Source organism: Lissotriton vulgaris, chromosome 1_1 (assembly GCF_964263255.1).
Source record: "Lissotriton vulgaris chromosome 1_1, aLisVul1.2, whole genome shotgun sequence".
NCBI lineage: Eukaryota > Metazoa > Chordata > Amphibia > Caudata > Salamandridae > Lissotriton > Lissotriton vulgaris.
The window spans coordinates 141,630,877-141,702,965 of NC_141685.1; the positions used below are offsets into that span (position 1 = coordinate 141,630,877).

General features: G+C 46.9%; 1 protein-coding gene across 1 annotated transcript; it reads left to right on the forward strand.

The window, feature by feature from the left end:
• Positions 1-1,261: 1,261 nt before the first annotated feature.
• Positions 1,262-45,116, forward strand: LOC147737819 (uncharacterized). Its single transcript, XM_086945816.1, has 2 exons — positions 1,262-1,448; positions 42,034-45,116. The coding sequence occupies exon 2, from the start codon at positions 42,734-42,736 to the stop codon at positions 43,826-43,828; it is 1,095 nt and encodes a 364-aa protein (XP_086801942.1). The 5' UTR covers positions 1,262-1,448; positions 42,034-42,733; the 3' UTR covers positions 43,829-45,116.
• Positions 45,117-72,089: the final 26,973 nt, after the last annotated feature.

Below are 72,089 nucleotides of genomic sequence, written 5' to 3' on the forward strand. Positions count from 1 at the left end.
TCAGTGAGACTTCAGCATGACCTCTAAATGTGTGAGTGTCACTCGTGATGAGTGAGGCTTGAGGGCTCTGATGTATGCACGTCTGAACTAATGTTGCTGTTGTGTCACCCAAGGCAGCTTGCATGACAATGCTGCAAAGAGTTGACGCACTCACTAATCAATGGTGTATTGATGATGAGGGTACTGTCATATAAGGGCCTATGTGAAGGTGAACAATATTTTTGAGTAGTAAAATGCCCCTCCCCTGTTCTTCTGGCCAGTAACACCCATTCATTTTTATGATACAATGCACACTGTAAGAAATGTTTGGATCATAATTGATTGCTCTATGATCTTAGGAGTTAATTGTTTCATAAATGTATTGCTTTATTTTTTGTCAGTGAATTTTTGTTGAAAGAGGGTGGTCTTTACTTTAAACAAAACAACAAAGCCTGGAAGAGGCCGCTATCTTAATATTTTAGGAGACAGTTGTGCTCTTAAACCAGAAACTCAAACCTAGTTAGTTCCTACATTTCAATCATGTTCCAGGATATAAAACCGTATTAAAAATCTGCAATATGCCACAGACACAGGAAAATTAGAAATAAGCTGTTCCTTTAGATTTCACTTTGACACATGACCTATGCTGCATGGTCACTGATCTGGTGTTTGAAACTCCATGGTATTTTCCTCTGTTTACTTTGCTATGTACCGCATTGTGGATTTGAAAAACTGCAAATAAATTATTTAAAAAATAAATAAGCTGCCCAGTTTAATTGCAAAACTGACCGGTATGCTCATATATTCATTGAAATGCAGATATATTCATTGAAATACAGATATATTCATTGAAATACAGATATATTCATTGAAATACAGACTTTCGCTTCCAGTTGTCATCTTTCTGTAAATACTCTTAAGTCCTTTACAGCAGTGTTTGGAAGATGCAATCTGAAGAGAAGCTATAAATACTTTTCCACAGCAGCAGCCAAGTGTGAGGCCTGTACTTGAACTGTCTGACCCTTAACAACACTCACGTCTGTGACATCTGAAATCCCAGGTCTTTACCGGTAACAAATCCTGTTTCCCTGCTGGAGACTGGATGCGGCAGTTCCGTAAGTGGCCACCAGAGGGCGCTCCTCGCCTGCTGATGAAACCCACTGAGCTGCTCATTATATGAAATGGAGAAGGGTTTCCTCTTCCTGGTCAGATGCGGCAGAGACAGCACCAACAGCAGTGGTGACATCACTTCCTTCCTCTCCTGGTGTGTCCAGCCTGCTGCAGAGGAGGAAGGAGCCCTGTCTGGTGGGAAGTTACCTTCATCTACAGACCCTCACAGACCCCCCCCACAGACCCCAGATCTGCCCCTGCGCCCCCTCAGACCCTAGATCTGCCCCCTCAGACCCCAGATCTCCCCCCGAGCCCCAGGAGGAGAGAGCCTGGACATGTCTGCACAGGTCTCTGCTCAGGTAGGAGATTGTCAGCACCTTCTGCTGTGTTTGTAGAAATAGACTGAATAATCCTGGAGGGAATCTCTGCAGGAGCCGGGCTGAGCTGGGCTCTTCTATCCGGGGGCACAAGGGGCTGAGCTGGGCTCTGCTATCTGGGGGCTCTGGGGCTGAGCTGGCTCTTCTATCCTGGGGCCCCTGGGGCTGAGTTGGGCTCTTCTATCCGGGGCCACTGGGGGTGAGCTGGGCTCTTCTAACCGGGGGGCCCTGGGGCTGAGCTGGGCTCTTCTATCTGGGGACCTGGGGCTGAGCTGGGCTCTTCTAATCAGGGACCCCTGGGGCTGAGCTGGGCTCTTCTATCCGGGGGCCCCTGGGGCTGAGCTGGGCTCTTCTATCCGGGGGGCGTGGGGCTGAGCTGGGCTCTTCCATCTGGGGGCCCCTGGGGCTGAGCCGGGCTCTTCTATCCGGGGCCCCTGGGGCTGAGCTGGGCTCTTTTAATCGGGGGCCTTGGGCTGAGCTGGGCTCTTCTATCCGGGGGCCACTAGGGTTGAGCTGGGTTCTTCTATCCGGGGGCCCCTGGGGCTCAGCTGGGCTCTTCTATCTGGGGGCCCCTGGGGCTCAGCTGGGCTCTTCTATCTGGGGGCCCCTGGGGCTCAGCTGGGCTCTTCTATCCGGGGGCTGTGGGGCTGAGCTGGGCTCCTCCATCTGGGGGCCCCTGGGGCTGAGCTGGGCTCTTTTAATCGGGGGCCTTGGGCTGAGCTGGGCTCTTCTATCCGGGGGCCACTAGGGTTGAGCTGGGTTCTTCTATCCGGGGGCCCCTGGGGCTCAGCTGGGCTCTTCTATCCGGGGGCTGTGGGGCTGAGCTGGGCTCTTCCATCTGGGGGCCCCTGGGGCTGAGCTGGGCTCTTTTAATCGGGGGCCTTGGGCTGAGCTGGGCTCTTCTATCCGGGGGCCACTAGGGTTGAGCTGGGTTCTTCTATCCGGGGGCCCCTGGGGCTGAGCGGGGCCCTTCTATCCGGGTGCCTCTGGGGTTGAGCTGGGCTCTTCTATCCGGGGGCCCCTGGGGCTGAGCGGGGCCCTTCTATCCGGGTGCCTCTGGGGTTGAGCTGGGCTCTTTTATCCGGAGGCCTCTGGGGCTGAGCTGGGCTCTTCTATCTGGGGCCCCTGGGGGGCTTTCCTTCTGGCCCTGGGGGTGTATGTAATCATCATTTGTGATAAAGAGTGGATCTGTGCACTGCACTGCATCTTACTGCACCATGAGGAATCTGTACACACTGCATTGCATCTTACTATACTATGAATAATCTGTGCACACTGCATCACATTTTACTGCACTGTGAGGAATCTGTCACTACACTGCATCTTACTGTACTATATAGAATCTGTGCACTGCATCTTACTGCACTTTGAGAAATCTTTGTACACTGCAGAGCTTTTTACAACAGTGTGAGGAATTTATATACACTGCACTGCATCTTACTGCACTATGAGACATCTGTGCACTGCATCTACTGCCCTGATTAATTTATACACACTGCACTGTATCTTACTGCACTATGAGAAATCTGTGTGCACTGCATCTTACTGCACTATGAGTAATCTGTGGGCACTGCATCTTACTGCACTTTGAGAAATCTGTGCATGCTGCACTGCATCTTGCTGCACTAGGAGAAATCTGTGCCACTGCATTGCATCTTACTGCTCAATGAAAGATCTGTGCACTGCATCACACTGCACTGTGAGGACTCTGTGGCACTGCACTGCAGTGGATCGTACTGCACAATGAGAAATCCATACACTACACAGCATCGTATTGCACTGTGAAGTATCTGTGCACACTGTGCTACATCTTATTGCACTGTGAGAAATGTGTGCACACCCTTTATTCGTCTCTCCCTGTTAATTTGTTTACTTGCACACCTCTACCCCTATGCTCGAAGCATGTCCCCCAGGCAGTTGATGTCAAGGCTGCCCTGCTGCCCTGTGCCCCTGTACCCCTCTTACCCTTGTTTCCATCCCTCAGACTAGGCAAAGGCTTTAGTCATTGCAATGGTTTCTTGTGGCATAGGCTGGTTTGAGGCATTGTCTGACCTTGAGCCTGCCAGGTAGGAGGCCTGTCAAGCAGAGAAACGTAGCTGTGTGTGTGTTTTTAATGTACCTCTGCAGGGGGATGTGTGTCTGCAGGGTCGGTGTGTGCTTGTGAAGAGAATAGGGATGTCTTTGCGTGTGTCTATGAGGCGTGTCTGTAGTGTGTCCAGCTCTGTGCAGGGTGTCTGTCATCGCAGATGTTGATGGCGCTGCCCGTCACTCTTCCTGGTGGCTGCTGTTTGAGTAAGACTTCAGCCCGACCTCCAAATGTGTGAATTTCCCCAAGTACCCAGCGGTACATGTATACCAATGCTACATAGGGTCGGGTCACTCTCTCATCATGCATTGATGAGGAGTGTACTATGATTAGGTTTCCCTGTTTTCAGTTTCTATTTTTGGTTCTTTTCTTCAGTGTTTTCCAGTGATTTCAACACCTTAAAAAACATTGGTTATTGGTGGTTACACATTTTTGCGTCATAAAAAACAACAGAAGCAGTGTTTTTCCGTGTTTAAGGAATGTTTTGCTTTTATTTATACTTTATTTCTGTACTGCATGGTATATAGACAGTGTATGTACCGCATATATGAGGTCCAAATGCATTTCTACAAGTCACCCTATTGTAGTGCACCATTCAATACTTGTTTAGTGAGTCTTTGGTCATTCTTGCCCACTCTTTCCTTCCCATGTTAACTTTTATCTGTGAAAAGGCCCTCTCAACATTGGCACTTGAGACGGGCAACGGGAAAACAGCCAGGACACAATTTGCTAAATATGGCCCCTGACATACCTTTCCATGCCAATGCTGGTGCACCTGAAGATTGCTATTCTCTGGGACAGGTTTTGCAACATGCGCATTGATCTAGGCGCATATGCCCGCAGAGTTATTGAAGCGGTTAAAAATGAAGCAGTAATTTTCAGAGTCCTGAGAAATGTCCCTTTAGGGAAGGGATCTAGAACGTGCTCAGCGAGAGTGCCACAGGAAGGCTTCATGGACTTCAAAGGCCATGGTTGCTGAAGGGACATTCCTATGCATCATTGCAGCCATTTCTTAGCATTGTAAACTAACATTTCTTGATTTGCTCCTCAACATTTCTTTACTTGTCAAGTGGCAAGAAATCTAACATGGAACCCACATGGTATCATTCTTTGAGACTGTCCTTGCATACTAACTGTAACTTGTATTAGAGTTTTCCTTGAAGTGCATTTTATGTGAAGTGTTAGGATAGTAGCTCATAGGCGTCAGTATTGGGGTCGTTATCTAATCTTATCTAGGGACCTGGTAATGCCTGATACTCGCTGTGGTAATTTGATTTTGCCAATGCTTTAGTACTATAATTATTGTTTGACTGTAATGCTAAATACTCAACTAATATAACACATTTTGGGAAAATCATGAATGCTCTTTAGTGTTGGACCTTGTATTATAGTGGTTTATAAAGGAGCGCTGTGTATTTCTGTAACCGTGGTAGGCATATTACATTTAGAAATTTGTCACCAACTTGTGATGGCATTTACGGTTTACACTCTTAAAGATACAACTGCACTCTGTGGGTTAATTTTGGGAGGGGATGGTTGTGGCAACTGGAAAACACCAATTCAATGCCTCATAAGGGGTTGTAGGTGCTTTATAAATACAATTTCCATATATAGATATAATTACAATTTGGCAAAAAGGTAGGTCTTGGTCTAGAAAGCATGCTTTTTTTTAATGGTATAAATCCGTTCAGTAGTTGCTGAGAAATTTAAAAAATAAAAATTTCGATAACTGAGTACCGAGGAGGATTCGCGAACCCTCCTGGGCACGAGTTTCACTCTGATTGGCTGTCAACACTCCAACCCAGGACGTGTTGGCAGCCATCTTGTGACTTGGCAACCGAGTCACAATTAAAAGGGGGCAAAAAAGATGAAAAACAAGAGAAGGGGGCAGGGTAGAAACACCCTGACCCCCTAGGCCTGCTCAGGGGGTCCCAAAAAAGCATTTTGTTTAATCATCAGAATTCGTGTTGGGTCCACGAATCCTGCTGAGAAAATTAAAAAAAAATAAAGCGCGGACTCCGATTTTGGGTTGTATTTGAAGTCTGTCCCCCTCATTTAGAGTGTGGCTGGTGGCCGGCCGACTGTCAAAGGAGCGAAGGTGATAACCATCCACCACATTTAGACATCTCCAGAACCTGGCAATATCCAAGCCCTCAGATAAGCCACATCAGCTCCTCGGAAAGTACTGAAAATGTGCTCAGTGGCCTCCATGTTTCACACAGAAGCTCATCAAATTGTTTGAAAAACTAAATAAATAGTGACTTTCACAGCCTGGGAGTTTTTTTTACGAGGGAGGGGGGTTGACTTTTTGAATATTTAGGGCTGGCGTTAGCCAAGACATTTTTGGTTTACAAACGTGATATGTATAATACACTTACTTAATGGGGCTTTCCGCCAGCTCTATTCATCCATTGGTCTACTGTTGTGTCAGTCACATTTTGCTTCCTCCCTTTACAGCATACAGCATGGGGCAGTGGGTCAGCATACTTCAGCCACTGGTTAATGATACTTTGAGTGACTGCATTTAGTCTTTCACAAGGAGCACATCTGCACACAAGGAAGTTTCCTACAGTCCCAGTGTTTATGTTTTTACGTTAGCATTAGGTCTCAGCCTTACGTGAGCAGTGCATGAGCTGCTCTTGTCCTACGAGGGTTTGTTGGAATTGAAATGATTGCAGAAGTCATCTCGCGGCTCCGCCTCCAATTTTCATTGGTGCGCGTTGTTTTGCGTCATGGCTGATGCAAAACACAGTGTAATGATTGCACCGGAGACAATCATTACACTGAGAGTTGCCACCCTGTCCCCTTTTGGCCCCGCCCACCGGGATCCGATCGTTTACTTGCGGAGGGACACGGCCTCATTCAATTACTCTATAAGCACTATTTACATGTAAGCACGTCGGGGAAAAACACAAGCGAGTCAAACACTTCTTTCCGTGTCATCTTTTGGCTCGTGGAAAAGCGAGCGCGCCTAGCTTGGAAGTGCCTATGTGTCAACTTCTCTGATGTGGATATGGAAAGATTGCCTTGGGTTTATTATTTCGGGGAAGAGGTTTGACCAGCGACGTAACCCCGAGCAGAAAATGAGCTTGCGAAAGTGAGTTGGCTTGCCCGTCTGGTGGTGGGTGGGCCCTTTACTGGCAGACAGGGGACATCCCGCCGGAGGTTGAGCTACCGCCACGGCGACTTGACGAAAGAGGTAAGGGATTGAGGAGGGCTCTACGAGAAGCGTGCAGCCCTGGAAGCTCTAAGCAGGGTCTGTGAAAGGTTCACAGAAAGGTTTGCGAGGAGATACCCCGCACCTTAGAAGATGTCTGCAAACAGCAAGGGCAGATCTGAGCTGTTCGGAGGAAGGACTGTCGTGTGGAAAGAGAGACGATTCTGGCTGGTCCTCCGGGGTACCCGCTGACGTCATGGCAGGGCAGCCTTGGGAACCAGCCGCAGGTGCTGTCTACTTTGGTCGGCGCAAGGAGGGCATTTGCAAGGAGTGATGTGACCAGTTGTGGTCGGTGGTGGGAGTAGCTGACGGGCGGTGATGTGGATAGCGGGAGGGCAGGGTGGGGGGGTAGTAAACTATGGATTACGGAGGAGTACAGGTAAGTAAACATATAAATAAATAAAATGAATTTCATTGCGAGCACTGCATCCCGAAATGTCGGATGCCCCCTACCGTATTTTATATCGCTGGGAGAAAAAGGGCTTGATTGCGTCTTATTGTTTGTTTTTCTCCCCTTTCTTCGCACATCTTGGGTCGATTTGAAAAGAAAGAGTGGGAGCAGCAAGGGTGTGGCTATTAAACAGAAAACCTATTTTGTCCCAAGAATCGTGTAGCACAGTAGACACCCCCGACGAGCAGTGTGTTGTTTCTGCAAGGGGATTTCCTGTTATAGTCCAGCCCTCTTTTATGAGAGCCACCCCCCAGATGTGCATTTTTGTTTCCATTTCCCTTTTTTGCTCGGCTGCAGCGCAGACTTCTCATTTGCAGGGGTTTGCTAAAGCAGCCATGACCGTAGTTTCCTTGAGGGGGCCCTAGTGCAGGGAAAGGAATTGCCCCTCCCCCTACTGCTATTTGAACTATAAAATACATCAATCATCAGGATCGAGAGATCTCTCTGCACCCCGGTGCCACTGCACCTGCTGCACCAGTGGAAGTTACGTTGCTGCGCCTGACAGGGCCTGACATGTCCTGCTGCGACTGGAGGAGGCTGGCAGTGCCCTGGCTTCACCCTGGCCTGGCTGAGAGCCAGGGGGGCCTTAGCTCTGGGGGCCGCCCTCCCTCACACCGTTGCTAGAATCCAACCCTACGGGTTAAAACTTTTCCACACCCAGGCCTGCAAGAGAGACAGGGACATATTTTCGTTCAATACAAATTAACAACTTTTCCGAAAAGGTATGTGGTGGCTTGGGAACTGATTTTCAATATTTTGCCTCTGACCTATGGAAAATACCGTCCGGAAAGAAAGCAGGGGAGAGGAGGGTTGGTGAAGGGGCATTCCTCCGAAATACGCTGTCTATTCTGTATATGTTTTATATGTTTTCAAGGTCATCAGGGCAATTATTCAAAAAGCAGTATTCCCAAACTGCATTTTAATAATCTGCCCCTAGAGTCTAGTTTTAAATGGGCTCACTGGTTTGAGATGAGAGCTGTGCGCTGGGTGCAGTTGAACCGCCCTCTCTGCGCTGCACTCACTGATGACTCTTTCATGAAACCTGGCCACAAATGTAAAGAGAGCAGCACTCCGCATATTGCATCAAGATAGTCTGAACGTGGCGCATTCTTTGCACAACCTGCAAGGGGCTCCTGTCCCAAGTGACGCCATGAGCCAGTCATGACTTTTCAAACACTAAATTGCACCAAGTGAGGTTTTGTCAACAAAGCATTTGCCTGAAGGCAAGATTGGCAATAAAGCCCACTCTGACTCATTGTATTGTTGGGGGTGGGGGGACATTAACATATGGACTCTGGCGGGGGTTGCACAATGGAGAGATAAGACCTGTTCGGCCGGAGCCACATGCCTCAGTTCAATGTTTCCTTTTATTGGGCTCATGGCACATGTGTTTGATGAATAAAACTGACTCTCGCCTCAGCCCCCCTTGAACAATAAACAGTGCCGCCACTACAAATAATACATCCCATGCCAATCGGGCAACCAAAAGCAAAATAAACATTTCCACAGTGTCCCGGATAGGCATCTTTGTGCCAGGGGTCTCAGCCCAGTCCGCGCGGGGCAGTAAAGGGGGGTCTTTACTGGTATTAGGACTCCTTTCCAGGTGGCCTTGGCACAGTTCCAGCTATTCCACTGGTCAGGGATTGACGTCCACATCTGGAGCTGTCTCTGCGTCTTCTTTTACTCTCATGCTCACACTGTGATCACTCGCATTGGTAACAAACACCTCTGGAGTGGACTGGAAGCGAGTTTGCCTTTGTCTCGAATGCCTGATGACTGGCACGTGACAGTTAAGGCTAATGAAGGATGTCATTTCCTATGACAGCTGCCAGTGCCTTTCTGCAGTCATCATAGCCACGGACTGAGGGTCAAAAGCTGTTCTAAACTTCCAGCTTGGATGACCGCCTCTGACCAACACTGAGTCCTTCTCTGTAAGGCTCATCGTCTTGACACCACTGAGTCCTTCTCTATAAGGCTGATCGTCTTGACACTACTGAGTCCTTCTCTGTAAGGCTCATCGTCTTGACACCACTGAGTCCTTCTCTATAAGGCTCATCGTCTTGACACCACTGAGTCCTATTCTATAAGGCTCATCGTCTTGACACCACTGAGTCCTTCTCTATAAGGCTCATCGTCTTGACACCACTGAGTCCTTCTCTACAAGGCTCATTGTCTTGGCACCACTGAGTCCTTCTCTGTAAGGCTCATTGCCTTGACACCACTGAGTCCTTCTCTATAAGGCTCACCGTCTTGACACCACTGAGTCCTTCTCTGTAAGGCTCATCGTCTTGACACCACTGAGTCCTTCTCTACAAGGCTCATTGTCTTGGCACCACTGAGTCCTTCTCTGTAAGCTCATTGCCTTGACACCACTGAGTCCTTCTCTATAAGGCTCACCGTCTTGACACCACTGAGTCCTTCTCTGTAAGGCTCATCGTCTTGACACCATTGAGTCCTTCTCTATAAGGCTCACCGTCTTGACACCACTGAGTCCTTCTCTGTAAGGCTCATCGTCTTGACACCACTGAGTCCTTCTCTATAAGGCTCATCGTCTTGACACCACTGAGTCCTTCTCTACAAGGCTCATTGTCTTGGCACCACTGAGTCCTTCTCTGTAAGGCTCATTGCCTTGACACCACTGAGTCCTTCTCTATAAGGCTCACCGTCTTGACACCACTGAGTCCTTCTCTGTAAGGCTCATCGTCTTGACACCATTGAGTCCTTCTCTATAAGGCTCACCGTCTTGACACCACTGAGTCCTTCTCTAAGGTTCATCGTCTTGACACCACTGAGTCCTTCTCTATTAGGCTCATCGTCTTGACACCACTGAGTCCTTTTCTGTAAGGCTCACCGTCTTGACACCATTGAGTCCTTCTCTGTAAGGCTCATCGTCTTGACACCACTGAGTCCTTCTCTGTAAGGCTCATCGTCTTGACACCACTGAGTCCTTCTCTACAAGGCTCATCGTCTTGACACTACTGAGTCCTTCTCTGTAAGGCTCATCGTCTTGACACCACTGAGTCCTTCTCTATAAGGCTCATTTTCTTGACACCACTGAGTCCTTCTCTATTAGGCTCATCGTCTTGACACCACTGAGTCCTTTTCTGTAAGGCTCACCGTCTTGACACCACTGAGTCCTTTTCTGTAAGGCTCACGGTCTTGACACCATTGAGTCCTTCTCTGTAAGGCTCATCGTCTTGACACCACTGAGTCCTTCTCTACAAGGCTCATCGTCTTGACACCACTGAGCCCTTCTCTGTAAGGCTCATCGTCTTGACACCACTGAGTCCTTCTCTATAAGACTCATCGTCTTGACACCACTGAGTCCTTCTCTATAAGGCTCATCGTCTTGAAACCACAGAGTCCTTCTCTATAAGGCTCATCGTCTTGACACCACAAGGTCCTTCTCTATGAGGCTCATCGTTTTCACACCACTGAGTCCTTCTCTATAAGGCTCATCGTCATGACACCACTGAGTCCTTCTCTGTATGGCTCATCGTCTTGACTCCACTGAGTCCTTCTCTATAAGGCTCATCATCTTGACACCACTAAGTCCTTCTCTCTAAGGCTCATCGTCTTGACACCACTAGGTCCTTCTCCATAAGGCTCATCATCTTGACACCACTGAGTCCTTCTCTGTAAGGCTCATCGTCTTGACACCACTGAGTCCTTCTCTGTAAGGCTCATCGTCTTGACACCACTGAGTCCTTCTCTGTAAGGCTCATCATCTTGACACCACTGAGTCCTTCTCTGTAAGGCTCATCGTCTTGACACCTCTGAGTCCTTCTCTGTGAGGCTCATCGTCTTGACACCACTGAGTCCTTCTCTCTAAGGCTCATCGTCTTGACACCACTAGGTCCTTCTCTATAAGGCTCATCGTCTTGACACCACTGAGTCCTTCTCCGTGAGGCTCATCGTCTTGAAACCACTGAGTCCTTCTCTATAAGGCTCATCGTCTTGACACCACTAGGTCCTTCTCTATAAGGCTCATCGTCTTGACACCACTGAGTCCTTCTCTGTGAGGCTCATTGTCTTGACACCTCTGAGTCCTTCTCTGTGAGGCTCATCGTCTTGAAACCACTGAGTCCTTCTCTATAAGGCTCATTGACTTGACACCACTATGTCCTTCTCTATAAGGCTCATCGTCTTGACACCACTGAGTCCTTCTCTGTATGGCTCATCGTCTTGACACCACTGAGTCCTTCTCTATAAGGCTTATCATCTTGATACCACTAAGTCCTTCTCTCTAAGGCTCATCGTCTTGACACTACTAGGTCCTTCTCCATAAGGCTCATCGTGTTGACACCACTGAGTCCTTCTCTATAAGGCTCTTCTTCTTGACACCACTGAGTCCTTCTCTGTAAGGCTCATCGTCTTGACACCACTGAGTCCTTCTCTATAAGGCTCATCGTCTTGACACCACTGAGTCCTTCTCTATAAGGTTCATCATCTTGACACCACTGAGTCTTTCTCTCTAAGGCTCATCGTCTTGACACCACTGAGTCCTTCTCTATAAGGCTCATCGTCTTGACACCACTGAGTCCTTCTCTATAAGGTTCATCATCTTGACAGCACTGAGTCTTTCTCTATAAGGATCATCGTCTTGACACCACTGAGTCCTTCTCTATGAGGCTCATCGTCTTGACACCACTGAGTCCTTCTCTATAAGGCTCATCGTCTTGACACCTCTGAGTCCTTCTCTAAGAGGCTCATCGTCTTGACACCCTTTGATGCCTGTTGCTGACGTCATTCTTCCCATTGCCTTCTGTCTGCATGACTTCGGTCTGTCTGGATTTGGTGCCCACTAGGACAGCCTGGTTGGAGCCAGCAGGGACGGTGGCCGTCCCATGATCTATCATAATGACTGCCGCAGAGATACTGTAAGTCGATTGGTGAAGAGCAGATCAATACTCCTTCATGACTTGGGAAAGCATGTGCCTTGTAGGTGCACCTCTTGTTTGTTTGCAGAAACCATTGCCTTTTTTACTGTACTCGTGAACCTCTTAAATTTGCTGCTGACTTTGTATGTAAGTTGATAAGGCAATCTTAAATGCCAAAGGATGCGAGGTATAACTTTAGTTTGTGTGGTTGATATGGGAGAACCTGTGCCTGTTTTTGTTTGCTTTTGTGTTTACTCTGTTGGTCGCCAAAATCAACAATATTATACTTCTGATTCTTCAGGTATGTTAACCAGCAGTTCGGCGTCCGGGACACAGGCATGTTTATCTAGGGGGATAAGGGCTTGACACCCATTAAAGTGCTGCAACTGTCGAAACTCAGCTGTTTTCAGGAGCCACATTCAGTGGTTGGATGGTGTGGGGTTGGCTTCTCTGCTCATCTTGATATTGGACGCATGAGGCATGACCCTGCCTCACGTCCCACCTGTTATTAGATATCAGTATCACTGTCCCCTGATGTCCTACTGGTGACAACTTGATAACCTAGGGTAAAATGGTGTCTTAACAGAGCAATCGCTCCTCTGAAACAGACGCCTGCATGCATGGCCATGTTTATCTTCATTTTAGAGCCAGTAGGCTTACTTTATTGATTCGAATCAGACACCGTCACTCATTTACTCTGCCTCTAATAACACATCTTCATATGCAATCAGACACAGTCAAATCAAAATCAAACTTTTTTCACATTAAAAATGCATAAAAGTGCATACCATTTCATTCCTTGTGTCTTTACAATAGTTGAGTAACCACGCAATTTCTAAAACAATAAAAAAAATATAAAACCAAATTTACAACAATTAATTCCGATTCAAATTTACAAACGTTCTATAAAACCTTCTTAAAAACCCTATACAGTGTGACGCACCCAGATATCATTGACATTTGAAATAAATTCTGATATACACCCTTTTACATAAAAGGAGAGTGTGCTATATTGATGGGTAAGCTGGTGAGCCAAAGACAGCCATCAATTCACAAAGCGTTAAATACATAAGGTAATCTATACACTTATCCATGGGCTATCCGTTAACTGTGTCTCACTAAGCTACCATTGTAGTGGCAGCCCTTCTAGTCTTTACAGCAGCCTGTAACAAGCATTAAAAATCAGCAGGTCTCGCCTTTTATTAAGTTAAAGCCATTTGCTTTGCTGTACAATACCATTAGCAAAGCAAATGGCTTTAACTTAATCAAAGGCGAGACCTATTGCATTTTCAATGCTTGTTACTGCAGTGCGTCCTTTGTGTTTAGATCTGATGTGATAGCCGGATGCCCTCTACCCGCTCTTCATGTTTTTCCTTCTCTGCCTCACCAAGATCCTACACTGCTCATGCTTGCTTCCTCCATACCCTGCTCTCCTCATCTCCTTCCCAGCTTCACTTTGCTCCTTTCCTCTGCACAAGCTCTTAGCTGCTTGTGTTAGTTTTTGGTTAGTTGCTGAGAGGCAGCTGCCTAAGTTATGGTTCTCGCAAGTGCTGAGTATCTTGCGCTGTCTGTGACTTTCCTCTTGAAAGCGCAGTGAGTGTAATGGGAAGAAATTCATTGCAATAATTCTGGGTGCTTGTTTCGGTTTCCCTTTAGCTGCACATGTATGGACGTTTTTCTTTTAGGAAAGTTGTTGGCATTTTAAAACACCTTCATACCCCTAACGGAACAAACATGAGGAGATGATGGACGGAGCGCTGAAACTTTTCAGACACTCACCCACAGTCACAGATCTGGGTTGAATCCATCCTTTAGCTCACTTCGCCACCCCAGTTCAGACACAGCTATATGCAAATCAGTCTTGACCCTGTGCCTCATGGGAACAGTCCAGACCGAACTGCCAAGCCATGTCTTCCCTGGACCAGAAACAAGCATCCTGGGACGGTTTCTGGCTAATCAGCCATCATCAGCCAGGCTAGCTTGAATCCAGTGGTAAAGTGAGCAAGGGACCCACGTCTGGGCATACCCTGCCAACTTAGGGCGAATAAAGCGAGACCAAAGGGGATGATGGACGGAGTGTTGAAACTTTCTGTGACTAGGGGTGAGTGTCTGAAAAGTTTCAGCGCTCCGTCCATCATCTCCTCGTGTTTGCTTTGTTCGTCCTAAGTTGGCAGGGTATGCCCAGACGTGGTCTCTTGCTCATTTTGCCACTGTATTCAAGCTAGCCTGGCTGATGGAAGGCATTTGCTCTTTTTAGGGTTAGCTGCGCAGTTCTAACGGGTCTCATTGGGCATAATTTTCCTTGGAGCTCTGAAAGGAAACCCCTCTACTATCTAATAGTCATTCTCCAAGTGTGCCTTTATTTTTAAACATGAGGTCCTCAAAGCAAGGAGTGTTAGGCAGTTTGATAATGAAACTGGAACTGGAACACGACAGCCCAAAATCCTTTGTGTTGAGGATAAAAAACCTCCCAGGAATTAAAGCTTCAGGTACAGGTAGATATATTATGAATTTTATCAGAGCTTTGCTTTTTACTATCCATGGATGCATCTTTGTAATTTTAGTGAAATTATTCAGGACTTGAACAGTACAGTAAATGTAAAGTTGTGCATCTGCAGCCATCTGTTGCTAAAGAATTGAATTTCAGGCTCCAAGGAAAATATTGATTTGTATTATTAGTTCTGAGCTTGTCTTTAATGATACGTGTTTTATATGGTGGCCAGGGTTAGCTAGAGGCAAATGTTCTTTTTGAAATTGGCACATGATTGAAATAATAACAACATTCCAACCATCACACCAGCATGCCAAGGACAGACATATTATCTTTGCTTGTTTTGCTTTTGTGTCTTGGGACCACCAGGCTTTCCTCGTAGCTCTAAATAAAGGGTGGAATACGTTTATAATCAGTGGTCTGACAAATTGCTTAGTTTTTCCAAAGTTGACTTTCCTAAATAGAAATGAGCATTACTTGGAGCTTAGATAATGTTGTAAGTGAGTCGCAATGTAAGAATGTATTCTATAATGAGTCCCTGAACAGAATTAGCCACATAGTGTTTCTTTTAAGGGATTGATTAACACCTTCCTCGTTGTCTTTGCTTTCGGGACTGGCTTAGATGGCCCATAGGATAGTCCAAATGTCTCTGTGTTTGGAATCCATTCTTGCGCTAGGTTTACCACTTTTCAGAGTTACCGGTCAGTAGCTTTGTTTTTATCTTTGATATTTTTGATGTTGGTAAGCTTGTGTTTAATTTCTTGAATTTGTTGGAGTGATTGCAATCTCTTCAAAATGTTAATGTTGTCTACCAAATCAGATTTAAACTCAACTTGTTTTCTAAGGAGAGCGAGGTCAGGAACAAACATAGATAAGTCAAACAAAACTTTACAGGCCTTTTACTCTAGGCAAATTATTTAGTTCTCACTTAACCTGATAAAGTCTCTGAAACCACGACAATCATGAATACAGGGCGCTAGCTATCGAGTCTTGCTACAATTGGCTCACTTTACCACAATCCAAATGGAAATTACCCCAAAGCAGATATAGCATCCATACTTTCCTTATTGGAGAAAGCAAGGCCATCATCTGAATGAAAGGTATGAACTGCTTTCATTTCTACAAGGCACTGCAAGTATTTTATGACTGCTCCAACAAGGGCAGTGTTGTGCTGCCACACCCATAGAAACCAAGAGCAAGAATCAAGCCCAATATGTAGTTATTCTACTTGACTGCTGGCAGTGGGCCAAAATGGATTAGGAAATGACACCCAAGGCATATTCAGTAAGTAAGTACATTTATTTATTGTTCGGTTAATTAAAACCATTACAATGTAAGGTATGGTACAGCATTTAAAACAGAATTCTTAAAATATCATCAAGGAAATAAATGGGAAAAGGAAAGGAGTTAAAAGAAAAGTTTACATTATAAAAGCCGGTCATAGCAGGATTTGGTGTGATACAGATTTATCTATCAACAGTGATCTTAATGTTCGATGGGGGTCCGGCAAGCAGCAGCTTGCCTTGTTTTCTCCGCGAAGCTGTCCAGGAATTTTACTAGTCTACAGATCAGTTGGGCGTCCGCTGAGCATAAGGCTTGGACTATCGCGGACCGACAGGTGCGGACTCCTAGCTCGTTAAGATTGTCCTTGAGCCAGTGCCGCCGTCCGTAGTACATAGCTGGGCAGATGCAGATTATGTGTGTAAAGTCTTGGTTATCTGCACCGCAGAGATCGCATTCAGTTGTTACTTGTGGTCTCCATCTAGGTTGGTCTACTCGTGTGGGTAAAATGCCCAGCCTTAAATGGAGAAATTTACGTTTAAGGTTCAACGAGAATGCCGTGTCTAGATAAGGGGCTGGCGCTAGCTTTGTGTACGATTTAATAGTCATCCAGGCGTGGGACCGGGTACTGAAAATTGTTTTGTCGTTGAGGAACGAGTGCTCCTTTTGACTACCTGGTTAAATAAAGGGGCTGGGAGTTTTGTTTCCCACAATGCTCCGAGCTCACTTTTCTCCAGTGAGAGCTTTAAATATTTTGAGTACTCAGAGTTCGGACTTGTCTGGATCGCTCCCCAAAGTGCATCATTCATTTTATTCTCCTTGTTCCTCCAGACGTAGTACCAAAATTTAATGGCCTCATATTTTTTCAGTAAGACTTGGGATTGTAGACCAAATTCAAGTCTGACTTGTGCTGGGGAAGAATTATTCGGTAAGAAGAAGACCCGCTTGTAGACTTTAGTTTGTATTTTCTCCAGGAGGGTGGCGCTTTTCCCATGGTGCAAAATGCTCCCGTATGCTATTGTAGGCAGTAATTTGGCTTTCATTACAATTAGCTGGGGGGAGACAAGAGGGCCCTTTAGCTCAGCTGCCAAGTTGGTGAAGGCATGTAATAATGCTGCCCCCTTTCTTTCCATGGCTTTGAAGTGCACCAGGAAATTTAAATGCTTGTCTAGGTGTACCCCCAGATATTTATAGTCATTGACTGATTCCAGCTGGTTGCTGTTTATTTGAAAAATTGGCAGATTTTTGCGTTGGCGTGATATGAGCATTGTCTTTGTTTTCTTAATGTTTATGGTTAACAGGTTCCTTTTTGTGTAGGCGGACAAGTCGTCTAACAGACGTTGGAGGCCGATTCTTGTCTGGCTCAGGAGTACCACGTCGTCCGCATACGATAAGTGCGTTAGGCGAAGGGTGCCTAACTTGGTAGGATGTGCGTTAACCTTGTCCAGACTTTCTGCCAGGTCGCTCATAAATATATTAAATAGGTGTGGGGCCAAGATGCATCCTTGCTTTAGTCCGTCAACGGTGTAGATCTTCCTGGTCAGACGTCGTCCATTGTCGACTTTTACCTGCATCCAGGTTTCAGTGTAAAGGTTAATAATGGGCGAGAGAATTGAGTCTGGTAGGCCCTGGTGCTTTAATTTCGCCCAAAGCATTTGTCTGTTGACGCGGTCAAATGCCGCTTTAAAGTCTACGAAACAGGTATGCAGATCGTGGGAGTTCTGTAGACTTTTCTCAGCAATAAGGCATAGGGCCATGGCGTTCGTCGTTGTTCCCATGCCGCGCCGGAAGCCGGTTTGGTTCAATGGTATTTTGCTGTTCGTTTCTGACCATTCAGCCAGGTCCGCAAGTATCAGTGACGCATAATATTTTGATCCTGCGTCGAGGAGAGCAATCAGGCGATAGTTGTTTGGATCCTTGCGCTCGCCACCTTTATAGATCGGGGATATAATAGCTCCCCTCCAGCTCTCAGGAATACTGCCTGTGCGGGTTACTGTTCGGAACAGTAAGCTGAACTTGCTAGCCCAATACTGCGGGTCAGTCTTATAGATGGCTTGCGGAACGCCATTTGGGCCTGGGGCGCTGTCTTGCCTGCTTTTCCCAATTATTTTTAAAATACTTTGTTCGCCATCATGCCTAGGCCATGAAGCTGTTGGACCATTTACCTTTGCACTGGTCCCTTGGTGGACTGAAGCGATGTCTTCCCACACTGTGTTGTCTGTTGCTTCAAGAGGCAAGATGGTGACTGCACTCTTGTTGTTAATTGAGAATGTGTCCGTTAGGTGTTGGGACCATTGGGATTCGGTTATGCAGGCCATGCCTATTGATTGGGCTGTCCTGTTTACAGAGTTAACTTGCAGCCAGAAGGCCCGCGAGTCGGCTTTCTTGATGTTATGCAATAACTTGGACCAGAACTCATTTTGGAGGGTTTGTTTTTCCGTCCATATTAATTTCTTGTATTGGGTACTGACCTTGCGAACTGCTGTCCAAACACTAGCGTGTTTGGTGTGTCCGCGTGCCTGACGTATGAGTTTTTTCAGGTGTCTCTTTAAAGGTTGTGCTGATCTATTGAATTGGTTCCTAAATTTAGTAGAGGATCTTGTTACGTTACTTAAGTTGGTCCTGGGGAGCTGCATCAAGTAATTATTCCAGATGATCGGGCTCAGGACATTCTCAGACAGAAGGTCTTCTAATAGTTTTTGGGCGTCATTAGCTACTTGTGGGAGGGATTCACTTGTCAACTTGAGTCGCTTCAAGTTAGTCGTCGTGAGGTTACCTGGTAGTGTAGGAGCTAGTTCGAGTTCGGGTAATTCCGTTGCGATCTCAAGATGTTGTTTGGAGTGATCGCTATCCAGAGAACAGATGATGTGGAAGTTTTGTATTTGACTGAGCAGGGGTAAGGTAACAAATGTATAGTCCAGTACCGAACAGGATTTGTGGCCGATGTAGGTCATTGAAGGGGGGTTATCTTGGTTGATTCTTCCATTTAGTGCTTGGAGACCAAGGTTTTCGAGGTCCCACATGAGTTGTTTACCCTCCTTGTTCTTTTTGACTACTAGAGAAACTGCCTGCGGCAGGACGTTCCAGACTACATTTGCAGCATTGATGTTGACTTCGTCCTCCGGTGTTTGTAGGAGGTTTGCGTTGAAGTCGCCCGTGAGGATTATCTCCCAGTCTGGATGTTCTAAACGCATGTTGGTGATTACCAGGGTAATACGTTGGAATAGCAATTTTCTGGAAGATTTTTTTGGATTTGCATATATGTTCATTAGAATTAGGGTTCTGGTTATGGCCATTATTATGCTCTCTATTTTTAAGATTTGCATGTCCGCAGTTGAGTCTGGAGATTGTGTTACTCTGACGTTTAAAGATGTTGATATGTAGACAGAGAGGCCCCCGCGGGCTCGCCCAAAGCGCTGGAGGCGGGTTGCGCTTACATGATAGCCCAAGCGGCCAGGTATGTCAGTTGGGTCAGTTTGCCACGTTTCCTGTAAGGCTATGATTGCATAGGAGTCCCAGTTGGCAGCTTTGCCATTTTTGTTCATGATGTCTTTAGCACCCGCAATGTTCCAGGAAAGAATGTTTATGACATGACTAGCAATGTTAGTTGGCTTGCTTGGCTTTCAATTTGGGAGTAGCAATTGCGACTGAGGAAGCTCGTGATCTGCTGCTCCAGCTCCCCTTGCTCCTTGTAGGACCGAGTGCGTTGGTCGACTCCTTGGTGGTAAGTTTACGCTCTTGGTCTGCCTTTTCAGGAGAGGAGATGGGTACGCTGCCTTGACTATTTCCTTCAAGAGGATTCCCCATTCATTAAATTTAGTCATTTCAGAGAGGATGTGGGTTACCATTCCGGCCTCCCTCCATGTCGTAACTGTACATTCTTTTTTTGGGTCATTCTCTGATGTTATAAACTCAACCGACAGGAGGTCTGCTGAGGTAAGGTAGCCAAGACTAGGGATGGCTGATGTTAAACGAAGTATGTTCCCACGGTTTAGGTGATCTTGCAGACCTTGTTGTTCAAATTTGGGAACAAAAGGAAGTTTCCCTGCGTTGGGGGCACCCTCCTTTGCCATTGGTGAATTGTCACCAAATTTGACAATTTGGCGAAGGTACGTTTGGTTCCAAGACCCTGAAACTTTCATGTTGCTAGAGTTGCAGTTTTCAGGTGGCGATTGAACACTATGCAGGGGACGCTTGTGTGGTACGATTGATAAGTTTTCTTCTCGTACTTTACTTATTATTTGCCTCATTGCTAGCGGACACTCTTTTGCATCGAACAAATTCTCCGGGCGGCGACTAGCCCCTGCTTTCCTACTGGTTTCTGGGTTGGGGCCCTTATGGTCAGTTGGGAAGGTTATTCTAATGAGGTCAAGGTTTTCCCTAGTCGCGGTAATTGCCAAGCGTCTATTGGGGTCAGTGACCAAACTGGGGACGGTGATTGAGGATGGGGGTGCTGTGTCGTTAATGATTGTCATTTCCACAACCTGACTGTTGGGTCCTTCTTTTCCATGGTTTTCGTTTATTAGTTCTTTCCCAGTAGTTGTGGGATGCTTGCTCCGATTCTGTGTGCTTAATATCTGTTTAGGGGAAGGATCGGGTTTACCCAGTGTGGATTGACTGACTGCTGGCGGCTTGTTTGAATGGTCGTCAATAGAGTCATCTTGATCGGTGGAAACGTTTGATTCCGTTTGGTCGCGGAGCTCTGAACCCACGGGGGGCCCTTTGCACAGGGCTTTTGCAGAGGTGACCTCCACTAGATGGAGTGGTTTATTTGGAGAGATTTTATTGGGTGAATCTGGTCGCACTGTTCGAGCCTTTATTTTTGCGAGTGTCATCGGATCCTTGGTTTTTCTGTCTTTAGATGACGTCATCTGGGTTGAGTCGGTCGTTGTGACACTCTTGTTTTTAACTTTGGCTTGTGTGAAGATAGGGAAGAGTGATGACGTCTGCTTGTGCTCAAGTTCACTACTTGGACGTTGATTTCTGTTTTTTCTGGCCCTTTTTTTCTGGCGTTTGGTTAATTTTATTCCGTTCTCGGCTTCTGGTGGTTGGAGTGTGGTAACAGGTTTAGTGCTGCTCTGTTGAATGGTTAGGGCGATGTCAGATTTTGAAGTAATGCACAGGTTGGTATGTATGTCGTTGCCTTCTGCCGGCTGTTGGTGGGGAACAGTTATGTTGACTGCCTCTAGAATCATAGGTTTGCAGGCATTGCTTGTTTGAATTGCGTTGTCATCAAAGGAAATCAAATCGTCGTTCAGTTGAATGCTAGTGGCAGTTAAATTGGTCTGCTTACATTCCTGCAGAATTTCTTTCAAGATGAGTGGCAAATCCTGGAGTTTTTCCAGTATTGGATGGCAGGTGCAGGAGTGTACTGGCAGACTTGAGCCAATTTGTTCTGTTAAGATGTTGAAGGAGCCAGCCGTTTTGTTCTGTTAAGATGTTGAAGGAGCCAGCCGTTTTGTCAAGTTTTTTTTACTTATGCCGGCTATATGCTCGGCCATTGATCCCATTAGATATCTTTGTACGTCAAGCTTGTCCGACTGCATGTTTAAAGTTTTTATCGATGTTTCCAGTATGCATCCCAATGCCTTGTGTAATGTAATTATTGATTCTAAGTTGATTTTAGTGTCTGGCTCGACCTCTGATTGCGTACTTTGTTCATTATTGTTGTTAAGAGCGGTTGCTGGCTCCAGTGTGATCTGATCGCTGGATAGTATTCTGTGTATCTGTTCTGTGTTTGTTTGATGTTGGAATTTCTTTCAGTAGTTACTGTATCAGGTGTCAGGGAGCTTGAGATCTCCAGTATAGACACTTCCTTTGCATTGCCCTTATCCCTACCACAGTTACTTGAATGAGTGAAGGGTTCATTCCCTTGTACAGGTTTTGTTGTGCTGAGGATCTTCGCCGAACTCTTGGTCAATAGGCCTATGATTGGCGAAATGGGCTGAATATCTGGTTGTGAGTCGTGAATTGTTATGACTAGGTCCTCCAGCGCTGCGAGCAATAATTTGTCACTTGTATTAGGTTGGTCCGTAGTACTTTGAGTTGTGTTGATGGGTGGGCGATCCCTGTCTCTTATGGACTTGTCTTTAGTAATTGTTGTGACAGTTTCCGTTTTCCGTACCAGGTGTGAATCTTTTGCTTTTGCTGTATTCAAGTCTAGGCTTTTATTTGAACGTAAAACCGGTCTAGGGGTTGAATGATTATTTAGGTAAGCTTTGCCCAATGAGTCACGTTGGTTATTATTAATGGAACTGTCCCTTTTACTGCCTGATCGCTGATTACTAGGCGTGATTAAGTTCAGTTCGCTAGTGTTTAGTAATACGTTGCTTATTAGGCCTTCTGGTGTAATGTTTGGGACTGTGCTTAGGTCTTGTGTTGCTGATAGATGTTCCTCTGCGTCAGCTCGTGCTGGGAGTTTGTGTGTGTTGCTGTCCCTGTGGACTTGAACTTGACATTGCATGGTGTGTTTCGTTGGGTTGTGAGCTTCTTCCATGTGGATGTGGTTCATCTCAATTCCTATTGACGTTGTGGATGTAGGTGATTGGATTGATTGATCTCCTGGTAAATCCTTTGTCTCCGTCGTTAGGCTACAGATGTTCGGAGTCATCGGCTTCTGTAGGCCGGTTAGGCTCGCCGGCGTTGAGAAGATTACTGACATTGGATCTTTCATAAAAGTGAACTTCCCCGAAGGTTTCGCTGCTCCAAAGATCGAATAGATGGGGGGTATTAGGCTAGGGTGTTGGTCGGGTGGCTGGATCTGCGCAGGAAAATTGGTCTTGGCCTTGGTCTTCTTCCTAATGTTCCTGGGAGGGTTTACTCTCGGCCTCCCTGATCTCATTTTACCCCACGGGTGGACCCGGGTGGATGGCTTTGTTGTTCTTGAAGGTTCGGGCTGTTTTTCGTGTTTTCGTGTTTTTGCACTCTCTCCCCGCTGAGAGTGGTGGTGACTATGGCGGCAGGGGCAGCGTTCCGGTCGCATGCAGGAGTGTTGTTATCACAGCGCTTCCTGTTGGGTCCAGCGCTCACACTACCTGCAGCCTGGAGCCACAGCGACTAATGAAACAGCAGTTGGTCGCATGCAGGAGTGTTGTTATCACAGCGCTTCCTGTTGTATCCAGCGCTCACACTACCTGCGGCCTGCAGCCGCGGCGATTGAAAAAAAACAGCAGTTGGAATCTATGCAGGGGAGTATGTGGAAGTGTTGTTGTTACAGCGCTAACCCTTCGCATCCGTGGATGTTCAGCGCTCACAATTCTTATGGTCGCTTGCCACTGGCCCACTCACTCTTTGAGTCACACTCCAGGTCAAGGATGGATAAGATGGAAAGGTTGCCTATGATGTTTCGGTGGTTAACTAGGTAGGTGGGTAATTAGATGATAGCAAGAATCACAAGAGAGCCTGTTGTTGATGTAAAGTGTCCTGCAGTTGTGGGCCGCTGTTGGTGCTCTGCTGGACAGTTGATGGGCCACTTATCTGCTTGTCCTCTTGGCAGCAATTGAGGCGCAAATTCCCAGTGGCGCACTGCCCCTGGGCCTCACCCTCACCCCTAAATTGTTGGCCCCTGCCTGTCCACTGCACGGGGTGTCGCTGGATTATGCCGCTGGATTGCAGCCGCACCCTCCAACTGGGCAGACTTAGGTGCAGACTTGGGGCAGACTTAGGGGCCGGGAAGCCAGGTCCTCACTTGCACCGCACCCAGCTGTACCCGCACACTCGCCAACCTGGACCCTGAGCCCTGAGCCCTAAGCCTGAGGCCGAGGCCGAGTCCGGGCCCAGCAAGGGCGGGACGGGCGGGCAGTGCTGACAGGCGGGCGCGGGGCGGCAGCCAGCAGCCGAAAGCAGGGGTGGCGCGATCGTTACCCGTAGGTTCACCTCCGTCCCCTCCGTCGATCTCCTATCTGTCGGGGTCCCTGGTGCTGTAAGCGGCTGATTTAGCCTTACCGGCACGGTGAAAGATGGGGCAAAATTTTGCGGTAGGCGTCCTCTGTCCGTTGGGTGCTCCGCTCGGCTCTCTCGCTCTCTCGCGCTGCAGCTCACGCCGCAGCTCGATGCTCGCTGCTGGCCTCTACTGGAAAATCACAATGTAACCCGTAGATGGCGCTGCTGGCTCAAACACCCAAGGCATATTGATTTATTTATAAAGCACAAGCTAATACCCAAAAGTGTCTAGATGCTGGAAACTGGATATCGTGATGGGAGTAGGTGCTGGACTTACCACAGGAGAGTAATTTTGTGGCATTCGTAAGTAATCATGGCCACCACTATCATTGCTGTGGCACTGTAGTACTGATAATAGAATGTGCAGAAGCTAATCCTTCGTAAGCTGCTCTGAATTTATCAAAGCTATCTTTTATTAGTAGGTGTGTGCTTACTAACACTCCTGGTATGGTTTACATGGGCACTGTATCTTTGATAAAAGTATACGTATACCTAGAAAGGAAACCATCAGGTGGCTTTCGCCTTTTAATGTTGCCTCGGTTACCATCAATGTGTTTTGTGATCCAGTTACATTAGAAACTGTGCAGGTTTGATCCATACTTTGCACTAAAGAGAGCTGCACTGTTCCATTCAGCATGGATTCTGCCACTTTTGTGACATTTTGCCTCTAAGGAGAGAACACCCAGTTTCATAGTCCACTCATCAAAATATGGTTTAGTGAAAAAGTTATGAATCTTGAAACAATACCTTTCTCTGCTTAATTGCCAGCATGTGATAGAGGTGGGCTTGGATCCTCAGGCGAAAACAAACTGAGCCTAAACATTATGCCCCAAGTACCAAAGACATAGCATTAACCTGTGATGTGAAAACAGAGAGCTAAAGACAGACCCATCCAGTTGCTATTTTGTCAGTCAGAAATTAGAAAACATGGGATCAATCTTGGCTTTCCTGCTTGGCCAAATTGTATTACCCATGGCAATTGTTTAATTTCACTTTCGCTCCTTTTACTTCATTATCACACATCTGAGAGCAACTTGAAATTCATGAGTTCAGGATGAACACTGTACAAAACATCTTTGTTTGATTTATTAAATGATATTTTTTTCCATGTATAATAACAGCACAGGTCACATAGATGGTGCACAAGACAACTGTCTAGACTCTTGATTTGATAATGGTATTGTTGTCGGTGTGGGGAAGGCATGAGATATTTTCTAAGATGAAATTTGGGAACTATCCCTTTTAATAAATGCCTCTCAATGCAGTGATACAATCTGATGCATTTAAGTGAAAGTTTGGGCTATCGAGCAAGAAAAGAACTCTAGGAAGTGTGTCCTTATGTCAAATTGCCTCATTTGATAGACTTCTATGGACATTAGACCCTCGTCTGGCCATGCAATTAATAGTTAGTACCCACTACCACTACGTATCAGACCGGCCCACTCCCTGAAAGTGATGAAATTAGAGTTCAAGAAGGACTCTAAACGAAGTTCGTCATTTCATCTTTTTCTAAGACTGACCCTTTGCTTATAATAATTAAGCACTTGTCGAGCGCCTGGCTACCCTCAGGCATCCCCGTGCTAGGATGGACTATTTTCCTCTGTTCTCATCCCAGTATACACTTTCCAGGAGGTATGTTGTAAGCATGCTCAGAGTTTAGAGTTTCCTAAGTGCAAAATGTCTGAAAGTGACCACTTTAATACATGGAGAGAGCAGCACATTATGCATTACTTTCCGTGCCTTATTCGTACGCCAGCCAAGTCAAATGCAGTCACACAAAGACGCATTTCCCAGAACCGGTTGGAACGCTTGATTACAGAAGACTAAATCGGGCGCCTTATCATGGCTCTCTGGATCTCATTCAAGCCTCCCATGCTTGCAGCCGGCCCTGGCTCTCTGGATCTCATTCAAGCCTCCCATGCTTGCAGCCGGCCCTGGCTCTCTGGATCTCATTCAAGCCTCCCATGCTTGCAGCCGGCCCTGGCTCTCTGGATCTCATTCAAGCCTCCCATGCTTGCAGCCGGCCCTGGCTCTCTGGATCTCATTTAAGCCTCCCATGCTTGCAGCCGGCCCTGGCTCTCTGGATCTCATTCAAGCCTCCCATGCTTGCAGCCGGCCCTGGCTCTCTGGATCTCATTCAAGCCTCCCATGCTTGCAGCCGGCCCTGGCTCTCTGGATCTCATTCAAGCCTCCCATGCTTGCAGCCGGCCCTGGCTCTCTGGATCTCATTCAAGCCTCCCATGCTTGCAGCCGGCCCTGGCTCTCTGGATCTCATTCAAGCCTCCCATGTTTGCAGCCGGCCCTGGCTCTCTGGATCTCATTCAAGCCTCCCATGCTTGCAGCCGGCCCTGGCTCTCTGGATCTCATTCAAGCCTCCCATGCTTGCAGCCGGCCCTGGCTCTCTGGATCTCATTCAAGCCTCCCATGCTTGCAGCCGGCCCTGGCTCTCTGGATCTCATTCAAGCCTCCCATGCTTGCAGCCAGCCCTGGCTCTCTGGATCTCATTTAAGCCTCCCATGCTTGCAGCCGGCCCTGGCTCTCTGGATCTCATTCAAGCCTCCCATGCTTGCAGCCGGCCCTGGCTCTCTGGATCTCATTTAAGCCTTCCATGCTTGCAGCCAGCCCTGGCTCTCTGGATCTCATTCAAGCCTCCCATGCTTGCAGCCGGCCCTGGCTCTCTGGATCTCATTTAAGCCTTCCATGCTTGAAGCCAGCCCTGGCTCTCTGGATCTCATTCAAGCCTCCCATGCTTGCAGCCAGCCCTGGCTCTCTGGATCTCATTTAAGCCTCCCATGCTTGCAGCCAGCCCTGGCTCTCTGGATCTCATTTAAGCCTCCCATGCTCGCAGCCAGCCCTGGCTCTCTAGATCTCATTCAAGCCTCCCATGCTTGCAGCCGGCCCTGGCTCTCTGGATCTCATTCAAGCCTCCCATGCTTGCAGCCGGCCCTGGCTCTCTAGATCTCATTCAAGCCTCCCATGCTTGCAGCCGGCCCTGGCTCTCTGGATCTCATTCAAGCCTCCCATGCTTGCAGCCAGCCCTGGCTCTCTGGATCTCATTTAAGCCTCCCATGCTTGCAGCCAGCCCTGGCTCTCTGGATCTCATTCAAGCCTCCCATGCTTGCAGCCGGCCCTGGCTCTCTGGATCTCATTTAAGCCTTCCATGCTTGCAGCCGGCCCTGGCTCTCTGGATCTCATTCAAGCCTTCCATGCTTGCAGCCGGCCCTGGCTCTCTGGATCTCATTTAAGCCTCCCATGCTTGCAGCCGGCCCTGGCTCTCTGGATCTCATTCAAGCCTCCCATGCTTGCAGCCAGCCCTGGCTCTCTAGATCTCATTTAAGCCTCCCATGCTTGCAGCCAGCCCTGGCTCTCTGGATCTCATTCAAGCCTCCCATGCTTGCAGCCGGCCCTGGCTCTCTGGATCTCATTCAAGCCTCCCATGCTTGCAGCCGGCCCTGGCTCTCTGGATCTCATTCAAGCCTCCCATGCTTGCAGCCGGCCCTGGCTCTCTGGATCTCATTCAAGCCTCCCATGCTTGCAGCCGGCCCTGGCTCTCTGGATCTCATTCAAGCCTCCCATGCTTGCAGCCAGCCCTGGCTCTCTGGATCTCATTTAATCCTCCCATGCTTGCAGCCGGCCCTGGCTCTCTGGATCTCATTTAAGCCTTCCATGCTTGCAGCCGGCCCTGGCTCTCTGGATCTCATTCAAGCCTCCCATGCTTGCAGCCAGCCCTGGCTCTCTGGATCTCATTCAAGCCTCCCATGCTTGCAGCCGGCCCTGGCTCTCTGGATCTCATTCAGGCCTCCCATGCTTGCAGCCAGCCCTGGCTCTCTGGATCTCATTCAAGCCTTCCATGCTTGCAGCCAGCCCTGGCTCTCTGGATCTCATTCAAGCCTCCCATGCTTGCAGCCAGCCCTGGCTCTCTGGATCTCATTCAAGCCTCCCATGCTTGCAGCCGGCCCTGCTCACTGATGGTGTCCATTGGGAACAACATTTAAAAAAATCAATCGAGTAAAGAGCTTCAGTCACTGGAAACATCCGAGTGAAACAGAAGCAACATCGACTCTTGACAGTTCATGAGCATCGGTGACAGGAGCTGAGCAAAGAAGCGAACAGAAACACAACAGTGGTGGCATTATAACTCCAACTCACAGCTGCACTGAGAGGATACTGTCTTTAACTTTCTGACACTCAAAAGACATCGGACACACGGTCCACCATGCGCCTGATTTAGAGTTTGGCAGGAGGGTTACTAGGTCACAAAACATGACAGATATCCTGTCCGTCTTATTACAAGTGCATGCTATCCTGCGGCAGTTGTAATAAGGATATCTAGACGGAGTTACCTGTCCGAGAGGCAGGTGTAGAACCAGAGGAGTTGAAAAAGCAGTCAGAATTTGATATTGTGGACGGATGGCAAAATATCCCTCAGATCTCTGGTGGGAACGCCCTGAGAAGCAGAGTGATTTTAGGATGCTTTTGTCTCCGAAGCTTATGTTGTGAGACACCTGGGCCCTCACCTGGATCACCCCCTTGAGACAGGCAGTATCCAGATGTTGGTTTTTATGAGGCTTTGCTGCTCTCAGGTGAATGGTCAAGTGGTAACACCCACTCAGCAAGCGCCCATGTGAGGCCGCAGGAAGAGGATTCATTGAAAACCAATACTCCGCCCAGTGCAGAGGGAAGCAGACCCAGAAAGGAACATGCACCTGCCTGTAAACCGCTTCTGTTTGTACCTCATAAGCACCTACCTGTGCACCTCCTCTGTACCTCACAAGAACCTACCTGTGCACCTCCTCTCTTTATAACTCACAAGCACCTACCTGTGCACCTCCTCTCTTTATAACTCATAAGCACCTACCTGTGCACCTCTGCTATTTGTCCCTCATAAGCACCCACCTGTGCACCTCCTCTGTTTTTATCTCATAAGCACCTACCTGTGCACCTCCTCTGTTTTTATCTCATTAGCACCTACCTATGCACCTCCTCTGTTTTTATCTCATAAGCACCTACCTGTGCACCTCCTCTGTTTTTATCTCATTAGCACCTACCTATGCACCTCCTCTGTTTTTATCTCATAAGCACCTACCTGTGCACCTCAACTGTTTATACCTCATAATCCTCTACCTGTGCACCTCCTCTGTTTTTATCTCATAAGCACCTACCTGTGCACCTCCTCTGTTTTTATCTCATAAGCACCTACCTGTGCACCTCCTCTGTTTTTATCTCATAAGCACCAACCTGTGCACCTCCTCTGTTTGTACCTCATAATCCTCTACCTGTGCACCTCCTCTGTTTGTACCTCATAATCCTCTACCTGTGCGCCTCCTCTGTTTTTATCTCATAAGCACCTACCTGTGCACCTCCTCTGTTTGTACCTCATAATCCTCTACCTGTGCACCTCCTCTGTTTTTATCTCATAAGCACCTACCTGTGCACCTCCTCTGTTTTTATCTCATAAGCACCAACCTGTGCACCTCCTCTGTTTGTACCTCATAATCCTCTACCTGTGCACCTACTCTGTTTGTACCTCATAATCCTCTACCTGTGCACCTCCTCTATTTGTACCTCATAATCCTCTACCTGTGCACCTACTCTGTTTGTACCTCATAATCCTCTACCTGTGCGCCTCCTCTGTTTTTATCTCATAAGCACCTACCTGTGCACCTCCTCTGTTTATATCTCATAAGCACCAACCTGTGCACCTCCTCTGTTTTTATCTCATAAGCACCAACCTGTGCACCTCCTCTGTTTGTACCTCATAATCCTCTACCTGTGCACCTCCTCTATTTGTACCTCATAATCCTCTACCTGTGCACCTACTCTGTTTGTACCTCATAATCCTCTACCTGTGCGCCTCCTCTGTTTTTATCTCATAAGCACCTACCTGTGCACCTCCTCTGTTTATATCTCATAAGCACCAACCTGTGCACCTCCTCTGTTTTTATCTCATAAGCACCTACCTGTGCACCTCCTCTGTTTATATCTCATAAGCACCAACCTGTGCACCTCCTCTGTTTTTATCTCATAAGCACCAACCTGTGCACCTCCTCTGTTTGTACCTCATAATCCTCTACCTGTGCACCTACTCTGTTTGTACCTCATAATCCTCTACCTGTGCACCTCCTCTGTTTGTACCTCATAATCCTCTACCTGTGCACCTACTCTGTTTGTACCTCATAATCCTCTACCTGTGCACCTCCTCTGTTTGTACCTCATAATCCTCTACCTGTGCACCTACTCTGTTTGTACCTCATAATCCTCTACCTGTGCACCTCCTCTGTTAGTACCTCATAATCCTCTACCTGTGCACCTACTCTGTTTGTACCTCATAATCCTCTACCTGTGCGCCTCCTCTGTTTTTATCTCATAAGCACCTACCTGTGCACCTCCTCTATTTGTAACTCAATTCAATTCAATTTCAAAATGCTTTATTCGGTATGTATGAATACAACCATATAGCAACAACATAAAATAAAATAAAAACAGCATATATTTATATCAATTTTGGTTTGCCAAATGCCATGATTACTTGAATACGGTATACATTTAACAACACATATCCGACAGTCTTTAAAGTGCTTTTTGGTGCATTTGTATACTAATGTATGTGCAAATTTAGCAATATTAAAGTGCAAAATTAATTGAATCATCCTTACATGTGTACAACTTACATTGGAGCATACTTCTACTAGTACATGTGCAAAGTGGCAAGATAAAGTACAGAGTGGCAATACCGTTCTTTCTGAACACAGTATACAATAGCAGCGCTTGTCTGGCAGTTAAGGTGCCTATTTAGTGCATACGTCTGGAAGTAGATGTGCAAGCTGGCATAATAAAGTGCAAAGTGACTGTACCATCCTTCCTAAAGTGCAGTATACATTTAGCAGCACAAAACCGGATGCTCTAGAAGTGTTTCTCACTACATTCCAGTAACAAGACATGTTCAAATTCGCAGTATAAAGTGCTATAAGTGATATAGGTATTGAAGATATTCGATTTCTACATATAAAAAAAGGGATACAAAGCTGTCATAAAAATGCATCATTGGTTGAGTTCATACAATAATTGATTTCCGTGCCAAAATACATTTTAAAATATAAGTGGCCACATAGAAACATACATCTGGGGTCTCTAAATTAAACATCAATTGCATCGCTGTTTTTGTACTACGCATATTGTATTTTAAAAAGATGGGTTTTTAGATAAAATTTCCTGAGAGGAGTATAAAAGTTAGAAAATAGCAAAAAGTGACAAATACTCTGTTTGGATTTGCCATCACAGGGACATAAACATGTACCGGGTTTCTTAATTGTAGGAAATGCCACAAGATGGTGCACAATTCCAACCGCAAACGTGTTAATACAAAACGGTGGGAACTGGTACTAACAATAGTTAGGTAAATTTGGAAGCCTTCATTGTTGTTATATTCCAGATATAGATTAAACGTACTTTGTTTTACATATCTTTCCGTTCTAATTCTGTCTGAATGTTTAAGGAATGAGACTTTGAGCTCCTGCTTCGACAACACAAACCCCGTTGTTAAATCTTCAAAGATGTTTTGGCCGTACAGTGTCTTATACCAGTGTTGTATGTGGCATAACCAGGGGATATTTGAGCTGCGATCGAGCTTTAAACAATCAGAAATTACATCCTGAGTACATTTTGTCTCTTCCTTTGCCCAGATTGAGCGCCATAGGGACAGGGGTCGTAAAGCAACTAAATCATTAACATAATTCATGCCAAGTTCCCTATGTACTATCTCAGTTGAGGCCGTTGCCGGGGTACAAATTAATCGTTTTAAAAACACGTTTTCCTCACGCTGAATGAAGTTAGTACTCTGGGCTCTATAGCCCCATATCCCGGCCCCATGTATGGCTGATGTTATACATCTTGAGTTATATATTGACAACATTTCATGTATTCTACGACCCCCCAATTTGACAGCAAATCTAAAAACGCAGCTTGTGTTCCTAGCCATTTTAAAAAGGACACTTTCTTGTTCACTAGTCCATTTCCCATCTCCTGAGAAAGTGATGCCAAGGTAACAAAAACTCCTAACGGTTTCCAGTCTCTCCCCGTCTAAAAAAAAGGACCTACATTTTCTTGGTTTCTTGCCACATGACATTGTGACAGTTTTTCCTTTGTTTATTTTCAGCTTGCTACTTTCGGTAAATATGTGGAACCTATTGATCAGATGTTGTAATCCGTTTTGGGTCCTGGAAAGAAGGACAGCGTCGTCCGCATATAAGAGGATTGGGATTGGGTTACCGTTAATGATAGGTGCATCTACATTAGTTTGTCTTAAAATTTGATCTACTTAGTTTATAAAAAGGGAGAACAGGAGTGGGGCAAGTACGCATCCTTGTCGGATTCCTCTCTTGATTTTAAAAAAGGGGGTGCACTCTCCATCTGTTCCAAATCTAACTTTGCTGGGCAGGTTGTCATACAGCCTGGCAAGGAGATGGATAATTTCAGCGGGGGCACCCATTGCCAGCAAGTTAGGCCAGAGCAGTGCGTGTTCCACCAGATCGAATGCTGAACTCAAGTCAGCAAAGCACAAGAAAAGATTACCGTCTTTAGCTTTGGTGTACTTGCTGACTATTAGTTCCAGGTTCACGCACTGCTCCATTGTTCCCATCCCCTTGCGGAACCCATACTGCACTGGGGATAAGATTTCATTTTCCTCGGCCCAGGCTTCCAATCTCACTAGTAGGATACGACTATGGATTTTAACTGTCGAGTCCAAGAGTGAAATGGGGTGGTAGTTTCGTGCTTCAGACCTGGAGCCTTTTTTATAAAGCGGCACAATGATTGACTGCCCCATGTTATAGGTAAACTATCTTCTACGGCCGCGTTAAAATAACGTGTTAATATTGGTGCCCATAGAGTCATTTCGTGTTTATAAAAGTCCATGGGCACCCGATCAGGCCCAGGTGCTTTGCCACCCTTACTATTTTTAATTGCCTCTGTAACTTCATTTAAAGTTAAAAATAACTGCATTTTCTGCCATTTAGGGCATGGTACTGTATCAACACTTAAAATAGACCCATCTGGATTAAAATCAGAATTAAAAATCCCAGTAAAGTGGGCAATCCATGCGTGGCAACTAACATGCAAACTAATTTCAGGGATGTTATCGTTCTTTAAAAAAGGACCATTTACAGTTTCCCAGAATAATTTGTGGTCTTTTGTTTCTGCAGCCATATCCAATTTCAGCCATGCTTCATTTTGCAAATCTTTTTTTCTAGATGCTACGGCAATTTTATAGTTAATTCGCTCTTCTCGGATTTTATCTTTATCTCTCGGCTTAACATCAAGCGCTGTTTTTAGATTTTTTAATGACTGGGCGCAGTGCTTATCAAACCATGCAGTTTTATTCCTCTTAGGATTTCTATTTCTTACTACCAGGGAATTCTCAATAGTATTAGTAATTTGCAAAAAATTAGAAAGTAAAGTGGACGCGATCACATCAGGTGCTAAGCAATAGCCTACCTCTCTATTACATTTGCGGATAATATCCGCCATTAGTTTATTGGGGTCTATTTTGATCCACTTGATCCTCATGCCATTTGGTCTCTCAGCCACAATCCCTTGGACGGGTCTACCATGCACATTTGTTTTTGGGCCCCAGCCCATTAATTCCATTGATATAATATTGTGATCACTCACTGGCTGTTCTATTACCCAGACATTGGAATAGACAGAACCATTGGACACCAAGATATGGTCAATGTTTGAGTGGGCACCTCTCCCTCTAAATGTTGGGCACTTCTCGTTGTTTTTATTCTTAGTACAATCTAGTAGTTCCAGATCTAATTTAGCTACCAGATTGTTCAGTGCACTACCATAGTTATTGTGGGGGAAATGATTAAAGATAATACTATCACCACCAGGGTACACCTCTCGGTGTCCACAGATCCCCTTCTGAGCGTGTCTGCATGCTTGGGTATTAAAATCTCCTGCCCAGAGTATTACAGGGCATTTGCTTGATAATGCAAGTGTTTCTTCTATTGCCCGCTCAACATCCGATACGATCATACCCCGGTTGGGACCTACAATATTATAAAAATTCACAATAAGTAAGTCCCTACATTCGTTATGTGTCAGTCGTAAAACTGATGCATGCGGACCCACCTCCTCATATCCACCAGTACTGAATTCCGTTAATTTAGTGGATACCAGAGTCAATAAACCACCCTTTGCTCTACCTACCTTGGATGCTACGGCTGTCACACTATAGGTGGTATATCCTATTTGATATTATATAATATATTTGATCTCTGTGCCACGTTTCTTGCAGACATATTATATCGTAACCCTGTATGATGAAGTTATCCCAGAACGGAGTAGTTAATTTAGCAGCAATTCCCGCTATATTCCATGTGCAGACCTTTAAACAGTCAGCAGGGTTGCCTTGTGTAACATCAGGATAGTCAATCTGTGACAGTGTTTCTAAGCTCACGTTCGGGTTTGTCTCTGTAGGGGTGGTTACGATTGGCATAATTGCATCGATATTTGTACATTGTTCAGTGCTAGTCGTGTTTAACACAGTTACATCTTCTAACCCTATTTGACCCCCTAACCCTTGTTCAGTTGTAGCTATTTCACCAGATACAATAGATTCACAGAGTGGGATCATAGATGGTACATTCAGTCAGTCGTTCTCCTCTAGTGAGTTAAACACCTGAAATCTGTTGCAGATCGGAATTGTGAAATTGTCATATACATTATACAGTGGTGCTGGTACAGAGGGTACAATGGGGTAGTTGAGGTGTACAGCTCTAGGGTGCTTAAAAGTCTGCGTTGTGGTTTGTCTTCCTAACTGGTTCCTATAGAAGTAGTCAAGTGGGAACAACGTGGTGTTATATTCATGATTAGATGGCATTGGTGCATTTAAGATTGAGTCTCTTGCCCATTCAGTAGCCCTATAGTTTATGACTATACAGTCCCCATTTATCTCCTTTTTACTTGGTCCCACCCAACCTACTCTTTGTGTGGAAACATCTGATTTGCACCTCGTGTTGGGAATCCACAGTTTTTCACGAGCCAATGCAAAGTTTTGTTTTTCAGTGTTTCCTGATTTTCGAATTGGGTAGGCTTCAGTTTAGGGACATTAGCAAGGATAGCTACATATGGTCTACATTCCGGTGGGAGGTTAATCATAGCAGGGATGGTATTGTTAATGTGGCGCCTAGGTGCTGGTAAGATTGTGTTGTTGTAACTGGGGCCACCTGTCTCCCTTTGTCCTGCTGCGACTTTCTGGCCCGTTGTAACATTTGGGGCGATGGTATTTAACATTTTCACTCCACTTGTGGTTGCTACCGGGGTCACTGCCATAGTGGGTATACTAGGGACTCTAGTTGTGCTGCTTAGAGTGTTTTTGCTCGGTCTCCCTGCTGGTATATTAGTAGTAGGGGACTTGACTTGCATGCCCAGATGTTCTAGAATGTCTAAGTTGGCTATGCCTAGTTTTTCCAAGTTCTCCACTTTTTAGGTTTTGCCTAGCCAATGCGTACGAAGTACGCGTGCGCTAGGAAAAACTTAATGATTTCTGTGTGTGGGGACTGGACCGTCCCCACTCTCCCATTGGCTAGCTCCATAAATGGAGGCTAGCCATTGGGAGAAGACTCTGTCCGCCAATCTCGGACCAGATTCGGGGGCGTTCCCGAGAATTTTTGGCTTTTGGCTATGTCAGCCGAAAGCCTGTTCATGGGAACGCCCCCGAATCTGGTCCGGCATTGACGGCACCCGGAAGAAGTCCAGGTGAGTGCTTGCTTTTTTTTTTGCTTGCTTTTTTTTTGTTTTGCCCGTTCCCACCCCCTCTCCCGCTCTCCGTGTCTCCGGACCCTGATCCCGCCCCCCTACCGCTGCCTCGCTCTCCGTGTCTCTGGCCCCGTTCCCGCCCCCCTCCCGCTGGTGCCCGTGCGTTTTTTTATGCATGTTCGGCTCGTCTTCCGGCCCCGTTCCCATTCCCGGGGGCATTAATGCAATAGAAATGCAACTTGTTTGTTTAATGTAACGCACACGTCCTAACTTTGCGGACACCCACAAACATCCAGCAAAGCTCAGCCCACACTCTGGTAAGCAGCTAAATTACTCCCAGGTCAATCAGGAACAGGCAGAGAGGAGTTTTCTTGTAACACTGCCAATACTTAATTAAAACCGCTGACATCATGGTGTTATAATTAACCGTGGCATTAATTAAGCTGGAATAATGATTTTTTTTAATAAGAGCTACTCCTCCATAAGAGTGCAAACGCTGAAAAATATATTTGTTGAGTGATGGCTGGTTTTTTGCTTCCACGCAGCCTGGATTTATTTCGGGATCGTTAACGTGCACAAAGTTTTCAGTGTTGCCTTTTTAAGGAGAGAAGAGGACAGACTGAGGGAAATTTGAGTTTTTCCAACAAAAAAATTACATTCATGATAAAAAAAAGTCCCCAGCTGCCAGTGTGACCAGTAGGTCACGACATGCAATAGAAAGAGGCTGGGGGGGCACTGGGATTGCGTGATCCTCCTCCCCAGTAAACACAGGCATTTCTTGTATATTCATGATTTTCACATTTATTTGCTTGTAATTTGTATTTTATTTCCACGCTGAACGTTGTGTAGTGACTCGTTTCAATACACCGCTGGTGTGGTTTTGGAAGTTTTAATTGTTTTTAACGGTGACATATCGTCGTGCATACACTCTGTCCGTTATTGGGAGACAGGGTGTTACCGGGAGAGCCCCCTTCACATTTAAACCATCTATCTGCTGCCCGGACTTGTGGGGTCAACAAAGGCTTGATGCTTAACGTAGGCAACGGCGAGACAAAACGTACCTTTATTTGTAGCACTTTGTTGAGGACGGTGTACTTGATCAATTGTATCAGTGCTGTGATAGTTCTATTGTCTACTTGGGCACAAGGGATGTTTTTGGGGGTTAAATCTCTTTTCATGACCCTAAACTGCTATCAGACATAGCCCCCCTCCCTCCGTTTGCCCTTGAACGATGTTTATGTGCCTCGCATCACAATGACAGGAAGCCCCCCGCCCCGCCTTCATTAGGAGCACTGGTCCTAGAGGGGGTGCTAGGCATTTGAAAACAGGTACTCTAGGTTGTAGCGGCGAAAGGGCTTCAAACACCTCTGTGCCTCGGCCTATCTCTTCTGTTTCATGTCTAGTGCTACCCTTTGTCCTCGCTGCCCCCTCCCTCCTCTTTGTTTTCGACGCCCCCTCCTCACGGGGTACCCTTGTCCTCCCTGTTCCGGCTGGCAGGGGTCCTCCCACAGTTTCACTTGCTGGTTTGTTTCAATGACCCCTACTGACCCCTCCTTTAGTGCGAAATTCAGCTACCAGTTACACATGTGTTTTTGTTTTTCAACCACCTCTTTAATTGTACGAAAATTGTGTTTATGGTAGGAATCTTGTACAGGAGACCTGGCCTATGTAATTTTACAGTATGGCTGAAAACCATGTCAACTAAAATCCTGACCAGTCAATTTGAATGGATCGGTGTGACCTTTCACTTATTGCTGCCAGACATATCACTCTACAACAAACATTTGCATAAAACAAGCCAGGCCGATTGGCTTTGCCAGTTTTTTGCAAGTTGTATCAGGCAAATGAATAACCACAGTGATTTTGTTGTGAATACTTATTATTGAAAATGTTTATATTCTGAAAATGAGACCTTGTATTAAACTCTGCTAAGGTCTGTGAAAGAGGTGGTATTTGTAGTGGTGCAGTCGCCCCGGCTCTCCCATTGGTACCACTTGTCTTCTTCAGTGTCTCACCCTGGTAGATATGTGTGCCTTTTTTTTCGCACATCTTTCTATTTGTTTCACATTTCCCCACAAATACGATTGACACATAGGCAGCCATCACAGATTGAATGAGCATATCGTTTGCACAGCTGTATTAATTAGTCACTGGGGGAAACGTGCGCTGCTTTCTGACGCCACTTCCAGAGCGCTCCATCGCGGCCCGTAAACGCCCACCTACCACCTGAATTCACTCAGACACAAAGAGGCAGTATGTGCTGAAAGAGTCCTATGTTTAGTGAACAGCAATATAAGAACGCAAACTTTTATAAAACAAAAAAAAAAGCAAATACTCCTGGACAATGCAGGATGAAGTAAAATGTAAACGGGGATTGCATTGCTGATTTTCATATAACGCGGCTAAACTATGGAACTCGCTTCCCCCAAACCTCAGAGCCCAACCTAACCTTCTTTCCTTCCGTAGAGCGCTCAAAACATGGCTTTTCCCATAAGGCTCGTCACACCAGGTTCTTGTCTATCAGCGCTGGGACGCCCATGGGCAGCCATGCACTCTACAAATCCGTAAAATAAAATAAAATAAATTTGTAAAGCGCAGCTAATCACCCGTGGGGGTCTCCAGGCGCTGTATTAAATACCTTAAGGGGTTTTCAGTCAATAGTTGGGAAATGGATCAATGCTTTTCCTAGTAAAGTTAGAGGCGTGGGTGGATATATGGTGCTCCAGGGAATCGATGTCTGTTTTTTAATTATTGCCATGTCTGAAACCCTACAGGACCCACCACACTTAAAACATGCTGTTTAGAGGGAAACTCAGAATTGAAGTTTCAGACATTCGAGGCTATATTCCGGCTCAGTGTCTCTCACCCACCATGACATGTCAGACAGAGACTCCCAAATGCAAATCACGAGCAACTTTTAACATTAATAGAGCTTGTCTGCAAACAAATTAAAGATTGTGTATCGTTGGGGTTTTTGTCCTCAGTCGGTTTCATTACACGTGCTGTTTTTCCTACTAACTACTGGGCACGTACATTTTATTATCCATACTGAGGAATTAGATCAGGCTGTGATTGGATAACAGGAATTTCCTCCAGGGCTCAGATGTTTGTGGCCTAACTCCCCCTCTCCCCCCACACACCTTCCAATAGTCTTTGCGCTCGGTTATGGTGGGGTCACCCCGCCACCCCCAGTGGATTCAATCTAACAGGACAGTCTACTGATTTATTGGTTCTCCCGTCCCAAAAACTGATGGTTCTGTCTGTGTCCCGTGTCATGCTGCCTCCTGGCTATGTTGCATTGTCTTGCATGTTAACCTCCCAGTGACGGTTGATAATGCAGGCTCCTTTGTGGCTGTAAGTCAGATTGCAGTGTCATTTGGTGTAGAGCTGGGTGAGTTGCATTGCATGCGTTTTCCTCCTCCCATAGATGTGCTTGCTTCCCTGCCCCCTCGCTGTGCTTGCTTCCCTGCCCCCTCGCTGTGCTTGCTTCCCTGCCCCCTCGCTGTGCTTGCTTCCCTGCCCCCTCGCTGTGTTTGCTCTCCTGGGTGTGTGGGTGGCTCTGTGTATGTGGCTCTGCATGTGTGGTTCTGTATGTGTGGTTCTGTATGTGACCCTGTTGCCTACTTGTGCCTCTGTGTGCCCTTGTTGCCTGCTTGTGCCTCCGTGTGCCTCTGTTGCCTGCTTGTGCCTCCGTGTGCCCCTGATGCCTGCTTGTGCCTCCGTTTTCGTGCCCCTGTTGCTTGCTTGTGCCTCCGTGTGCCCCTGTTGCCTGCTTGTGCCTCCGTGTGCCCCTGTTGCCTGCTTGTGCCTCTGTGTGCCCTGTTGCCTGCTTGTGCCTCTGTGTGCCCCTGTTGCCTGCTTGTGCTGTTTGGGTGTGTGTGGAGGGCTCTGTGTGGCTGTGTGTGTAGGAAGCTTTGTGTGGCTGTGTGTGGGGGGCCCTGTGTGGCTGTGTGTGTGGGGGGCTCTGTGTGGCTGTGTGTGGGGGGCTCTGTGTGTGTGTGTGTGTGTGTGTGGGGGCTCTGTGTGTGTTTGTGTGTGTCATTTGCGAGAGATAAAGCTAGTGGCATTGTAAATGACAATGCCATTTATTTATGTAAAAAAAAAACATAAATAAAAATAATGTCAAGAGCAATGCCAATAGCTCTAACTTTAACAAAGGCAAAACCATTGCATTGTAAATGCTTGTTTACTAAGGGATTCTAAAATTTCGGTCACTGGTGTAATGTAGGATTTTATTATATTCTCTATATGTTGCGTCAGTCCCTCTATGTTAATTGTGGTTAGTTTCTCCTTGAGCTATGTTGCAATACCTCTCCCTCCCTTCCATGATCTGTGGAAGTTTGGGTTACTTTCTTTCTTTTGCATCTGTATCTCTTGCCCAGTTTATTAACTAACAACATCTTCCTACTGTGAGTGGGTTTACCTTTGGGCCGAGTAGACCCGTGGTCAGTCACACTGCTTAACAGACTAGTGTTAGTTGAATCAGGGATAGGGATAATGTCATTGATATCACAACCGTCCATCTCCCCTGTATCATTAGGCACGTCATTCAATATTGGGGGTTGGGGTATATCACTTGTTATCAAATTAGGTGTTAATGATAATCTACTCTCCCTAGCAGAAATCACAGTAGGTTCTAAAGGTTGTGGTGCAACAACATGGTTTAAATCATTCCCTGGCAGACCTGCGAAAGATTGTAACATCGAGTCATGTGATAGTGTTGTTACATTAGTTGTATTTGCAGGGGATTTCGCAATTTGTGGCGATTGAGAAATTAAACACATACTGGGTGGCAAAGATAGTCTTCTTTCAGTGTTTTCAATCGCATTCACAACAACCCCAATTGTTTGCTGCAACATTCTATCAATTGCGGTTAGGGTAGGTAGTGGGGTTTGCACCAGTGTTAATTTCCTGGTTTCAGATCGTGTATGCATTGGTGTCTTTTTGGCCGCAGCCTTACGTTTAGCCTCCATCGGAGCGATCGATTACCTTAGTTGGTGTGTTCACAAAGCCAAGGGGGGTGGCCCAGTCCAGTCTCTTTCGGTCTCTAGAGGTCCACAGAGGGCCCGCCCTTTGCCCTGGCTTCGCCGGGCGAGTCCCGCGCGCGTTCCGCGGGACGAGGGACTGGCGTTGCCTTTATGCGCCTCCTGGCGCTGTTGTGGGAGTCACTGGTGGTGGGAGGGGCCCGGCGGAGCCAAGCCCGGCCGGGAAACAGGCAGAGCAAGGCCCGGCCCTTTGCGGCTGGTGTAGCGCTACGGCGGAGCAATGCCCGGCCGTGAAGTCTGCAGAATCAAAAACAAGGACCCCCACTCGACTCAGCCCTGGCGCTGCCTTTATGCGCCTCCTGGCGCTGTTGTGGAAGTCACTGGTGGTGGGAGCGGCCCGGCGGAGCCAAGCCCGGCCGGGAAACAGGCGGAGCAAGGCCCGGCCCTTTGCGGCTGGTGTGGCACTACGGCGGAGCAATGCCCGGCCGTGAAGTCTGCAGAATCAAAAACAAGGCCCCCCACTCGACTCAGCCCTGGCGCTGCCTTTATGCGCCTCCTGGCGCTGTTGTGGGCATCACTGGTGGTGGGAGGGGCCCGGCGGAGCCAAGCCCGGGCGGGAAACAGGCGGAGCAAGGCCCGGCCCTTTGCGGCTGGTGTGGCGCTACGGCGGAGTCTGCAGAATCAAAAACAAGGAGTTATTTGTAACTCATAAAAATCTTGAAAAAATCTAAAAAAATCTTATGCATCTACCTGTGCACCTTCACTGTACCTCACAAGAACCTGCCTGTGCACCTCCTGTATTTGTACCTCATAAACAGTTGCCTCTGCAATTCCTCTGTTTGTACCTCATAAGCACCCCCTGTGAACACCTCCTCTGCTTGTACCTCTCAGGTACCTATGCACCTAGTTTGTCATCCCTGCACTGCTAACCACGGGCACTTGACTTTCAGGCCAGTACCTATCTTCTGCTATTTGCATGCAGGCAGACGCTCCACTGCTTTGGAAAAAAATGCACCCCGAGTTACCTTTGTTTTGTACCTCCTGAAGTTTTAGTTTTGTTATATACTTGTTATATACTTCCCGAAGAGTTACCATTGTTATACACTTCCTGAAACTGAAGAAACAGCAGCACATCCTGATCCATCTTCTTCCATAATCTGTTCTTGTTCAAATACAATCTTGATCATTTGCATCTCCCTAAACGTGTGCCTGTAGCAAGTGGGTGCTCCTTGAGTGCATTTTCTTCGCTGAGTTACTTTGTGAACCCTGACAAATCACCTCCTTTTCTGAAGTCAATAAGATGTGTTGTGCTAAACAGAACTTCTAGTTAAATATCTGTGTATGGGGGAATATCCCTTACTAAGTTTCAAAGATGGTAAAGACAAGATGTATTTTACTACTAGTTAAACATTGTATATTCACATTCCAATACATTTGCATGTAGTAATTATACATCTCTTTACATCCAACAGAAAACAAGCCTTGAATACTTGAAATGAATATGGATAATGAAGATAGTACTGTAAATCTGCAAGAACAATGAAAAACTGGGCTCCAGTATTCAGGAAAACATCAGCACGGTCATAGACAGACGAACCTGAACCTTAACTGACAGATCTTGGAAGAAGCAGATAAGGGCAATTCAGTGAATATACAAGTCTGAGCTGTGTGCCTCCACGTCACAAGACCAAGAAAAGAACTCTGGAAGATTTAGGAAACTCCTATTGTATAAAAAAGTATCCAGTACAAGCTTTGATCATGGGATTGGTATGATGTGCTTACAGTAGTGCTTTGCTTCGTAAAATGACTACTACTATTCAGTCTTTTATGTATATTGTAAACCATTTCTGGCCAAACCACAGGAAGCAGAAAAAAGAACAACGGAGTGGAGCCGGACAACTGAAGTTTAAATGGAAGTCGAGTTTTTCTAAATAAAATGAAAACTTCTGTCCCAATTTGCACAAACCATAAGGAAGATTAATATTTACCCCTAGCTGTACAAAACCAATATCCATTCTAAAGGCACTATCACCCACAAAGAAGTATTACACACATTATGAGTGTGACAGGTATTTGGTGCCCTTTGCACTTTATTGTTAAATCGGAAACCAAATGTGAAAAATAGCACACACATTTAGGGAGTGTGAGAAAAACACAATTGCTTTAACAGACATGTTGACCCTTCAGGAAACACAGTTATGTGATGTAGACAAATATATACCCAATCCAGAGACACTAACCAAGAATAAAGAATCATACACATGCACCGAGAGCTTTAGTTTGTCATCACTAGTAAAGCGTCCTCAGCAAACGCACACAGGAGAAAAACAATTCAATTGCACTGAATGTATGAAGAGCTGTGGTCAGTTATCTGACCTCCAAAGACATCAACGAACACACACAGGGGAAAAACCATACCATTGCAATGAATGTAGGAAGAGCTTTAGTCAGTTATCAAACTTCCTAGTACATCAACGAACACACACAGGGGAAAAACCATACCATTGCAATGAATGTGCAAAGAGCTTTAGTCACTTATCAAACCTCCAAAGACATCAACAAACACACACAGGGGAAAAACCATACCATTGCAATGAATGTATGAAGAGCTTTAGTCAGTTATCACACCTCCAAGGGCATCAGCGAGCACACACAGGTGAAAAGCCATACCATTGCAATGAATGTGTGAAGAGCTTCAGTCAGTCATCACATCTCCAAAGACATCTTCGAACACACACTGGGAAAGCACCATACCACTGCAATAAATCTGGATGTAGTTTTAGACATTCCTTAACATTTAGGAGTCGTCAGCAAACATACATAGGTGAAAAGCCTTCTGAGTGCAGTGAGTGTGTTAAGAGCATTAGTCGATTATCATGTTTACAAACAGATCAGCGACACACAAGGGTAAAACCATTCAAGTGCAGTGAATGTGGGAAGAGCTTTTGTCAAACGTCAGTCCTACTCAGACATCAGCGAACACATACAGGGGAAAAACCATACTATTGCAGTGAATGCGGGAAGAGCTTTTGTCAATCGTCAGTCCTACTCAGACATCAGCGAACACACACAGGGGAAAAACCATACCTTTGTAATGAGTGTGGAAAGAGTTTTAGTCAATTATCAGACCTACAGTGCCATCAGCTAACACACACTGGGAAAAAACCTTACCATTGCATTGAATGTGGGAAGAGCTTCAGTCAGTCATCAGTCCTACACAGACATCAGCGAACTCACACAGGGGAAAAAGCCATTCAAGTGCAATGAATGTGTGAAGAGCTTTAGTCAATTATCAATTCTGCAAAGTCATCAGCGAACACACACAGAAAAAACCTTACCATTGTATTGAGTGTAGAAGTTCTTTCAGTGACTCCTCAAACCTAAGGAAGAATCCGAGAACTCCCACGGTAAAAGCCACACAATTGTACTGAATGTATGAAAGCCTTTAGTCGATTATCAGTTCTGCACAGCCATAAGCAAAAACACACCTTCATTGAACAATTTAAATAATCCTAGAGATGTAGAGAATTTGGCAAGAATGTAAGGCCAATAATAGTGACCCAACTGTGGATACACACAGGAGCAAACAAGTGCAGTTATTGAGAGATGAACGAATTACAGAAAATTATAACATTACAATTAAGTGGGACATTCCAGAACCAGATAATAAAAAGTCGATGATAGAAGACCCGACTTGCAGGAATGAAGAAAAACATAGATATTTACGGAATTATGAAAGTGTCTTTTCTTCTCTACATTAAGGGAAAACCATGAAATACTTGGAAACATATTAGAAGACTGGCATAAGTTGGACAAAAAAAAAGAAATATAGTTGTTTTTTATTGAGTGCAACAGTGCTCTTAAAAAGTGCAAGAAAAAACCATGCAAGCATATCTGATCATACTACTGGTAAATGCAACACTAGGAGCAATGCTTGGACTAACAAGGATCTTCACAGCTAGATTTCGGGATTCGTGATAAAACCTGTAAATCCATAAACCCAAAACACATGCACTCCCATGGAACGCTTAACCAAAAAGAGACGCGTAGTTCCTCATAGCGAGCAGTGAAAGTATCCAAGTCATCCATTCAGACGGATGGTAAAGAGGCTCTATTCCAGGGGCGTGACAAGAACAAGAAGAGCCAACACATGCTGGCATACAACATGCAAATTAGGCATGCCACTAACAACATCTGTAAAAAAATATCCTAGGATAAAATCTAAATATGAGCATATTTGTTGATCTCTACACAAAATAATAACAAGCATTGGAAATGCAATAGGTCTCGCAGTAGTAAAGTTTGAGCTATAGGTGTTATTTATTTTTTTGTTTTTTATTTATGTGTTGTTTTTTCTAAATAGCAAAATTAATAGCTTTCTTCTTTACAAAGGCAATAGTTATAATTTTTGTAAATGTGACACCTCTAGCATTTGTAAAGCAACATGTTTTGTATTAACGGCACTTATATGTGACTTAGATGTATTGATATAAAAAAAATCAATGGCTTTAAAAAACAATTAATAATTAATACGTAAATAAAATGGATTTTATTTTATATTGCCAAAAGCTTAAAGTTTATTAAATATATTTAGTGAAGATGCTGTGGTTGCGCTGAGTGAGGGTGAGTGAGGGTGAGGGTGAGTGAGGGTGAGGGTGAGTGAGGGGTTGAGGGTGAGTGAGGGTGAGGGGTTGAGGGTGAGTGAGGGTGGGTGAGGGGTTGAGGGTGAGTGAGGGTGAGGGTGGGTGAGGGTGAGGGTGAGTACCCAGGTGTTCTGCAGAACTCCTAAGGCACTCTAAACTGACCACACAAAATAGAGAGATTACGGTCAGAATTGTGAATGATAAAAGGGATATAGTGGCGTAAAACTGGACTGGGTGAGTGAGGGTGAGGGTGAGTGAGGGTGAGGGTGAGTGAGGGTGAGGGTGAGTGTGAGTGAGGGTGAGTGAGGGTGAGGGTGAGGGGTTGAGGGTGAGTGAGGGTGAGGTAATTTAAGATGTTATCAGTGATGTCTTTTGACAGGTCATGAGCAGTGCAATGTTGGTGCTTGTATGGTTTACATAGCATGCCCTAATTGGCAGTCCTTTGGTCTTTAGGTTGTATTTCGTGTACAAATGCGCTGTTTTGAATAGGAGGATGGCTGCGGAGTTCCACGCCATGTAGCCACAGGTGATCGCTGCCCTGCCCCCGGCAATGGTGGATCGTTCCTGGCGTGCGGAAGGCTGGTGTCCTCTGAACCCTTTAATTGTGGCTCTACTCGGGAGCAAGTGCGAAAAGCAGCGAGGGGCAATCGACAATACTAATGGCAACGTGGTGAGAGACGGTAGCTGCAAATGCGGCAGCCGCTTTCTTTGAAGTGCTGCTGGTACCGCTCTCTGCTTGGGGGTCTGGCACCTCGCATCTGTTTGTAAAGAGTAGGGAGTCTTACCGGTGTTCTCTAGCGGCGGCTAGAAGAAGATCTCCGCAAAGAGAAAAGTTGCAGAAGCGCCAAGTAGCTCTTTCAAGCACAGCAGACGAGTTTTCCCTCAATGCGACAAAGTGGTGAAAAAAGGCAGAAAAGGCAGCAGCGGTATATGCTGCGGCTGCTTGTCCTGAAGTGCTGGGGGCACCGCTATCAGCCTGGGGGGGGGGGGGTCCGGCGCTCTTTAGCAGCCTTCTCTAGCGCTTCTACCCCACGAGGCCCCGAGTTCAATTACTGGCATGTCCTCTTGTCTAATTATGTGGCGGCAAGAAGAAGAGCTTTGAAGCTCTGGGATTCAGCAAGTTGCTCTCTCAAACATTTCAGACGCACTCAGGGCTGTGAGAACAGTAGTTACAGCAACTGTAACAGTAAAAAAACAGTGCTATATGACAAAAGCGGCATGAAAGTACTCCTATCTATCCATTTGTGAGGAGTGTTTAGTGCTCTTCAGTAGTCTTGTTCCTTTTTCCTGTTCAATTACGTGGCGGCAATGACATGGCAGGCAGGGGAGGGGGCGGAGCGGGGGTGTGGGAGGAGTGCGGGAACAGACGGCGAGGGGAGGAGAGTAGGAGGAGGAGAGTAGGGGAGGCACGGCCTAGCGGCCGTGCAATCAAGAAGTGAGGGGGCGGGAGAGTAGGCAAGGCAGGCGGCTGGGGGCATGTGCACGCGCTTTTAAGCTCAATGCGCATGCGCATTGAGCTTAAAAGTCACGGGCACTGCAAGGAATCGCCACGATTCCTTGCAAGTTGGATAAAGAGTGGATGAGCCCCCATAGTCTCGCTTGCTCGATGCGCATGCGCATCGACAGGCGAGACCTAAAAATAACCATTTATTACATGCCATTCACTCATTTGTCTCTTTATTAAAAAGTGTTGTAACTACCAAATGTAATGTTACTTATTTTACCAAACATAGCTCAGTATGTCTGACACAGCCTGTCTGCCATCTATTACTGGTTTTATGCCAGCTTGTATTGCTATAAAACCTACCTTGGAGACGCAGAAGGTGGGAATAATACTAATATTCTCTAAACTCTAAAATAAGAAATCACTTTTGGGGGTAAGCAGCCACTTCCGTGACTTTCTCATGAGAAATAAAGCACTCATGTTATCTTTTAAAATGTATGATTACTATAAAAGATATGTGAAAACATTCATTCTCTGTAGACTGTGTGCTGTTTTATAATGTCATCACTGGCAGACGTTCATAGACATGTGACATTTTTAAGAAATAATTTTGTTGCAATAAGTAGAGGTGGAAGGTGCTAGACAGATGCTGATAACATCACATGTAACAAATCCAAATTGAATAGGATATAGGTGTCATTAGTATATGAATTACACAACCTGACCAAGAGGGAAATGTCTGCAATTAGCCATTCAGGAAGCAGAGGCAGGAGCAATCCAGGGCAACTCCAATGATGCCTGCTTAGACAAGGCATATAATTGAAACAGCATGTTCGATAGTTTGTACTATACTGGAGAGCATACTGTGCAGATGTATTTTAACATCACTTTTTTTTATTTTTAATAACATTTCATACATTTATATTAGGCATATTCACAGATTACTTTTAATTATTTAATGGCGTTATTATCAAGGCTTTTGTTCTTGATTAGATAAAAAAGAGAAGCAGTTTGTAAGCAGCTGTGGACTGAGCTACGTTTATCAATGTATTTGTACCCTTAAGATAAAAATGACATTTATTTTAAAAAGCTTGTGTGAGAGCCTACAAATGTGTAATAATGTTCCTCTTAACATCAGATGAGCCAGGCGTTCTGTTGTAATTGGCTAAAAGTATGAACAGACTGAAACTAGAGAGGAATAGTCTAAGTTTGTGAGTTTTAGGCCAAAAAGTGACTTAGTTAGTTTACTAATTCCCGTCACCCATAGTTTGGAAAATGCTGCTGGTACGTAGCTCTGCAGGTTTCAGTTAACTAGTGGTGTGAAAAACTATGGAATCATTTTAGTCAGTCTGAGTATCTTTCAATGTTTATTCAAATATGTAATGATTTTTAGACTTGGGATCACATTATACTTTTGCTGCAGCAGCTCCTTGGTTCCTACCAGTGTTAATGAGTTGATTGATTGATGTTAAAATGCATATTTACTATTGATGTATTCTTCTGTACTATTGATGCATCGATTTCATGGGATATACTTTAATTCCAAACGTTGAGTGATTCATTCACTCACATTCTGTAAGCGCTTTGTGATTTTGTATTTATGAAGAAAGAATGCGTGAAATGCATGTCCAGGGTCTTCCTCATGGGGAGGTGTGAGGGGCCTGAAGTAATACTATCGATTCAATTGGAAGCTGCAGACACAGCCAGAGTATTTCAACCTGTTGATCGCCACTTACTCGTCCACTCTGAGAGAAATAAGGTTCTGGTCCTGGTTCCCTTTCTCCCAAGTCCAGATGGATCGCTGGCTGAGCGAGTTCAGCACACATTTGAGAATCAAGATTTCATGGTGTAAAGAATAAAGGCAAGATAATCATATAGGCATTTAAAATGGGAGCGGGGAGGGTTATGCCAAGTTCTGGTGGCACCTCCAATCAAGTACCTCAACAGGAGTGCAAACATGAATACACTAATAGCCGCTTCTTTGTAAAAGAGGCCAGCAACTCCTTGACTCTCTCTTTCTCTCTGTCAAATCCACCCTATTCTAAACGCTCTCCTGCAGCACCTGTAGAAGAGTGAAATGCGAACGAACAGCAGACACTATCACAGAAACCAAACCTATTGGACACGCTCTCCAGCAGCACCTGCACACGGTTGGTGTGTGAACAGCAGACGCTATCACAAACACATCCTATTCGACACACTCTCCAGCCGCACCTTTAGAATACTGGCTGGTGAACAGCGGACACTCTCTCATAAACCAAACCTATTCTACGTGCTCTGCAGCAGCACCTGTAGAAGACTGACGGGTGAACAGCAAACACTCTCTCATAAACCTAACCTATTCTACGTGCTCTGCAGCAGCGCCTGTAGAAGACTGACGGGTGAACAGCGGACACTCTCTCATAAACCAAACCTATTCTACGTGCTCTGCAGCAGCACCTGTAGAAGACTGGCGGGTGAACAGCAGACACTCTCTCATAAACCAAACCTATTCTACGTGCTCTGCAGCAGCACCTGTAGAAGACTGGTGGGTGAACAGCAAACACTCTATCATAAACTAAACCTATTCTACGTGCTCTGCAGCAGCACCTGTAGAAGACTGCTGGGTGAACAGCAGACACTCTCTCATAAACCAAACCTATTCTACGTGCTCTGCAGCAGCACCTGTAGAAGACTGCTGGGTGAACAGCAGACACTCTCTCATAAACCAAACCTATTCTACGTGCTCTGCAGCAGCACCTTTAGAAGACTGGCGGGTGAACAGCAGACACTCTCTCATAAACCAAACCTATTCTACGTGCTCTGCAGCAGCACCTGTAGAAGACTGCTGGGTGAACAGCAGACACTCTCTCATGAACCAAACCTATTCTACGTGCTCTGCAGCAGCACCTGTAGAAGACTGGCTGGTGAACAGCAGACACTCTCTCATAAACCAAACCTATTCTACGTGCTCTCCAGCAGCACCTGCACACGGTTGGTGTGTGAACAGCAGACGCTATCACAAACACATCCTATTCGACACACTCTCCAGCCGCACCTTTAGAATACTGCTGGGTGAACAGCAGACACTCTCTCATAAACCAAACCTATTCTACGTGCTCTGCAGCAGCACCTGTAGAAGACTGGTGGGTGAACAGCAAACACTCTATCATAAACTAAACCTATTCTACGTGCTCTGCAGCAGCACCTGTAGAAGACTGCTGGGTGAACAGCAGACACTCTCTCATAAACCAAACCTATTCTACGTGCTCTGCAGCAGCACCTGTAGAAGACTGCTGGGTGAACAGCAGACACTCTCTCATAAACCAAACCTATTCTACGTGCTCTGCAGCAGCACCTTTAGAAGACTGGCGGGTGAACAGCAGACACTCTCTCATAAACCAAACCTATTCTACGTGCTCTGCAGCAGCACCTGTAGAAGACTGCTGGGTGAACAGCAGACACTCTCTCATGAACCAAACCTATTCTACGTGCTCTGCAGCAGCACCTGTAGAAGACTGGCTGGTGAACAGCAGACACTCTCTCATAAACCAAACCTATTCTACGTGCTCTGCAGCAGCACCTGTAGAAGACTGCTGGGTGAACAGCAGGCACTCTCTCATTAACCAAACCTATTCTACGTGCTCTGCAGCAGCACCTGTAGAAGACTGCTGGGTGAACAGCAGACACTCTCTCATTAACCAAACCTATTCTACGTGCTCTGCAGCAGCACCTGTAGAAGACTGGTGGGTGAACAGCAGACACTCTCTCATTAACCAAACCTATTCTACGTGCTCTGCAGCAGCACCTTTAGAAGACTGGCTGGTGAACAGCAGACACTCTCTCATAAACCAAACCTATTCTACGTGCTCTGCAGCAGCACCTGTAGAAGACTGATGGGTGAACAGCAGACACTCGCTCATAAACCAAACCTATTCTACGTGCTCTGCAGCAGCACCTGTAGAAGACTGGTGGGTGAACAGCAGACACTCTCTCATTAACCAAACCTATTCTACGTGCTCTGCAGCAGCACCTTTAGAAGACTGGCGGGTGAACAGCAGACACTCTCTCATAAACCAAACCTATTCTACGTGCTCTGTTGCAGCACCTGTAGAAGACTGGTGGGTGAACAGCAGACACTCTCTCATAAACCAAACCTATTCTACGTGCTCTGCAGCAGCACCTTTAGAAGACTGGCGGGTGAACAGCAGACATTCTCTCATTAACCAAACCTATTCTACGTGCTCTGTAGCAGCACCTTTAGAAGACTGGCGGGTGAACAGCAGACACTCTCTCATTAACCAAACCTATTCTACGTGCTCTGCAGCAGCACCTGTCGAAGACTGGTGGGTGAACAGCAGACACTCTCTCATAAACCAAACCTATTCTACGTGCTCTGCAGCAGCACCTGTAGAAGACTGACGGGTGAACAGCAGACACTCTCTCATTAACCAAACCTATTCTACGTGCTCTGCAGCAGCACCTTTAGAAGACTGGCGGGTGAACAGCAAACACTCTCTCATAAACCAAACCTATTCTACGTTCTCTGAAGCAGCACCTGTAGAAGACTGGCGGGTGAACAGCAGACACTCTCTCATTAACCAAACCTATTCGACACGCTCTCCAGCCGCACCTGTAGAAGACTGACGGGTGAACAGTGGACACTCGCTCATAAACCAAACCTATTCTACGTGCTCTGCTGCAGCACCTGTAGAAGACTGGCGGGTGAACAGCAGACACTCTCTCATTAACCAAACCTATTCTACGTGCTCTGCAGCAGCGCCTTTAGAAGACTGGCGGGTGAACAGCGGACACTCTCTCATTAACCAAACCTATTCGACACGCTCTCCAGCCGCACCTGTAGAAGACTGACGGGTGAACAGTGGACACTCGCTCATAAACCAAACCTATTCTACGTGCTCTGCAGCAGCACCTGTAGAAGACTGGTGGGTGAACAGCAAACACTCTATCATAAACTAAACCTATTCTACGTGCTCTGCAGCAGCACCTGTAGAAGACTGCTGGGTGAACAGCAGACACTCTCTCATAAACCAAACCTATTCTACGTGCTCTGCAGCAGCACCTGTAGAAGACTGCTGGGTGAACAGCAGACACTCTCTCATAAACCAAACCTATTCTACGTGCTCTGCAGCAGCACCTTTAGAAGACTGGCGGGTGAACAGCAGACACTCTCTCATAAACCAAACCTATTCTACGTGCTCTGCAGCAGCACCTGTAGAAGACTGGTGGGTGAACAGCAGACACTCGCTCATAAACCAAACCTATTCTACGTGCTCTGCAGCAGCACCTGTAGAAGACTGGCTGGTGAACAGCAGACACTCTCTCATAAACCAAACCTATTCTACGTGCTCTGCAGCAGCACCTGTAGAAGACTGCTGGGTGAACAGCAGGCACTCTCTCATTAACCAAACCTATTCTACGTGCTCTGCAGCAGCACCTGTAGAAGACTGCTGGGTGAACAGCAGACACTCTCTCATTAACCAAACCTATTCTACGTGCTCTGCAGCAGCACCTGTAGAAGACTGGTGGGTGAACAGCAGACACTCTCTCATTAACCAAACCTATTCTACGTGCTCTGCAGCAGCACCTTTAGAAGACTGGCTGGTGAACAGCAGACACTCGCTCATTAACCAAACCTATTCTACGTGCTCTGCAGCAGCACCTGTAGAAGACTGATGGGTGAACAGCAGACACTCTCTCATAAACCAAACCTATTCTACGTGCTCTGCAGCAGCACCTCTAGAAGACTGGTGGGTGAACAGCAGACACTCTCTCATAAACTAAACCTATTCTACGTGCTCTGCTGCAGCACCTGTAGAAGACTGCTGGGTGAACAGCAGACACTCTCTCATTAACCAAACCTATTCTACGTGCTCTGCAGCAGCACCTGTAGAAGACTGGTGGGTGAACAGCAGACACTCTCTCATTAACCAAACCTATTCTACGTGCTCTGCAGCAGCACCTTTAGAAGACTGGCTGGTGAACAGCAGACACTCTCTCATTAACCAAACCTATTCTACGTGCTCTGCAGCAGCACCTGTAGAAGACTGGTGGGTGAACAGCAGACACTCTCTCATAAACTAAACCTATTCTACGTGCTCTGCAGCAGCACCTGTAGAAGACTGCTGAGTGAACAGCAGACACTCTCTCATAAACCAAACCTATTCTACGTGCTCTGTTGCAGCACCTGTAGAAGACTGGTGGGTGAACAGCAGACACTCTCTCATAAACCAAACCTATTCTACGTGCTCTGCAGCAGCACCTTTAGAAGACTGGCGGGTGAACAGCAGACATTCTCTCATTAACCAAACCTATTCTACGTGCTCTGCAGCAGCACCTTTAGAAGACTGGCGGGTGAACAGCAGACACTCTCTCATTAACCAAACCTATTCTACGTGCTCTGCAGCAGCACCTGTAGAAGACTGGTGGGTGAACAGCGGACACTCTCTCATAAACCAAACCTATTCTACGTGCTCTGCAGCAGCACCTTTAGAAGACTGGCGGGTGAACAGCGGACACTCTCTCATTAACCAAACCTATTCTACGTGCTCTGCAGCAGCACCTTTAGAAGACTGGCGGGTGAACAGCGGACACTCTCTCATTAACCAAACCTATTCTACGTGCTCTGCAGCAGCACCTGTAGAAGACTGACGGGTGAACAGCAGACACTCTCTCATAAACCAAACCTATTCTACGTGCTCTGCAGCAGCACCTGTAGAAGACTGATGGGTGAACAGCAGACACTCTCTCATAAACCAAACCTATTCTACGTGCTCTGCAGCAGCACCTGTAGAAGACTGATGGGTGAACAGCAGACACTCTCTCATAAACCAAACCTATTCTACGTGCTCTGCAGCAGCACCTGTAGAAGACTGCTGGGTGAACAGCAGACACTCTCTCATAAACCAAACCTATTCTACGTGCTCTGCAGCAGCACCTTTAGAAGACTGGCGGGTGAACATCAGACACTCTCTCATAAACCAAACCTATTCTACGTGCTCTGCAGCAGCACCTGTAGAAGACTGGTGGGTGAACAGCAGACACTCGCTCATAAACCAAACCTATTCTACGTGCTCTGCAGCAGCACCTGTAGAACACTGATGGGTGAACAGCAGACACTCTCTCATAAACCCACCCTATTCTACGTGCTCTGTAGCAGCACCTGTAGAAGACTGGTGGGTGAACAGCAGACACTCTCTCATAAACCAAACCTATTCTACGTGCTCTGCAGCAGCACCTGTAGAAGACTGCTGGGTGAACAGCAGACACTCTCTCATAAACCAAACCTATTCTACGTGCTCTGCAGCAGCACCTGTAGAAGACTGGTGGGTGAACAGCAGACACTCTCTCATAAACCAAAACTTTTCTACGTGCTCTGCAGCAGCACCTGTAGAAGACTGGTGGGTGAACAGCAGACACTCGCTCATAAACCAAACCTATCCTACGTGCTCTGTAGCAGCACCTGTAGAAGACTGGCGGGTGAACAGCAGACACACTCTCATAAACCAAACCTATTCTACGGGCTCTGTAGCAGCACCTGTAGAAGACTGGTGGGTGAACAGCAGACACTCGCTCATAAACCAAACCTATTCTACGTGCTCTGCAGCAGCACCTTTAGAAGACTGGCGGGTGAACAGCAGACACTCTCTCATTAACCAAACCTATTCTACGTGCTCTGCAGCAGCACCTGTAGAAGACTGGCGGGTGAACAGCAGACACTCTCTCATAAACCAAACCTATTCTACGTGCTCTGCAGCAGCACCTGTAGAAGACTGACAGGTGAACAGTGGACACTCGCTCATAAACCAAACCTATTCTACGTGCTCTGCAGCAGCACCTGTAGAAGACTGATGGGTGAACAGCAGACACTCTCTCATAAACCAAACCTATTCTACGTGCTCTGCAGCAGCACCTGTAGAAGACTGATGGGTGAACAGCAGACACTCTCTCATAAACCAAACCTATTCTACGTGCTCTGCAGCAGCACCTGTAGAAGACTGCTGGGTGAACAGCAGACACTCTCTCATAAACCAAACCTATTCTACGTGCTCTGCAGCAGCACCTTTAGAAGACTGGCGGGTGAACAGCAGACACTCTCTCATAAACCAAACCTATTCTACGTGCTCTGCAGCAGCACCTGTAGAAGACTGGTGGGTGAACAGCAGACACTCGCTCATAAACCAAACCTATTCTACGTGCTCTGCAGCAGCACCTGTAGAAGACTGATGGGTGAACAGCAGACACTCTCTCATAAACCCACCCTATTCTACGTGCTCTGTAGCAGCACCTGTAGAAGACTGCTGGGTGAACAGCAGACACTCTCTCATAAACCAAACCTATTCTACGTGCTCTGCAGCAGCACCTGTAGAAGACTGCTGGGTGAACAGCAGACACTCTCTCATAAACCAAACCTATTCTACGTGCTCTGCAGCAGCACCTGTAGAAGACTGGTGGGTGAACAGCAGACACTCTCTCATAAACCAAACCTATTCTATGTGCTCTGCAGCAGCACCTGTAGAAGACTGGTGGGTGAACAGCAGACACTCGCTCATAAACCAAACCTATTCTACGTGCTCTGTAGCAGCACCTGTAGAAGACTGGCGGGTGAACAGCAGACACACTCTCATAAACCAAACCTATTCTACGGGCTCTGTAGCAGCACCTGTAGAAGACTGGTGGGTGAACAGCCGACACTCGCTCATAAACCAAACCTATTCTACGTGCTCTGCAGCAGCACCTTTAGAAGACTGGCGGGTGAACAGCAGACACTCTCTCATTAACCAAACCTATTCTACGTGCTCTGCAGCAGCACCTGTAGAAGACTGGCGGGTGAACAGCAGACACTCTCTCATAAACCAAACCTATTCTACGTGCTCTGTAGCAGCACCTGTAGAAGACTGGCGGGTGAACAGCAGACACTCTCTCATTAACCAAACCTATTCTACGTGCTCTGCAGCAGTACCTTTAGAATACTGCTGGGTGAACAGCAGACACTCTCTCATAAACCAAACCTATTCTACGTGCTCTGCAGCAGCACCTGTAGAAGACTGGCGGGTGAACAGCAGACACTCTCTCATAAGCCAAACCTATTCTACGTGCTCTGCAGCAGCACCTGTAGAAGACTGATGGGTGAACAGCAGACACTCTCTCATAAACCAAACCTATTCTACGTGCTCTGAAGCAGCACCTGTAGAAGACTGCTGGGTGAACAGCAGACACTCTCTCATAAACCAAACCTATTCTACGTGCTCTGCAGCAGCACCTGTAGAAGACTGCTGGGTGAACAGCAGACACTCTCTCATAAACCAAACCTATTCTACGTGCTCTGCAGCAGCACCTGTAGAAGACTGGCGGGTGAACAGCAGACACTCTCTCATAAACCAAACCTATTCTACGTGCTCTGCAGCAGCACCTGTAGAAGACTGGTGGGTGAACAGCAGACACTCGCTCATAAACCAAACCTATTCTACGTGCTCTGCAGCAGCACCTGTAGAAGACTGATGGGTAAACAGCTGACACTCTCTCATAAACCCACCCTATTCTACGTGCTCTGTAGCAGCACCTGTAGAAGACTGCTGGGTGAACAGCAGACACTCTCTCATAAACCAAACCTATTCTACGTGCTCTGCAGCAGCACCTGTAGAAGACTGCTGGGTGAACAGCAGACACTCTCTCATAAACAAAACCTATTCTACGTGCTCTGCTGCAGCACCTGTAGAAGACTGATGGGTGAACAGCAGACACTCGCTCATAAACCAAACCTATTCTACGTGCTCTGTAGCAGCACCTGTACAAGACTGGCGGGTGAACAGCAGACACTCTCTCATAAACCAAACCTATTCTACGTGCTCTGCAGCAGCACCTGTAGAAGACTGCTGGGTGAACAGCAGACACTCTCTCATAAACCAAACCTATTCTACGTGCTCTGCAGCAGCACCTGTAGAAGACTGCTGGGTGAACAGCAGACACTCTCTCATAAACCAAACCTATTCTACGTGCTCTGCAGCAGCACCTGTAGAAGACTGGCGGGTGAACAGCAGACACTCTCTCATAAACCAAACCTATTCTACGTGCTCTGCAGCAGCACCTTTAGAATACTGCTGGGTGAACAGCAAACACTCTCTCATAAACCAAACCTATTCTACGTGCTCTGCAGCAGCCCCTTTAGAATACTGCTGGGTGAACAGCAAACACTCTCTCATAAACCAAACCTATTCTACGTGCTCTGCAGCAGCACCTTTAGAATACTGCTGGGTGAACAGCAGACACTCTCTCATAAACCAAACCTATTCTACGTGCTCTGCAGCAGCACCTTTAGAATACTGCTGGGTGAACAGCAGACACTCTCTCATAAACCAAACCTATTCTACGTGCTCTGCAGCAGCACCTGTAGAAGACTGATGGGTGAACAGCAGACACTCGCTCATAAACCAAACCTATTCTAGGTGCTCTGTAGCAGCACCTGTACAAGACTGGCGGGTGAACAGCAGACACTCTCTCATAAACCAAACCTATTCTACGTGCTCTGCAGCAGCACCTGTAGAAGACTGCTGGGTGAACAGCAGACACTCTCTCATAAACCAAACCTATTCTACGTGCTCTGCAGCAGCACCTGTAGAAGACTGCTGGGTGAACAGCAGACACTCTCTCATAAACCAAACCTATTCTACGTGCTCTGCAGCAGCACCTGTAGAAGACTGGCGGGTGAACAGCAGACACTCTCTCATAAACCAAACCTATTCTACGTGCTCTGCAGCAGCACCTGTAGAAGACTGCTGGGTGAACAGCAGACACTCTCTCATAAACCAAACCTATTCTACGTGCTCTGCAGCAGCACCTTTAGAATACTGCTGGGTGAACAGCAAACACTCTCTCATAAACCAAACCTATTCTACATGCTCTGCAGCAGCACCTGTAGAAGACTGCTGGGTGAACAGCAGACACTCTCTCATGAACAAAACCTATTCTACGTGCTCTGCAGCAGCACCTTTAGAATACTTCTGGGTGAACAGCAGACACTCTCTCATGAACCAAACCTATTCTACGTGCTCTGCAGCAGCACCTGCAGAAGACTGGCGGGTGAACAGCAGACACTCTCTCATAAACCAAACCTATTCTACGAGCTCTGCAGCAGCACCTTTAGAATACTGCTGGGTGAACAGCAGACACTCTCTCATAAACCAAACCTATTCTACGTGCTCTGCAGCAGCACCTGTAGAAGACTGGCGGGTGAACAGTGGACACTCTCTCATAAACCAAACCTATTCTACGTGCTCTGCAGCAGCACCTGTAGAAGACTGGCTGGTGAACAGCAGGCACTCTCTCATAAACCAAACCTATTCTACGTGCTCTGCAGCAGCACCTGTAGAAGACTGGCTGGTGAACAGCAGGCAGTCTCTCATAAACCAAACCTATTCTACGTGCTCTGCAGCAGCACCTGTAGAAGACTGCTGGGTGAACAGCAGACACTCTCTCATAAACCAAACCTATTCTACGTGCTCTGCAGCAGCACCTGTAGAAGACTGGCTGGTGAACAGCAGGCACTCTCTCATAAACCAAACCTATTCTACGTGCTCTGCAGCAGCACCTGTAGAAGACTGCTGGGTGAACAGCAGACACTCTCTCATAAACCAAACCTATTCTACGTACTCTGCAGCAGCACCTTTAGAATACTGCTGGGTGAACAGCAGACACTCTCTCATAAACCAAACCTATTCTACGTGCTCTGCAGCAGCACCTGTAGAAGACTGATGGGTGAACAGCAGACACTCGCTCATAAACCAAACCTATTCTACGTGCTCTGTAGCAGCACCTGTACAAGACTGGCGGGTGAACAGCAGACACTCTCTCATAAACCAAACCTATTCTACGTGCTCTGCAGCAGCACCTGTAGAAGACTGCTGGGTGAACAGCAGACACTCTCTCATAAACCAAACCTATTCTACGTGCTCTGCAGCAGCACCTGTAGAAGACTGCTGGGTGAACAGCAGACACTCTCTCATAAACCAAACCTATTCTACGTGCTCTGCAGCAGCACCTGTAGAAGACTGGCGGGTGAACAGCAGACACTCTCTCATAAACCAAACCTATTCTACGTGCTCTGCAGCAGCCCCTTTAGAATACTGCTGGGTGAACAGCAAACACTCTCTCATAAACCAAACCTATTCTACGTGCTCTGCAGCAGCACCTGTAGAAGACTGGCGTGTGAACAGCAGACACTCTCTCATAAACCAAACCTATTCTACGTGCTCTGCAGCAGCCCCTTTAGAATACTGCTGGGTGAACAGCAAACACTCTCTCATAAACCAAACCTATTCTACGTGCTCTGCAGCAGCACCTGTAGAAGACTGGCGTGTGAACAGCAGACACTCTCTCATAAACCAAACCTATTCTACGTGCTCTGCAGCAGCACCTTTAGAATACTGCTGGGTGAACAGCAAACACTCTCTCATAAACCAAACCTATTCTACGTGCTCTGCAGCAGCCCCTTTAGAATACTGCTGGGTGAACAGCAAACACTCTCTCATAAACCAAACCTATTCTACGTGCTCTGCAGCAGCACCTGTAGAAGACTGGCGTGTGAACAGCAGACACTCTCTCATAAACCAAACCTATTCTACGTGCTCTGCAGCAGCACCTTTAGAATACTGCTGGGTGAACAGCAAACACTCTCTTATAAACCAAACCTATTCTACGTGCTCTGCAGCACCTGTAGAAGACTGGCGGGTGAACAGCAGACACTCTCTTATAAACCAAACCTATTCTACGTGCTCTGCAGCACCTGTAGAAGACTGACGGGTGAACAGTGGACACTCGCTCATAAACCAAACCTATTCTACGTGCTCTGCAGCAGCACCTGTAGAAGACTGGCTGGTGAACAGCAGACACTCTCTCATAAACCAGACCTATTCTACGTGCTCTGCAGCAGCAACTGTAGAAGACTGGCGGGTGAACAGCAGACACTCTCTCATAAACCAAACCTATTCTACGTGCTGTGCAGCAGCACCTGTAGAAGACTGGCGGGTGAACAGCAGACACTCTCTCATAAACCAAACCTATTCTACGTGCTCTGCAGCAGCACCTGTAGAAGACTGGCTGGTGAACAGCAGACACTCTCTCATAAACCAAACCTATTCTACGTGCTCTGCAGCAGCACCTGTAGAAGACTGACTGGTGAACAGCAGACACTCTCTCATAAACCAAACCTATTCTACGTGCTCTGCAGCAGCACCTGTAGAAGACTGCTGGGTGAACAGCAGACACTCGCTCATAAACCAAACCTATTCTACGTGCTGTGTAGCAGCACCTGTAGAAGACTGGCGGGTGAACAGCAGACACTCTCTCATAAACCAAACCTATTCTACGTGCTCTGCAGCAGCACCTTTAGAATACTGCTGGGTGAACAGCAGACACTCTCTCATAAACCAAACCTATTCTACGTGCTCTGCAGCAGCACCTTTAGAATACTGCTGGGTGAACAGCAGACACTCTCTCATAAACCAAACCTATTCTACGTGCTCTGCAGCAGCACCTGTAGAAGACTGGCGGCTGAACAGCAGACACTCTCTCATAAACCAAACCTATTCTACGTGCTCTGCAGCAGCACCTGTAGAAGACTGGCTGGTGAACAGCAGACACTCTCTCATAAACCAAACCTATTCTACGTGCTCTGCAGCAGCACCTGTAGAAGACTGCTGAGTGAACAGCAGACAATCTCTCATAAACCAAACCTATTCTACGTGCTCTGCAGCAGCACCTGTAGAAGACTGGCTGGTGAACAGCAGACACTCTCTCATAAACCAAACCTATTCTACGTGCTCTGCAGCAGCACCTTTAGAAGACTGACGGGTGAACAGCAGACACTCTCTCATAAACCAAACCTATTCTACGTGCTCTGCCGCAGCACCTGTAGAAGACTGGCGGGTGAACAGCAGACACTCTCTCATAAACCAAACCTATTCTACGTGCTCTGCCGCAGCACCTGTAGAAGACTGGCGGGTGAACAGCAGGCACTCTCTCATAAACCAAACCTATTCTACGTGCTCTGCAGCAGTACCTTTAGAATACTGCTGGGTGAACAGCAGACACTCTCTCATAAACCAAACCTATTCTACGTGCTCTGCAGCAGCACCTGTAGAAGACTGGCGGGTGAACAGCAGGCACTCTCTCATAAACCAAACCTATTCTACGTGCTCTGCAGCAGCACCTGTAGAAGACTGGCGGGTGAACAGTGGACACTCTCTCATAAACCAAACCTATTCTACGTGCTCTGCCGCAGCACCTGTAGAAGACTGGCAGGTGAACAGCAGGCACTCTCTCATAAACCAAACCTATTCTACGTGCTCTGCAGCAGCACCTGTAGAAGACTGGCGGGTGAACAGCAGACACTCTCTCATAAACCAAACCTATTCTACGTGCTCTGCAGCAGCACCTGTAGAAGACTGGTGGGTGAACAGCAGGCACTCTCTGATAAACCAAACCTATTCTACGTGCTCTGCAGCAGCACCTGTAGAAGACTGGTGGGTAAAAAGCAGGCACTCTCTCATAAACCAAACCTATTCTACGTGGTCTGCAGCAGCACCTTTAGAATACTGCTGGGTGAACAGCAGACACTCTCTCATGAACCAAACCTATTCTACGTGCTCTGCAGCAGCACCTTTAGAATACTGCTGGGTGAACAGCAGACACCCTCTCATAAACCAAACCTATTGTACGTGCTCTGCAGCAGCACCTGTAGAAGACTGATGGGTGAACAGCAGACACTCTCTCATAAACCAAACCTATTCTACGTGCTCTGTAGCAGCACCTGTAGAAGACTGCTGGGTGAACAGCAGACACTCTCTCATAAACCAAACCTATTCTACATGCTCTGCAGCAGCACCTGTAGATGACTGGTGGGTGAACAGCAGGCACTCTCTCATAAACCAAACCTATTCTACGTGCTCTGCAGCAGCACCTGTAGAAGACTGGTGGGTGAACAGCGGACACTCTCTCATAAACCAAACCTATTCTACGTGCTCTGCAGCAGCACCTGTAGAAGACTGGCGGGTGAACAGTGGACACTCTCTCATAAACCAAACCTATTCTACGTGCTCTGCAGCAGCACCTGTAGAAGACTGATGGGTGAACAGCAGACACTCTCTCATAAACCAAACCTATTCTACGTGCTCTGTAGCAGCACCTGTAGAAGACTGCTGGGTGAACAGCAGACACTCTCTCATAAACCAAACCTATTCTACGTGCTCTGCAGCAGCACCTGTAGAAGACTGGTGGGTGAACAGCAGACACTCTCTCATAAACCAAACCTATTCTACGTGCTCTGCAGCAGCACCTGTAGAAGACTGGCGGGTGAACAGTGGACACTCTCTCATAAACCAAACCTATTCTACGTGCTCTGCAGCAGCACCTGTAGAAGACTGGCTGGTGAACAGCAGGCACTCTCTCATAAACCAAACCTATTCTACGTGCCCTGCAGCAGCACCTGTAGAAGACTGATGGGTGAACAGCAGACACTCTCTCATAAACCAAACCTATTCTACGTGCTCTGCAGCAGCACCTGTAGAAGACTGACGGGTGAACAGCAGACACTCTCTCATAAACTAAACCTATTCTACGTGCTCTGCAGCAGCACCTTTAGAATACTGCTGGGTGAACAGCAGACACTCTCTCATAAACCAAACCTATTCTACGTTCTCTGCAGCAGCACCTGTAGAAGACTGATGGGCGAACAGCAGACACTCTCTCATAAACCAAACCTATTCTACGTGCTCTGCAGCAGCACCTGTAGAAGACTGATGGGCGAACAGCAGACACTCTCTCATAAACCAAACCTATTCTACGTGCTCTGCAGCAGCACCTTTAGAATACTGCTGGGCGAACAGCAGACACTCTCTCATAAACCAAACCTATTCTACGTGCTCTGCAGCAGCACCTGTAGAAGACTGCTGGGTGAACAGCAGACACTCTCTCATAAACCAAACCTATTCTACGTGCTCTGCAGCAACACCTGTAGAAGACTGCTGGGTGAACAGCAGACACTCTCTCATGAACCAAACCTATTCTACGTGCTCTGCAGCAGCACCTTTAGAGTACTGCTGGGTGAACAGCAGACACTCTCTCATAAACCAAACCTATTCTACGTGCTCTGCAGCAGCACCTGTAGAAGACTGCTTGGTGAACAGCAGACACTCTCTCATGAACCAAACCTATTCTACGTGCTCTGCAGCAGCACCTTTAGAATACTGCTGGGTGAACAGCAGACACTCTCTCATAAACCAAACCTATTCTACGTGCTCTGCAGCAGCACCTGTAGAAGACTGCTGGGTGAACAGCAGACACTCGCTCATAAACCAAACCTATTCTACATGCTCTGTAGCAGCACCTGTAGAAGACTGCTGGGTGAACAGCAGACACTCTCTCATGAACCAAACCTATTCTACGTGCTCTGCAGCAGCACCTTTAGAGTACTGCTGGGTGAACAGCAGACACTCTCTCATAAACCAAACCTATTCTACGTGCTCTGCAGCAGCACCTGTAGAAGACTGCTGGGTGAACAGCAGACACTCTCTCATAAACCAAACCTATTCTACGTGCTCTGCAGCAGCACCTGTAGAAGACTGGCGGGTGAACAGCAGACACTCTCTCATAAACCAAACCTATTCTACGTGCTCTGTAGCAGCACCTGTAGAAGACTGGCGGGTGAACAGCAGACACTCTCTCATAAACCAAAGCTATTCTACGTGCTCTGCAGCAGCACCTGTAGAAGACTGGCGGGTGAACAGCAGACACTCTCTCATAAACCAAACCTATTCTACGTGCTCTGTAGCAGCACCTGTAGAAGACTGGCGGTTGAACAGCAGACACTCTCTCATAAACCAAACCTATTCTACGTGCTCTGCAGCAGCACCTTTAGAATACTTCTGGGTGAACAGCAGACACTCTCTCATAAACCAAACCTATTCTACGTGCTCTGCAGCAGCACCTGTAGAAGACTGATGGGTGAACAGCAGACACTCTCTCATAAACCAAACCTATTCTACGTGCTCTGTAGCAGCACCTGTAGAAGACTGCTGGGTGAATAGCAGACACTCTCTCATAAACCAAACCTATTCTACGTGCTCTGCAGCAGCACCTGTAGAAGACTGCTGGGTGAACAGCAGACACTCTCTCATAAACCAAACCTATTCTACGTTCTCTGCCGCAGCACCTGTAGAAGACATGCGGGTGAACAGCAGACACTCTCTCATAAACCAAACCTATTCTACGTGCTCTGCAGCAGCACCTGTAGAAGACTGGTGGGTGAACAGCAGGCACTCTCTCATAAACCAAACCTATTCTACGTGCTCTGCAGCAGCACCTGTAGAAGACTGACGGGTGAACAGCAGACACTCTCTCATAAACCAAAGCTATTCTACATGCTCTGCAGCAGCACCTTTAGAATACTGCTGGGTGAACAGCAGACACTCTCTCATAAACCAAACCTATTCTACGTGCTCTGCAGCAGCACCTGTAGAAGACTGGCGGGTGAACAGCAGACACTCTCTCATAAACCAAACCTATTCTACACGCTCTCCAGCAGCACCTTTAGAAGACTGGTGGGTGAACAGCAGACACTCTCTCATAAACCAAACCTATTCTACGTGCTCTGCAGCAGCACCTGTAGAAGACTGATGGGTGAACAGCAGACACTCTCTCATAAACCAAACCTATTCTACGTGCTCTGCAGAAGCACCTGTAGAAGACTGATGGGTGAACAGCAGACACTCTCTCATAAACCAAACCTATTCTACGTGCTCTATAGCAGCACCTGTAGAAGACTGGCTGGTGAACAGCAGACACACTCTCATAAACCAAACCTATTCTACGGCCTCTGTAGCAGCACCTGTAGAAGACTGGCGGGTGAACAGCAGACACTCTCTCATAAACCAAACCTATTCTACGTGCTCTGCAGCAGCACCTGTAGAAGACTGCTGGGTGAACAGCAGACACTCTCTCATAAACCAAACCTATTCTACGTACTCTGCAGCAGCACCTTTAGAATACTGCTGGGTGAACAGCAGACACTCTCTCATAAACCAAACCTATTCTACGTGCTCTGCAGCAGCACCTGTAGAAGACTGCTGGTTGAACAGCAGACACTCTCTCATAAACCAAACCTATTCTACGTACTCTGCAGCAGCACCTTTAGAATACTGCTGGGTGAACAGCAGACACTCTCTCATAAACCAAACCTATTCTACGTGCTCTGTAGCAGCACCTGTAGAAGACTGGTGGGTGAACAGCAGACACTTTCTCATAAACCAAACCTATTCTACGTGCTCTGCAGCAGCACCTGTAGAAGACTGGCGGGTGAACAGCAGGCACTCTCTCATAAACCAAACCTATTCTACGTGCTCTGCAGCAGCACCTGTAGAAGACTGGTGGGTGAACAGCAGACACTCTCTCATAAACCAAACCTATTCTATGTGCTCTGCAGCATGACCTGTAGAAGACTGGCGGGTGAACAGCGGACACTCTCTCATAAACCAAACCTATTCTACGTGCTCTGCATCAGCACCTGTAGAAGACTGACGGGTGAACAGCAGACACTCTCTCATAAACCAAACCTATTCTACGTGCTCTGCAGCAGCACCTGTAGAAGACTGGCGGGTGAACAGCGGACACTCTCTCATAAACCAAACCTATTCTACGTGCTCTGCAGCATGACCTGTAGAAGACTGGTGGGTGAACAGCAGGCACTCTCTCATAAACCAAACCTATTCTACGTGCTCTGCAGCAGCACCTTTAGAAGACTGATGGGTGAACAGCAAACACTCTCTCATAAACCAAACCTATTCTACGTGCTCTGCAGCAGCACCTGTAGAAGACTGGTGGGTGAACAGCAGACACTCTCTCATAAACCAAACCTATTCTACGTGCTCTGCAGCAGCACCTGTAGAAGACTGACGGGTGAACAGCAGACACTCTCTCATAAACTAAACCTATTCTACGTGCTCTGCAGCAGCGCCTGTAGAAGACTGGCGGGTGAACAGCAGACACTCTCTCATAAACCAAACCTATTCTACGTGCTCTGCAGCAGCACCTGTAGAAGACTGGCAGGTGAACAGCAAACACTCTCTCATAAACCAAACCTATTCTACGTGCTCTGCAGCAGCACCTGTAGAAGACTGACGGGTGAACAGCAGACACTCTCTCATAAACCAAACCTATTCTACGTGCTCTGCAGCAGCACCTGTAGAAGACTGCTGGGTGAACAGCAGACACTCTCTCATAAACCAAACCTATTCTACGTGCTCTGCAGCAGCACCTGTAGAAGACTGGCTGGTGAACAGCAAACACTCTCTCATAAACCAAACCTATTCTACGTGCTCTGCAGCAGCACCTGTAGAAGACTGACGGGTGAACAGCAGACACTCTCTCATAAACCAAACCTATTCTACGTGCTCTGCAGCAGCACCTGTAGAAGACTGGGGGGTGAACAGCTGACACTCTCTCATAAACCAAACCTATTCTACGTGCTCTGCAGCAGCACCTGTAGAAGACTGCTGGGTGAACAGCAGACACTCTCTCATTATACACACCTATTCTACGTGCTCTGCAGCAGCACCTGTAGAAGACTGGCTGGGTGAACAGCAGACACTCTCTCATAAACCAAACCTATTCTACGTGCTCTGCAGCAGCACCTGTAGAATACTGGTGGGTGAACAGCAGGCACTCTCTCATAAACCAAACCTATTCTACGTGCTCTGCAGCACCTGTAGAAGACTGCCGGGTGAACAGCAGGCACTCTCTCATAAACCAAACCTATTCTACGTGCTCTGCAGCAGCACCTGTAGAAGACTGGCTGGTGAACAGCAGGCACTCTCTCATGAACCAAACCTATTCTACGTGCTCTGCAGCAGCACCTTTAGAATACTGCTGGGTGAACAGCAGACACTCTCTCATAAACCAAACCTATTCTACGTGCTCTGCAGCAGCACCTGTAGAAGACTGCTGGGTGAACAGCAGACACTCTCTCATAAACCAAACCTATTCTACGTGCTCTGCAGCAGCACCTGTAGAAGACTGCTGGGTGAACAGCAGACACTCTCTCATAAACCAAACCTATTCTACGTGCTCTGCAGCAGCACCTGTAGAAGACTGCTGGGTGAACAGCAGACACTCTCTCATGAACAAAACCTATTCTACGTGCTCTGCAGCAGCACCTTTAGAATACTGCTGGGTGAACAGCAGACACTCTCTCATAAACCAAACCTATTCTACGTGCTCTGCAGCAGCACCTGTAGAAGACTGGGGGGTGAACAGCAGACACTCTCTCATAAACCAAACCTATTCTACGTGCTCTGCAGCAGCACCTGTAGAAGACTGCTGGGTGAATAGCAGACACTCTCTCATAAACCAAACCTATTCTACGTGCTCTGTAGCAGCACCTGTAGAAGACTGCTGGGTGAACAGCAGACACTCTCTCATAAACCAAACCTATTCTACGTGCTCTGCAGCAGCACCTGTAGAAGACTGACGGGTGAACAGTGGACACTCTCTCATAAACTAAACCTATTCTAGGTGCTCTGCAGCAGCACCTGTAGAAGACTGCTGGGTGAACAGCAGACACTCTCTCATAAACCCAACCTATTCTACGTGCTCTGCAGCAGCACCTGTAGAAGACTGAGGGGTGAACAGCAGACACTCTCTCAAAAACCAAACCTATTCTACGTATTCTGCAGCAGCACCTGTAGAAGACTGACAGGTGAACAGCAGACACTCTCTCATAAACTAAACCTATTCTACGTGCTCTGTAGCAGCACCTTTAGAATACTGGTGGGTGAACAGCAGACACTCTCTCATAAACCAAACCTATTCTACGTGCTCTGCAGCAGCACCTGTAGAAGACTTACGGGTGAACAGCAGACACTCTCTCATAAACCAAACCTATTCTACCTGCTCTGCAGCAGCACCTGTAGAAGACTGCTGGGTGAACAGCAGACACTCTCTCATAAACCAAACCTATTCTACATGCTCTGCAGCAGCACCTTTAGAATACTGCCGGGTGAACAGCAGACACTCTCTCATAAACCAAACCTATTCTACGTGCTCTGCAGCAGCACCTGTAGAAGACTGATGGGTGAACAGCAGACACTCTCTCATAAACCAAACCTATTCTACGTGATCTGCAGCAGCACCTGTAGAAGACTGCTGAGTGAACAGCAGACACTCTCTCATAAACCAAACCTATTCTACGTGCTCTGCAGCAGCACCTGTAGAAGACTGCTGGGTGAACAGCAGACACTCTCTCATAAACCAAACCTATTCTACGTGCTCTGCAGCAGCACCTGTAGAAGACTGCTGAGTGAACAGCAGACACTCTCTCATAAACCAAACCTATTCTACGTGCTCTGCAGCAGCACCTGTAGAAGACTGCTGGGTGAACAGCAGACACTCGCTCATAAACCAAACCTATTCTACGTGCTCTGTAGCAGCACCTGTAGAAGACTGGCGGGTGAACAGCAGACACTCTCTCATTAACCAAACCTATTCTACGTGCTCTGCAGCAGTACCTTTAGAATACTGCTGGGTGAACAGCAGACACTCTCTCATAAACCAAACCTATTCTACGTGCTCTGCAGCAGCACCTGTAGAAGACTGGCGGGTGAACAGCAGACACTCTCTCATAAACCAAACCTATTCTACGTGCTCTGCAGCAGCACCTGTAGAAGACTGGCTGGTGAACAGCAAACACTCTCTCATAAACCAAAACTTTTCTACGTGCTCTGCAGCAGCACCTGTAGAAGACTGCTGGGTGAACAGCAGACACTCTCTCATAAACCAAAACTATTCTACGTGCTCTGGAGCAGCACCTGTAGAAGACTGACGGGTGAACAGCAGACACTCTCTCATAAACCAAAACTATTCTACGTGCTCTGCAGCAGCACCTTTAGAATACTGCTGGGTGAACAGCAGACACTCTCTCATAAACCAAACCTATTCTACGTGCTCTGCAGCAGCACCTGTAGAAGACTGCTGGGTGATCAGCAGACACTCTCTCATAAACCAAACCTATTCTACGTGCTCTGCAGCAGCACCTGTAGAAGACTGCTGGGTGAACAGCAGACACTCTCTCATAAACCCAACCTATTCTACGTGCTCTGCAGCAGCACCTGTAGAAGACTGAGGGGTGAACAGCAGACACTCTCTCATAAACCAAACCTATTCTACGTATTCTGCAGCAGCACCTGTAGAAGACTGACAGGTGAACAGCAGACACTCTCTCATAAACTAAACCTATTCTACGTGCTCTGTAGCAGCACCTTTAGAATACTGGTGGGTGAACAGCAGACACTCTCTCATAAACCAAACCTATTCTACGTGCTCTGCAGCAGCACCTGTAGAAGACTTACGGGTGAACAGCAGACACTCTCTCATAAACCAAACCTATTCTACCTGCTCTGCAGCAGCACCTGTAGAAGACTGCTGGGTGAACAGCAGACACTCTCTCATAAACCAAACCTATTCTACGTGCTCTGCAGCAGCACCTTTAGAATACTGCCGGGTGAACAGCAGACACTCTCTCATAAACCAAACCTATTCTACGTGCTCTGCAGCAGCACCTGTAGAAGACTGATGGGTGAACAGCAGACACTCTCTCATAAACCAAACCTATTCTACGTGATCTGCAGCAGCACCTGTAGAAGACTGCTGAGTGAACAGCAGACACTCTCTCATAAACCAAACCTATTCTACGTGCTCTGCAGCAGCACCTGTAGAAGACTGCTGGGTGAACAGCAGACACTCTCTCATAAACCAAACCTATTCTACGTGCTCTGCAGCAGCACCTGTAGAAGACTGCTGAGTGAACAGCAGACACTCTCTCATAAACCAAACCTATTCTACGTGCTCTGCAGCAGCACCTGTAGAAGACTGCTGGGTGAACAGCAGACACTCGCTCATAAACCAAACCTATTCTACGTGCTCTGTAGCAGCACCTGTAGAAGACTGGCGGGTGAACAGCAGACACTCTCTCATTAACCAAACCTATTCTACGTGCTCTGCAGCAGTACCTTTAGAATACTGCTGGGTGAACAGCAGACACTCTCTCATAAACCAAACCTATTCTACGTGCTCTGCAGCAGCACCTGTAGAAGACTGGCGGGTGAACAGCAGACACTCTCTCATAAACCAAACCTATTCTACGTGCTCTGTAGCAGCACCTGTAGAAGACTGGCGGGTGAACAGCAGACACTCTCTCATTAACCAAACCTATTCTACGTGCTCTGCAGCAGTACCTTTAGAATACTGCTGGGTGAACAGCAGACACTCTCTCATAAACCAAACCTATTCTACGTGCTCTGCAGCAGCACCTGTAGAAGACTGGCGGGTGAACAGCAGACACTCTCTCATAAACCAAACCTATTCTACGTGCTCTGCAGCAGCACCTGTAGAAGACTGATGGGTGAACAGCAGACACTCTCTCATAAACCAAACCTATTCTACGTGCTCTGAAGCAGCACCTGTAGAAGACTGCTGGGTGAACAGCAGACACTCTCTCATAAACCAAACCTATTCTACGTGCTCTGCAGCAGCACCTGTAGAAGACTGCTGGGTGAACAGCAGACACTCTCTCATAAACCAAACCTATTCTACGTGCTCTGCAGCAGCACCTGTAGAAGACTGGCGGGTGAACAGCAGACACTCTCTCATAAACCAAACCTATTCTACGTGCTCTGCAGCAGCACCTGTAGAAGACTGGTGGGTGAACAGCAGACACTCGCTCATAAACCAAACCTATTCTACGTGCTCTGCAGCAGCACCTGTAGAAGACTGATGGGTAAACAGCTGACACTCTCTCATAAACCCACCCTATTCTACGTGCTCTGTAGCAGCACCTGTAGAAGACTGCTGGGTGAACAGCAGACACTCTCTCATAAACCAAACCTATTCTACGTGCTCTGCAGCAGCACCTGTAGAAGACTGCTGGGTGAACAGCAGACACTCTCTCATAAACAAAACCTATTCTACGTGCTCTGCTGCAGCACCTGTAGAAGACTGATGGGTGAACAGCAGACACTCGCTCATAAACCAAACCTATTCTACGTGCTCTGTAGCAGCACCTGTACAAGACTGGCGGGTGAACAGCAGACACTCTCTCATAAACCAAACCTATTCTACGTGCTCTGCAGCAGCACCTGTAGAAGACTGCTGGGTGAACAGCAGACACTCTCTCATAAACCAAACCTATTCTACGTGCTCTGCAGCAGCACCTGTAGAAGACTGCTGGGTGAACAGCAGACACTCTCTCATAAACCAAACCTATTCTACGTGCTCTGCAGCAGCACCTGTAGAAGACTGGCGGGTGAACAGCAGACACTCTCTCATAAACCAAACCTATTCTACGTGCTCTGCAGCAGCACCTTTAGAATACTGCTGGGTGAACAGCAAACACTCTCTCATAAACCAAACCTATTCTACGTGCTCTGCAGCAGCCCCTTTAGAATACTGCTGGGTGAACAGCAAACACTCTCTCATAAACCAAACCTATTCTACGTGCTCTGCAGCAGCACCTTTAGAATACTGCTGGGTGAACAGCAGACACTCTCTCATAAACCAAACCTATTCTACGTGCTCTGCAGCAGCACCTTTAGAATACTGCTGGGTGAACAGCAGACACTCTCTCATAAACCAAACCTATTCTACGTGCTCTGCAGCAGCACCTGTAGAAGACTGATGGGTGAACAGCAGACACTCGCTCATAAACCAAACCTATTCTAGGTGCTCTGTAGCAGCACCTGTACAAGACTGGCGGGTGAACAGCAGACACTCTCTCATAAACCAAACCTATTCTACGTGCTCTGCAGCAGCACCTGTAGAAGACTGCTGGGTGAACAGCAGACACTCTCTCATAAACCAAACCTATTCTACGTGCTCTGCAGCAGCACCTGTAGAAGACTGCTGGGTGAACAGCAGACACTCTCTCATAAACCAAACCTATTCTACGTGCTCTGCAGCAGCACCTGTAGAAGACTGGCGGGTGAACAGCAGACACTCTCTCATAAACCAAACCTATTCTACGTGCTCTGCAGCAGCACCTGTAGAAGACTGCTGGGTGAACAGCAGACACTCTCTCATAAACCAAACCTATTCTACGTGCTCTGCAGCAGCACCTTTAGAATACTGCTGGGTGAACAGCAAACACTCTCTCATAAACCAAACCTATTCTACATGCTCTGCAGCAGCACCTGTAGAAGACTGCTGGGTGAACAGCAGACACTCTCTCATGAACAAAACCTATTCTACGTGCTCTGCAGCAGCACCTTTAGAATACTTCTGGGTGAACAGCAGACACTCTCTCATGAACCAAACCTATTCTACGTGCTCTGCAGCAGCACCTGCAGAAGACTGGCGGGTGAACAGCAGACACTCTCTCATAAACCAAACCTATTCTACGAGC

Bases quoted from the DNA above. Each gene is read 5' to 3' on its own strand.
- LOC147737819 (XM_086945816.1), top strand. From the start codon at position 42,734: ATGTTGACCCTTCAGGAAACACAGTTATGTGATGTAGACAAATATATA.